Raw genomic sequence first — 66,764 nt, 5'->3', positions numbered from 1 at the left:
GTTTCTTTTTGTTTGGATGAGCTCAGCCTCTGCTGTGGGCAGGGATATGTTCAGAGCCTCTAGATTCAGTTCCTTTACTTTCTCCCTGTCAGGTCTCCTGCCAGTGCTCGCACATGGACAAGATGCAGCAGAGGAGTCTTCCCAGGCTGACCTCTCTCACCTCTTTGTCTGGAGCTTACCCTCTTCTCCCTGGCACTGCTGCCAGTTCCCACCTAAAAAAGCCTAAATGCTTTCCTGTCTGCCTGCTCTGTGTTTGCTGGAGCCAGCTTAATGTCTGCCATGTGCACAGCACACAGGCTCCAGTTTCTACTTGCCTGATTGCCCAGAGCATATGTGGGGTTTTATATCCCCCTATAAAAGTTGTATCTTCTCAATCTCCCTACGTCCCACTGATGAATGCATGCAATCCCACCCGCTCCTAGCACCACACTGTCTGGCAGTGCAGGCATTGCTCCTATCCAGCCCCATTGCTGCAGGGTCTGTTTTATACCACCACAGGCTTTTTTGGTTTTTCCACCCCTCTCTCTCTCTCTTTTTGTTGTTGGCAGTGTGATTGCCAGTCTGGACAGTCATTTTCAGTCTGGAAGGCAAGTGAATGTCAGGGAGGAGCTGGAGGGTGTGCAAATAGAAGTGGCATATGTTCCTGGCTCACTGGTGCAACACTGCGGCAGAACGGACCTGTAGCTGCCAAGGGAAGTGGGCATTTCCTTGAGTTTGAAAAGTGGAAAGCTGACTGGATCCATGCTGCAAAGCACTGCCTCTCCACTGGTGGTTGGCCATGTGGGTTTATTTTCAACCTTTATTGTGGTCCCTTCTATAATTGCAGCATGCTAGACCTGTAAAAACAGCCCCTCCTGCTCTCTGCAGGCTGACTCATAATTCCTTGCTGCCACTGGTGGCAGAACCAAGGCGGGCAGCCATGCAGGGGGCATGTTCCTGCCTGCAGCTCAGCGTGAAGGATGCTTTATTGATAGTGAGGGGATGGGAGGGTGCAAGCGGCCTGCCTCTCACACCCAGTGCTCCGTGCTAGGGCAGCTCCATGGGAGCTGCATCAGGGATGCCTGTGAGAGGCAAATTCTCCCCTCCTGGCCCGGGACAAGGGCCTTGCCTTTGAAAAGCTCAGATAAAGTGTGGCTATGGGAAGAGTCAGTGGGAAACAGCCTGTACTGGGGGAGTATGGCTGGTATGTTGGTTTCTCATAAAGGTGGTTATACTCTGAGACAAAAAACTCTTGGCTGGTCAGTGTGAAAGTCCTTCACAACTAAACGTGTGATGGAAATACCTGTGGACAGCCTGTGCTTTAAGGCAAAGGCTTGGAATACACAAAAACTTCTATGTGCAACCTGCTTTTCTATTCTCTGCAAACTTACTCTGTTGATTCTCAAATACCACCTACCAGAGGATTTGGAAGATTCCTTTCAAAAGATGGATTTCTAGACCATTGACTGTTTCAGATCACTTCTCATTAACATAGAGGAGAAAAGGAAAATTATTCCTTCTGTCTCTTGAAAAACAGATGATTCTTAGCACTGTTACAATCATATTCCTCAGGGCATTATCCAAACTTACTCTTCATGAGCAATGGTTTGTTCTGAAGACCACTGCTGGAGGGAGAATGCTGGAGCTCTCCAGATGAACAGAAAGTCTGGGCAAAATGTGAAGCCTCTGTGCTCCTTTCCCCATTGCATGTGCTCACCTAAGCTTTCTACTTTCTACACTGATGTACCTTCCTAGCCTCACTATTCCACATGGGAATGATGGTCAATAGTGTTGCTCCAGCAATCACATGAAGGGAGGTGGGCCGAGGCCAGCAGAGCCAGGACAATATAGACATAAAGGAGATAAACCCACACAATATTTGAAAGCAGCAATTTCTGCTATCCAGTGCAGCAAATCCATCCCTTGTGCACAGCCACTGATATCAACAGATTTAAATGCAAGATGTGTTTGGCTCAGTGGGTGGAATTGAACATTTCTCTAATCTGGTGATTTTCAGATTAGCATCCATGATCACAGGTTGCAGAGAGGAACCACTGTCCTCCTTGGACCTTCCAAGCAAGTTGCAGGAGCCTGGGGAACAGGGCAGGGGCCTCAGCTCTCCCAGGTGATGCAAGAGGGGGCAGAGGGCCAGATCCTTACCCTCTTCTCATATCCTTTAATTAGGTGGAAATCAAACAAGCTTACTGAGGACTGGGATAATTTCATTTCATATGTCGGGGGGTGGAGGCCTGCCTGTATTTCCTAGTTATTTAGGACATGTGTGAGGACAACAGGTACAACAGAAGGGACCATGAATGGAACATGCTGTAAAAAGAAGGTAATTGTCTTGATGAGACTGCAGTTTAGAAATACAGCAACTCCATAATCCAAAAAGGAGTTTCTGTGCTGAATTCTTCTATGTTAGAAATAAACCTATTTCATCATAAATCAAATATTTCTCCAGGCAGCATGTTTGTACATACTGAGCTTATGCGCCAGTCACTAAAATTAGTCTGCAGTTCTTTTGCACCTCAGGAGACCTTGGTTCTACTGTGCATAAGTGGAAGAACTAAAAATTCTGCCTGTAATGTGGATGGACACTTACATTTGTTAGTCTAAGTCAAGAGATTTAGATATAAGAATGCCTAGCTGGTGCCAGACAACAGCTAATCTTCTAAGTCCTCCAAGGTACCATAAGCACAGCGTGCTCTTTCAGAGGATGAAATTAATTTCCTTTTCTTGTACCAATCAAAGGAGACCAGGTCAAACACTTAATTCTTCACATCACCCTTGGCCCTCAAGAGGCTGACTGTGCATCCACAATGAGCTATTTCTAGCTCATTTTGGAGCTCAGGAAAGACAGGAGTTTCTTTCCCAATGATGGGATGATGAATGCAATGGAAAATCCTGCTTGTTTCAGTCAGAGCTCCTGGAGGCAAAGGGATCATGCTGCAGGAGGACCACCATGAGGATTTCTTGGTTTTGGCCATGCCTCATGTTAGCCCTTCTCTTTTTAGGAGGTAAGTTTGGCAAGAGCCAGTTCCCCAGTGTGCCAGGCCTCCCTCAGGATATGCTGGCTGGCAGGGTTGCGAGGGGAGGGGAAAGGCACAGCAGCTCTCTGTTGAGGCAGCACCACTTGAACGAAGCATGCCTGAAAAATTCCTAACCACAGATCTGCTCTTAGCTGCAGGAAGATAAAAGGCATATTTTATGGAAGTAACACATTCCGGTGTTGCACGTGTGAGTCAGGAGATGGACAGCATGCACATGAGTGCTTGCTGTTTGTTTGAGTCCATCATTTTGCATCTATAGGATCAAATGTTTATTGTTTCTGCTTAATAACAGATCTTGAGACCATCCTACCTGGCTGTGAGCCACATAATGGGGGTGTAATATGCTTTGTTATTCTGCTGGGGTTTTCTCTTTTGTTGAAAGACATTTTTTTGAGTATGCTATTTTCTGAGGTGAAATGCAAGATGCAGGAGTAGAACTGTGGTATCTGGGATGATTTAAGGGTAAAAGAGAAGAAAGGTTTGGTTTTTTGACTAAAAGTCTTTTGTCAGATCAAGTAATGTGGCTGGAAAGATAGACAGGCTTTCCACCTCAGTATCCCTTTGTCATGTCTCTTTTTTTCGCACCTAAGCTTTCCTAGCTGGTCCCATGCAAGGTGCCAGTTCTCCCATAGCAGGGCAGGACTGAAGTGCTCTTGCACTATTTGCTAATCCAGGAATAAGGGGAAGTCAAACTGTCAGCTTCATAGACCTGTGGTCCAAAATGATCCTTTGAAGATGATCTTTCACTCTTGAAGCCCTTAACCACCCATCATACAGTCATCCAAAGTAAAAGTGGAATTGCCTATCTTTCCAAAAGTTATGCTTTAACTCAGCCACAAAACGTAGGTTTGATAAAAGATTAGATTTACAAGATGAGATTGCATACTTTGCCCTGTGACAGGGACCAATTGTATTATCAAACCAGTTCCTTCTGGCTTTAAAATTTAATCTCTGTGAAAAGTAGCCCACTGTTTTAAGCTATGGCTGTATGCAGGATAGAGCATACTTAGAAAATGGTCTCTGTTACGTCTCTTTCAGCCATCTCGTGCTGGCACATCCATCTGTTTTTTGTGTTTGCTGTTTTCCTGCAAGGCAGTGGTTTGCTGACCTCCTGACAGTGTCTCAGGGCTTTCACAGTTGAGAGGAAGATGTGGAAAAAATATCCTTTACCTGAAGCAAACTGACATTCCTGCAGTTGCAGGGCTGGCAGTCCACAGCTGCATGAATTTCCCTGCTCTCTTGTGCTGGAGGCACAAGCCACGTGTTTGCAGGCTGTGGGAGCCATGGGATCCTGGGTCTCTGTAAACCTGCTGGGTTTTAAGCAGCAGTAAAGCCCACTTTGAGCCCTATCCTTGCCTGCACTGCTCCTCAATCTCCACGTTGCCTTACAAGGCTCTGCTGCCAAGGCTCACTCTGTACCACAGCTCTACTGAAGTAAATCCTTACTATAGGGCCAAGCTGCCCTCTGCTAAAAAAAATTTATAACATTCATAGAGAACAGGTACACTGTATGCAGAAGTATGTTGTGTTGCTCCTTTCTTGAAGAAGTGACCAGCCCTCTTCTTGCATGTATTAAAGAGAAAGATAATATCAATAGGTCTGGAGAGGTAAGGTCAGTAACTCATACACAGAAATTTTTTCTTGAATCCCTTAAAAAAATGACAAAATGTATTCTTTCAGCAGAAATCATCTGTATTTAAAACTTGTAGGAAAAAAGCAAAATGGTATTTTTGTAAGTCCTTGCTTCGCATCATGGATTATCCTAAGTGCATCCATTGCTGAAGTCAACCTTCCTTCCTGCCATGCTGCCCCCTCACACCCCCTCTCTCCAGGTTTTCCTGTCTCTCTGCACTGAGTTTGGAGCCTCTTGTTTTCACAAGTGATGCCCTTCCTGACCCCTGTCTCTATATCTGCTCACACATTCCTCCCTTATCTTGCTCTCAGGCTGCTCCAGATTCCCTCCTGACCATAAACCATACTAGACCACACGTGTTTACAGAGCCCAGCTTGGTGCCTTCTAACAAAACTGGCTTCCATCCTGACACTGAGTCATATGACCTTCCTCTCTTTTTTCCAAAACCTTCTGTATATGCATGAACCCTTTAAACGGTGGCATCTGAAATGTTTCTCCATCCATCTCCTTATTTGTAAGTCTGCATATATGATCAATGTTTATATTAGGTAGCTGTTATGCTATTCTGAATCTGTTCTAGCTGTATTTTACCTAGACTGTGGTGACCTCTGGGCAAAGGCTGTGCTGTGCATGTTTATAAATCATTAAATACGCCACTGAGGCTCAAAAAATAAGAACATTATTCATCTTTGAAAGGGACTTTTCAAATTAATTTTATGTGTGGAAGCAGCTTGAGAAAAATCTGTGGGGTGAGAATTTAGTCAATAAAGTCAGTGGGAATTCTGCCACAGGGTGTTTTTGAGTACAGTCTTACAATTATTGTTGTCCTGTTGCAGATTTAGGTTATTAGTTTGCTTTGACTTTATTTTTATATAGATAAATACTGTCTATACAAAGCTCCCTTTCTGTCTTAAATGTCACAGATTCATATGTCTTCTGGCTTTGTAAATTTGTAAATGGGATTACGTTTTGCTTGTTAAAATAATGTGATCTCAATTAAGCATATTTTTTTCCCAAATGGGCCACACGGGGCAACACCTCCTCTTTTAGGGTGATATTCAGCTCCAGGGAGAGAAGACTCTAAAATACTCTGAATGCACGTTGCTATAACGTCTGTGCCAAAATATGTGGTGCTGTTACAAACTTCAGCCATGTAGAAACCCTATTGTTTATCATTCTGAGAGGCTCCACCCCTAACAGTAATTGGAGCGAAGCTCCTGCCATAAATCTTCTGGCATCCCAAGTGAAGCCGGTGCTCTCTGGAAACAGAGGTTATTGCCTCCTTTTGCTGCTGGTCCTTTGAACTTCCTGTGGTCAGGGAATCCTCCTGGTTTCAGCTAGAATAACAATTATGAAACTATCCCTGCTCTCCTGGCTAGGGTTCATGTCTAATTAACTTTAACAGGAGTCATAATTTTAAGAGTGATTTCTCAAAAGCGTTATAACTCAAGACAATTTAAGGCTTGAGAGCGCGCGAGACGGGGAAGGGAGGAAAACAGAGGCACTCCTTGGGGCAGGGCACTTCATGCGTATTAAAGAGATGTGACTCATTCCTGCCTCTAGCTCCAGCAGAAGTAATACCTTCTGAATAAGTTCTGCGTGCTAGATAAAAACTTGTTTGCTGGTGCAAAAATTGTATCGCGCGTGTTAGAACAAGCACCCTGATGGGCTATTCCCATCAAAAACAAGGGCACGCAGCAGTGGATCTTTCAGTGTGTCAGTGTAAATTTTGCTCAGGGTTTTCAGCTGTGGAACCTCATCAGTGTCTGCAGAAAAAAGGGATTGAGGGGAAGGAAATGCAAACCAATGAATGAATTAATGAATGCAGTTGCTCCTCTGGAACAGGATGTTTTTATTCTTGTTATGCATGAAATATGTGGTAGTGTATATAGAATACACCCATCAGTCAATTTGATAGGCAAAACCTGATCTTCTCGAGGACATGTGAAACTAGAAGGGAGATTATAGCAACGTAGAACATGAAAATCCTGGGGACCTCTAGGTCTGTCTTTTTGTGTGTTTATTTAAAAGTAGCTCTGCATGCAGTAATGATAGGTATTATCTTAAGCCAGGGCATCCCACAGACCTCTCATAGGCATGATGCCAAGGAGGACAACATCTCTATGCATGAAGGATCCAGCCTTCTGTGAACATATGGAAATCAGGTTTTGTGACAGAAATCTGAAACTTTTCCTTGAAATCTGAAATGATTGTAGGGAAAACTCCTGTTGCTACTACAGGGGTGATCCCTTTCTTTACTAGTGGCATGAGGATTCTAGAGGAAACAGGGTGGTTTTTATCACAAAACTGGCTCAGAGCAAGTTTAGTCAAATAGAGCCAGCCAGTGTACACAAAATCCTAAACGATGTTCCTGGGGATGGACTGTTGCTAAAGCCACAGTGGACTATGTCACTGAAGGACTGTATCCCCTGCTCCAGATGAAGCAACACAGCAAAATGAATATCTCAGTATGACGACAGACTACAAGTGAGCCAACACAACCCGTGGTCTGCTCGGGAAGCAAACCCTGACCGCCTCGGGAAGAAAAGTCTGACCTAAGCAGTGGAGTGTCTTGTGTCCTTGGAGCTGGGACTTGGGAATTTGGTGGCCTCTGGGAGGGAGAGAGTTGATTTTCTCAATGTAGAAGCCTGGGGGCAAACCAGCATATAAGTGGTATGGACGATCAGGGGCCCAGGAGTGAAACAGGGAGCAAACCGCAATGATAGTGTAGATGTGTCCTAAGGATGATGCCTAATGGTTTTACAGTGTATTGTTGTAAGCAATGAACATTAATCTTCAACTGTAAATCAGATTGTTTGCTATTTATTCATAAGAATTTTGCATTGTTTTCTGCTTGTTAAATTTCTAATGTTAGCATAGCTATTGTGTTGTCTCATCTCATTAGGGTTCATTTGGCACCTCTCAGAGATGCCAAAATACAGGGGAGATTTTTGGAAAGTATTTTGTCACTATTGTTACTGGCAAAATTATGACCAGCTCTAGTGTTTTAGCATGCTTGAATGTGAATATCACTAGCACTTGGACACATCTATGTCCCTTATTCTTCCATTATAAAAACAATGCTGACAGCTCCACTTTCTCCTAATTGCTATCATCCAGCAACAAGAAATAAATTTGAAAAAACATGCCCTAGGAAAAGCCTTGTCTTCATCCACCCAAGATGCAGAAGTATCAGGGTCTCTACTGAGTCTGTCAGAATTTGTGTGTATGCTGATGAATAACAAAGAAGGTGATTTATATCCTTTGGAATGAGGACATTCCAGGCCAGAGAAGATGTGATGATGCTGCTATCAAACCTTTCTGCGGGACAGTGGTGAATGCAAAAGCTTTGTTACATGAATGTTGATTGGGAATAGTCAACATGGATTTACCAAGGTCAGATCATCAGACCACGTAGGCTGCAGGACCTCTAGAGGTCTCTCATCCCACCCCTGCACAAAGTAGGTCTGGGTAGAGCAGGTTGTTCAGGGTCTTGCCCAGCTGAATTTTGAGTATCTCCAGGGTGGAGACTCCACAGCCTCCCTGGGCACCTGCTCAGTTTACCTGAGTGTTTACCCTCATGGTAAACTTATTTTCCCTAATATTGACTGGGAATTTCCCTTGCTTGACAAAACTTATTGCTCTGTGTGATAAGGGAAGAAGAGGAGTTGTTACCTGCTTTGGTACACAGGAGAGTCCCTTCCTCCCCCCGCCCAGCTGCACAGGAGCTCTCCTTGGGCACAGTGTCTCTCTCATGCCAATTCCCATGTGCCCTTTGCCCAGCTCACAGGCAGGCAGAGCAAGGCCTGAGTGCTCCTCCCTCTCCCAGAAGAGCCAGGTTGTGCTTCCTCTTGTTCTTGTCTGCATCAACAAGCTGCATTAGTTACAAAAGCACAAGAAAGCGCGGTGCTCTACACAGCAGTCTAGTTCATAATTATTATTTTATTGCTTTCTTGCAGACAAAACTTTTTTCGAGGATGTGGCTAGAGTCTGTCCTGGAGTAGGGGCCATACCAGTCATGCAACTGGCAGGACTGGACTTGTTCTTAATTTAAACTCATACTCCATCTAACAGAGTGGCATGGGCAAGTGAAATTTCTGCTCATATTGAAGGAAATCATGTATACAGTGTGTTACATAGTTTTCCATATTGAGTGGTTTTACAGGATCTGTTCACAGGTATTTTAAACCCTACTTAGCACATTTAGGTCACTGAGACCAATGCAAAAGGAGGCATTTGTACAGTGAGTTGATCTGGTTTCCCACAATGCCAGTTAGAGGTAATTTTCTAGGAATCCATGCAGAAAAAATCAAAACTGTTGATCCCTCAGTGCCAGCATAAGAGCTCAGAGCTGTGCCAGCATAAGAGCTCAGAGCTATGCCAAGAAAGTTAACACAAAGTAGTCCTTTTACTTCCTTGTTTCCCATCAAAGTCGTTTTGTATGTAGAGGGTTGACTCTGGCTGGATGCCAGACACCCACCAAGGGGAGAGAAAACAGAACAAAGGGTTCCTGAGTTGAGATAAGGACCAGGAGAGAGCATTCACCGAATACCATGGGCAGAACAGACTTGACTTGTGGATATTAGTTGACTTTATTATTAACAAAATCAAAATAGGATAATAAGAAGTAAAATAAATCTTAAAAACACCTTCCCCCCATCCCTTCCTCCTTCCCAGTTCTACCTCCTCTGCCATGGTGGCACAGGGAGACAGAGAATGGGGGTTATGGTCAGTCCATCACAGGTTGTTCCTGCTGCTTCTCAGAGAGAAGAGTCCTTCCCCTGCTGCAACTTCGGGCCCTTCCCACAGGAAACAGTTCTCCATGAACTTCTCCAGTGTGAGTCCATCCAATGGCAACAGCACTCCATAAAGTGTTCCAACATGTGCCATCTTTCCACAGGGTGCAGTCCTTCAGGCACAGGCTGCTCCAGCGTGGGTCACCTATGGGGTCAGAAGTCCCACCAGGAAAACTGCTCCAGCATGGACTCCTCTTTCCACAGGTCCACAGGTGGAAAGTGGAGTCTGCTCTAGCATGGGCTTCCCACAGATTCACAGGCATCCACCTGCTGTGGTGTGGGTCTCCTCCATGGGCTGCATGTGAATCTCTGCATCCCCATGGTCCTCTATGGTGATGCCTTAGGTTTTAACTTTTATATTTTTCAAATCCTGTACTGCCTAGTGTGTAACTCTGAAGTTTCTTGCAGCCTGTTAACTTCTTCTCTCTCCTGCTAGGTAGACATAACAAAGCCTCTCCAGGCCTGCTCTCCAAGGACACCCAGACTGTCCTAGGCCCAAAAAATATAAACCAAAAGCCTCTTAAGGGGGGCAAGCAGAGGGGAATGACATCATTAAACTGAAGCTTTAATTGGAGAATTAACCCTGATATGCAAATGAACCAGACCTATAAAAGTGTGAAGAACTCGTGACCTGGGGTCCATCTTGGGGTCCATCTTGGCAATAGCCTCTGGCTCCCCAGGGGTACCTTTGAAGGCCCTTCAAATAAATACCTGCCTTTATTCCCTTACTCCTTTCTAGTCTCTGTTTTTAGGCGGCCTCTCAAGGCATCAGTGGGCTGCAGGGACACGGCTGTCTCACTGTGATCTTCACCACGGGCTACAGGGGAATTTCAGCTCCTGGAACACTTCCTCCTGCTCTTTCTCCACTGACCTTGGTGTCTGCAGGGCTGTTCCTCTCACATATTCTCACTGCTCTTCTCTGGCTGCAAACTACTTCTGCAATAACTTTTTTTCCTTCCTAAATATGTTATCACAGAAGAGTTACTATCACTCCTGATTGACTCAGCCTTGGCCAGTGATGGGTCTGTCCTGAAGCGGTCTGGCACTGGCTCTGGGGAAGCTTCTGGCAGTTTCTCACAGAAGCCACCCCTGCAGCCCCTCTGCTACCAAAACCAGGCCATGCAAACCCAACATAGATGTCAGCCTTGTGGGTTCTTATGCTGCTAATCATGCAAAAGATGAGCATTTTTACGGAAACAGCTGATGTTTCCTAAAGGGAGCTAAATCACCCTAGCAGAAAAGTGGATCTGAATAGAAAAAGAGGAAATAAAACAGTAACTTTATTTCCTACATGTCTTTCTCAGACTTACTTACTTAGAGAAGATATTGTAGATACCCACACATCCAAATCAGATGGAGAGCTGGGAAGAAAACACTGATGCAAAGTAGCATCTTTAGCATCTCATCATATTAGGACTCTAATTCTCTGGTCTCTTTATCAGACTTTTGTAATTACATGGAGCATGGAATGAGAAGGCAGAAAACTAAATGCAATTGATTCTGCTGTTTGAACTACAAAGTTTGTGTAGGTGTTTGGGGTAAGGAAACAAAGCACATCAGCTCCTGCATGCTGAGCAGCAGCACTATAGCGATAATTGAGGACTGAGGAGGAGGAGAATATTGCAAGTCTGAGAGAAACTTAGGCAGCACTGGAATTTGGTCTAGACTGGAGAACACTTCCATATTTACATTGCCACATCTTGAAAGCTGCGGAAATCGCAGATGTTTCATGATCCCCAGTGGCTGCCTTGTAGTATTCTGGTCCCTCGATAACAACTGCTCAAAGTTTAAATGAGTTCTAGCAAAGGTTGTGCTTTTATAATGGAGGAAAATACCGCTGCAATAAAAGAGGTCCCATTTCTGATCAACACGACTCAGCTGGAGGGAGGAGAGAGGCTGACTTCGACTTCTCACTTCTGAATTTGTCCTTAGAGAGTTAAGGGATGTGTGTGTGAAAGACAAGGCTGCCTCTTTTTCCTTTCTTTTCTCACTTGTACTGCAAACTTGACAGTAACAAAATCCCCTGTTAAATGATGAGAATAAAAGGACTCTTAGGAAACTTGCTGAAGTCAAGTTTTATTTATTTGAAAAGGCTTTTTCCGCACCCATCAATCCTTAAAGCTGCCTTTGCCAAGTAGCGCAAGGTCTCTTTGGTGTGGTGAGCTCTTGTCGGCTGGGTGTACAAGCACACACAGCTGGAGCACACAACACTGCGATAACATCTGGAATTTGTACAGAAGGTATCTTGGTAAGGAGATTTCCAATTCTACCAGAAGATAAATTGCCCTTTGTAGCCTCAGGGTTTCAGAGAACAAAATATTCCTGTAAGGATGACACCTCCACAACTCAGCTGTGAGAAACAGAGTTTCTGGCGCAGTAAAGAACCAGATCTTTACTTTCCCTGGTTGTTATCAAAGTAGTTGTGGTATGACCCACAAATTGAACATGAAATTACAGGTCTGATTGCAAAAATTAGTGCAACGTGAGTAAATTGGAATTCCTTTATATATATTAGATCAAATTCTCCATTATCCTCCACAATCTTGTATGCACCATAAAAGTTCAGGGAGATGTGCATGAAAACCTTTTTATAAAGTTCTATCCTTCCCTCCTCCATTACGTCGGTAGAGATGCTTGGAACCTTTATAACTGCTCTGATCTGGTATTCACTCTTACAAGGTACTTTAAATTATGGTGGTAACATTTTAATAAGGCTATCAGTGCCTCAGGCCTGTGCCATAACCCAGTTATTTGAGATGCTGGGATGACAAACATCTGTTACGATGTGCAACCTTGCTAATGGAAGATTCACTCTAATGAGGGGGAACCCTGGGTGTCCACAGGGCTAGTGTAGAGGCTCCCATTTGATCCTTCACTTTCATTTCCAAGAATGAGGGCACAAGCAGAAGAAAGGGACGGGTGTCAATAAAATCATGGTACTCCTTATCCCCTTGGGCTTGAAGACACCTGGGTGTAAATTAGAGCAGCCTCATTGTGAAGCAAGTGTAAAGATCCCTTGAGAGCTTCTACTGTCCTACTTCTCACCTTGTGCTGCGTGTGGTTGAACAGCTCTGTGGTATCTAACACCAATTATCAAACCTGAATAATGAGGGGCAGATGCACCTTGCCAAAAGTTCATGTTTTATTAAAATAATTCATCCTCACAAATGAATACATTTTGCATGCATGGCATGTGGCTGAAAAGATTTCTGTCCAACTACTAAAGAATAACCAGTCAGAAATAGCCTTGTATTGCTCTCAGCACTATTAAATATCTTGCAATATGTTAACTTCTCAAGCTCCAGCAAACATCACCAGGTGTTGATGAAAGAAACAGAATCATGAAGTGAGACTTTAAAGGAACCATAATAATGTAACATTAAATATTTGACCTTGTACAGTCACTGTTCGAGTGCTCTACTTGCAGCAACACGAAATCAAGAGCTGTGTAGAAATACTTGTGTGCATGCTCTGTGGGTCATGGTAGGACCATGCTGGGAAAACAACGTCCCATGCTGGTGTCCTCCACCTGAAGCTGAAGAGTGAGGCATCATGAAACTTTTTGTCTGAGTAGTCAGTCAGGTTTGACAAGGCTGACACCTCCCTTACCACACCCTCTACTTTTGCATGGTATAGAAGGAATTGTGCAGTCCTAAGCTTCATTCTTCCTGATGAATTCAAAGACTTTTTTTTTTAACCCTGCCAGAGACTGAGATGGTAATATTCCAGGGATTCTCTGGAAGGAGCACAGCAGGCGTCCAGTGTTGGGTCCCTCCCCCTGCCATGTGGTCCTGGGAGAGGGGCCCTGGGGGACAGACACGGGGTTTCCCTGCCCCTGCTCAGCCTCGTTCCCATTGGTTGTTCTGTGTTCCCTGCGCGGGCAAGGACCCTCGGGTCCCGGGATTGAGCAGTTCCTTGGCGGATGGAGAAATAAACTTCTCTCTGAAACATCTATCAAGAATCGGTCCATACATATTTCTTTCCCACGGGCCTCGTTGTTTGATACAGCGTGTTGCAGTATCTGCACTGTAACAGTCCAGGGAGCTGGAAATGACAGCTCTTGGCAGGCAGCTCTGGAATTGATTGCACACAGGCTCACAGTGAGCGTCGTGTATCAGTTGTTCCCTGCCCTCCCCAAACTCTCCAAACACTCACTGGGGCATATCTACTTTTTAAAGTGCATTTTGCTGCAGGGCACTGTCAATCTGCCCATAATTAGGCACCATTTGAGTGTATTTAAGACAGATCTTCTCCAGTGTTGGGGTCTCCTCCCCCTGCCATGTGGTCCTGGGAGAGGGGCCCTGGGGGACAGACACGGGGTTTCCCTGCTCCTGGTCAGCCTCGTTCCCCACTGGTTGTTTTGTGTTCCCCTGCGCGGGCAAGGACCCTCGGGTCCTGTGATTGCTGCAGCTCCTGGGCAGATCCCGGCCATGTGGCTGGAGAAATAAAGATCTCTGAAACATCTAGCAAGAATCTGTCCACAGATATTTCTTTCCCACGGGCCTCCTTGTTTGATACATCGTGTTACAGAATCCCCACTGTAACACTCCATGATAGGGATATACCTGAATAAGTTGTCTGAGCCCTCTCAGTTTGTTGTTAATGACATTTCAGACCATGTCTGCTGTTGCTACAGAGGTGCTCCTACTGGCACCAGCCTCTTTTCACATGGATAGAACAGCTCAGACTCTGGAGTGCTAACTGTCCATTTGCTGGGGAGAATTCTGCCTGAGCAAAGGGAGAAAGTGGAAATTCCCAGGACTGACTTCCATGTCATCACAAACACGGACTTTGTGAATGCTGCCACTCAAGCTGCCTCTTCCCAGGCAGCCCCTGCACAGGAGGGCTGGTGCACATCAAGCACCGTACAAAGACTCATAGCCAGATTAGTGGCTTGCACGTGCAAACTTGTCCTTACTGCCCAAAACTGGAGGAGTTAGGAACACAAGAGTCACATGCTGGTTTACCTGGATGATTTGATCTGTTTGGAAGGCCAGAGCTGGTTTTTTTGCAAGCTACCATAATGGGAATCAGTTACGAAGTCATATTCAGATTTGTACTTTGAATGTCAGATGTCACTGGTTATCAATGTGTTTCAGCTACTTTAAATTTATTTGGTTCCTATCCAGGCAAGGAGGGCATTAAAGAGAGGATGCCATTAAATAAGCTCAGAAGAGGCTATGTGAAATAGGAGGGGCTGGCAACTACTGCCAAAAGCAATGAATTACCAAGCCATTGAAGGGAATTTCAGTGCGCCCCTGGGAATTCAGTTAAAGAATAAAATACAGAGATAAAATACAGAGGTTTCCCTGGTATAGGCAGGGACCAACACAGGGTGTTAAGTTCAGCTCAGGTAGTGTCCTTATTAAAGACCCACTGTCCAGCAGCCTAAAATAGAGCTTTTAGATCCACCATTTGGGGTTGGGAAGGAGCCTTTTATTAAAACTAAAGAGATATGCCTAGCACTAATATGATGTATAAAGGAACTTTCCTATGTTTACTGAAGCAGTCGTCAGCTGCTGACACTTTGCCTCTTTGGAACTGCTGTTTCCTAATATCCTCATGGCATCTGCAATTCTAAGGGAGGCACATTAGGAAACAGGGCTGCAGCATGGACTTTAGCTCTAGCTTGGGTTCAGGTGCCTGTAGGGAATATTACATCTCCTTTAGACTAACTTGCTTACAGTTTCTCCTAAGACCCACACAATTTTAATAGATTCTTACCTTAGGAAACAGAATGGAAGGGAGATGAAATATAAACTCCAAATTACTGCATTTTATTCTCTCCTGCATGTAGTTTTCCTTGGGAAAATCATACAATCATGGTCTGGTTTGGGTTGGAAGGGACCTTAAAGATCAGCTGCTTCCAACTCCACTGCCATGGGGAGGGACACCATGAGGGAGGGACACTATGAGACTGCAGTTTGCAGCTCACTGGCCATTTGCACTCAAAAACTCTTTGATACCAAAGAAAGTCAAGGAACTTAGGATGTGGCCTTAGGTATGCCCTAAGGACTGTCCTAAGGACTGGGCCTTTCCAGGAATAGTGGAGTAAGGTTTAAGTGAGATCATACAGCTATGACACTGATATTTTCATGCATTTGGATGAATTTCAAGCAATATCTATGTGACTTGATCCTGCTTCAAGATAACTGAGTCCAGCTAGGGTAAGTACCCAAGAAACATTGATGGTTTCAGCAAATTTAATTATTTGTATTTATTTCTTTCATTTCTCTAGCTATGAAAACAGCTAAGATAGGAGAACTGCTTTTCACCGTATCTCAGTCTTATCCTCTCACCTTCATTTCAGTGGGGCTAACTGTGCAAGTAGGACCACCAGAACCCAGTCATTATTTAAGCATTTAAGTATTTTTCTACGTGTCCAGGTAGCAGTGACTCATCCAGGCCTCTGGGCGTATCACACACATGCTGTCTCCATCACAGATAATGGTGTGTCTCACTGAGCTGGCACACCAGTCCAAGCTGAAAGGTGGGGCTGATTGGAGGTGGTGCTAAAACTCAGCAAGAACCTCAAATCAGCATAATACATTTGGATCTCTAAATATGCATAAGTATAAACAGACAGCTTTCAAAGGGACTTGCTGGGGGAAAAAAAAAGCTTTATGTTTGTATGTGTAAATACAAGTGCCTGGCTTGATACACAGTCCCTCAAAAAACTCTGACTTTTATGTACATTGGTGGTAGTAATTCAGAGATCTGTATTTACGTTTCAAAAAGTTTGGAGTGGAGTATCAAAGCACAAAGTTCATGTTTCCGTCATTCTGCATTTCCTGCCTATTCTACAACTGTTTTCTACTTTTTTCCTTCCTTCTTTACAGCATTAGCCTCTATATTTGTTTTTCTTACTCATCCTTGATTTATATTCTGCTCCCTGATGGCTTTGAAATGTAATGCCAAACCATCAAATCGTGCAGATGTAATCTGTATTCAAAACAGCATCCCAAATCCATATATATGCACAAATATATATGTAAGTCTGTATACATATATATGCACTCATGATTCATGTTATATGTAATACAGCATATGTATTACAATATAAAAGTCACTGTATGAGTTCACATATAATAAGCCACCTTGCATTCTGCCTCTTCGTAGCGCTCTTTACAGCTCCAGGCGGTGCCACCAGGATGCCCTTCAGGACCAAGCAACCCCACGTTTGCTTGGTGGAGCTCTTATGCTTCCACTATGCCACACTTTGCCAATCAGCTCCAGCAGCAGGGCAGGTCCTCACATAACCTGTGCCATGGTGCTCCCACAGAGTCCCAGCAGTTTCAGTGCCACCGGGGAGAACTGCACTCGTTCAGTTTTCTCTTGAATAGTTTAGGAAGTCTTGTCCTTTGATATGTTTATGTGGTTATTACTTACTGTCCCATGACCTATCACTTGGATTTAAAATACCAGGATAATGATGAGTGCAGAAAAGACAGAAACAAGCACAAGAATTTATGCATGGTGTGGGCTGCTGGTGATCTCACACAAGTTTAAAAATTCCAGCAGGTGTGTTGTTGCAGAGCATCAGGCAGCTGATATGTCTGGCCCACGTACTGCACATCGGGATGAACACCTCAGGATTATTTCAGAAAAGCCTGGCAGAGTTATTAATGAGTGACTGCTGCTTCTTAAAATCTGACCATCTTTGTTTTCCAACACCACGGACAAGTGGCCAGACCAGCTGAGGCAGTGCCACTGAGAGCAGCTAAGCAATGGTTCTCGGCTGACACTTGAGACTAAACCAGTGGACACTGGCTGACAACAAAGGCCCCTCTGGGCATCCTACAGCGAACTGCCTTTGCCGACACCCTGTACACACATGAATGTGTTAAAATGACTTTGTCTCCTAAGATATGGTCTGGGTTTTCGTTTTTAAAAGTTAACCACAACTTTCAGAGCACCTGAAGGCAGGAATCAAGAAAATCTGAGGAGAAAAGACAAGTTTAAATGCCTGTTTCTGAATATCTTCCTTCTCAGGCACAAATGCAGTCAGCACATGGTACTAGTCCAACATTTCATGCACTGGGGCACAAGTTTCAGCCCTGTTTCAGAAATACACTGGGCTTGGAGTGCCCAAAGCCCTCCTGAATGTGGGACCCTGTGTATTTTGGAATTGATGAAACACGCACGTCGTTTTCTCGACGTGTAACAGCACCCTGTGATGTGCAGGGCAGAGGGCAGCTCCCAGCGGACCGGACCCATCCTCTACGGAATGGTTACCCAGCGCTGCCTTGTTTAGGTGCCAGGTTCTTTCCGGAGAGGCACGAAGGTGTTTGGCGTCGGGGGAACCCCGGCCCCGTCCATCTTCCCCGCAGCGCTCCCAGCCCTCGGATGAGCCGCCCCGCGCCCCGGGGCTTCGGACGCAGCTCCAGGGCAAGCGTCAGCCCGCAAACACGGTACCGGTCGGGAGGAAGTTTCCAGTGGACTCCGACCTCCGCTGGCGACTCCTGAGGGCAGCACACGCACAGAGGAAGGTGGTGGAAACACCGGTGAGACGGTGACAAAGACCGTGCGGTGCCCAGGCGGCCACCGGGGAGCGACACCGCGGCGGCCGCCGGGCGCGGCGGGGCGGGGGCCGGGGCCGGGGCCGCGGCGGAACCCGGGGCGGCCGCCGAGGAGGCGCGGAGAACGCAGGCGAGGCGCGGCTCCACGCCCAGGAGCGCCGCTTAAAACCACCGCGGAAAGGTGTGGCCTCGCCTTTCCTCTACCGGCGGGGAGGGGACGGGACGGGACCGGACCTCCGCTCTTGCCGCCGCCGCCGCCAGCAGCACTCGCCGCCCGCCCGGCTCCGCACAGCGCACCTGCCCTGCCCTCACCTGCGGGCCGCCCCGACCCCCGGCTCCCGGCCCTTCCCCGGCCCTCGGCGGACTGCGAGGGAGCGGCGGCACCGCGGCGGGCGCTGCCGGCCGTGAATGCCTTTCCTGCCGTCGGGTCCGGCTCAGCGTCCCCGTCGCTTCGCCCCTCGCCCCGCGTCGCCCCGGGCGGCTCCCCCGCTACCATGAGCATCAACGGCGGGTCCCACCCGCGCATCAACACCCTGGGCCGGATGGCGCGGGCAGAGTCGGGCACCGACCTGCGCTACGAGATGAGCTCCCATGTCGTGGGGGGCGGCGGCGGCGGCGGCGGCGGCGGCGGCACCACCACTCACACCCACAAGACCTACTACTACCAGAAGACCTACGGCGGGGACTACGCCTCCGATGGATACGGGTAGGTGCGGGTCCAGCCGGCCCCCGGCCCCGCTCCCTCGGGGCCGCCTTTGGACAGCTGCCGTGAGCCCGCTCGCGGTGGGATTCCCTAGGTGCTCAAGCTTGCAAGTTTCTTTTTCCTGTTCCTCCCTGAGGCGTCTTAACTTCTAAAAGGCTTTTAAACGCAAGCGAAGAACTTACTTTTTGAAAACCGCTTTTGGTGGTGACTCTCCTTTGAAGAGAGTAACAGGACTAAAAACTGTGTCTCCCATTTGCGCTGAGGGCTGTAAATGGGTCTGTGCTGGCTGTATTGACCCAACAGTTCTCTGCTGATAAACCCCCGCTTTGCTCAGTGATGCAAAACAAGCCGAACTGAAGTGAATTGTTTTATACCCCATGCACCCAGGCGCTGCCTTCCCCAACAGTTGCATGACTAGGGCTATAAAACCATTTTAAGTAGTGGGAATTGTTCTCTTTTTAATTTTTGAGTTTGTTTCTAGCTTGTGCGAGGCTTGGGAGTTTAAGTCAGGATCTTTTATAGAGCGATCCCTGACATTTGATGGCAGGGGGCAAAGATACAGGACAAGCAACATCGGTTTGCTCTCCTTGCCTGTTACCTTTTTAAATTTCTGCTTGTCCTGTTGCTGTGAGCACAGTCAAGGTCTTGTAGGCAGGGTGCCAGCTGTGAATCCTGGCTTGGGGAATGTCTGTTCTCATGGATGCAGCTGTACCAGCAATCTGTGCACATCAAGTCTTGACAAGGACTTTCTGCAGAGTGCAGTAATCATGAAGACTTCTCCACTTATCTCCTTGTCTGGGAGTTCACAGGACTAAAATGCAGGCAGCAGTTACAGTCACTGAAGGAAGCAGCGTTGGCATATGGTACAGCACCCATACAAAGCACAGCTGGTGGTGACTGGTTTGTGTGCATGGAATGGCTGTATTAAACCTATTGGTCTAATTATGGATGCTGCTGACTAAGGAATTGATGCAGAAGCACTGTCATGTATTTTGTGCTAGAATTTAAGCCCTAATTTTATGTACAGTACATAATTAGATTGCAAAAGGGTTAGAATTAAACAGACATAGTAAATAAACAGCAGATGAGAAAAGGCAGGCTTTTTTACATCAAGCAGATCAATGAGAGTAGAGATCAACTGTAGAGAAGTAGCGTTATCTTAGAGAGCACAGTGTGCTCTGCTTAGGTATGTCAGATCAGTTGCTAGAGCACCACTGAATGAATGACAAAACTTGCATTCTACATATTTTTTGTTTATTACTTTGCCCAGTTCTTAGTTTTAGTTCTTTGTTTGACTTTCGGTTTGTTGTGTGCATAGGTAAGTTAGTTACAACAAATTACAGCTAGACCACATCTAGTTACCGATACAGTAGTATGAGAATATCTATTTATTGCTGTATAATAAGAACAATTCAGTACTTTCCCATTGGGGAGTGCACACACTAGGACTCCAAAATGCCACTGCTGCGTTTCATGTGTGAGGATTTGTTTCGCTAGTGATGCTTCATTGCAAAAACCTTTACTGTTCACAAGAGACAGCCATGAAAAATGAATGGCAGTGTGTGTTACTTCATGGCCATTCTCTTTTCCCTCGCTTTACACTGGTGCAACTATATTTGGATTCATTAGGGTGATCTCCATATCACTCCTGACTTTCACTAGAGGAGAAATGCTTTCCTTTAATTTAGCATTCTTTGGCTATATAGTTACATATTTTAAGCGAGTCTGTAGTTTGTTAGGCTCTTCTTTCTGTAGCATTCAGTGGTGGTGTAGCAAAAGTAGAAAGGACAGACCTGATCAAAAAGTTAACAACCTTATGTCAACATTTTTTCATTTGCTTTTTATTACATAATATTCATATCTCCTTTTTGGGAAGGTATGCCTGGCAAGGAGGTTGCAATGAAAGTGGAACTAAAGGCAATTATTATTGAGATTAAAAAAAAAAAAAAAAAGTATATTTATGCATTTACATATTGGTTTATGTGAAAAAATCTGACTGTACCAAATACTTTTAATATTTTTTTGCAACAGAGTATGTGTGTTAGCCACCTTACTGAGTTGCATAGGTTTATTTTTAAGCAGTGCTGATTTGAGTTAAAATGTGTCTCAAAACAAGGGGTTTGTTGTCAGTTAATGAAAAAAGCAGTTTTGCCTGATTTTGCATGTGTGTTGTGTGCAGAAAATCCACTAAATCCTCTGCATGTTGTGCTATTGGGATCAGGGCCGTCATCTATGGAATTGGTTTTATTGATTGCATTTAGCCTGACATACTCAGTGCCAAAGTTTAGTGGCATCTACTGAACTCAGAAAACGGAGGCTTCTTTTTTCCATGGTGAAGATCACTCTACCCTAATTTTTAAACGCAGCAGGATTCAAGTTAGGGTCTAGTCTTGTAAGTTTTGGGGCGTATTCTGCCAAACAAGTCTGTGCTGAGTATTACATTACTCATAGAGCAATATGAGACGCTCCCTACCCTTAGGGCTCAGCGAGGTGCTTTTACAACATTCCCGGTTTCTTCTGGCTTGGGAACTCAGGATGAGCTTGGCCCGGAGTACAGATAGTCAGCTTGACAGTGAGTCACACGCTGCTAAACTGCCAATTCATCAGTCAAATATTTATCAATGTCTTTGCTATGGAGATAGAAAATCTGATAAACCATGAGAGAAAAGAAAAAAATGCAAAGTTGTGCAGTTTTATTTGTCATTTCTGAGATTAGGGGAAAAAAATAGCCTAGGATTCACGGTCACTGGGTGACATGAACATAAATTAATTTACACGGTTCTACTTAAGGATTAATGTAACTTCTGTTCTTCAAGTTAGGACAGGAGCTAGAAATTACATCACCTGCCCTGACACTACTCTGAGGAACCAAGAAACAAAGTAAACGTGGAGAAAACAGACTCAAAGCCACGCTTTTGCCTTTCCCATCAGTCTCGCAAGGATCTGTAGAGTCCTGGCTAAGCTGAGTGGTGGTAGAGCTGGCGTGGTAGCTTCCCCTTTGAGCTGCTCAGACGGCGAGGGAGGAATGTGTCTGAATCGCTGCGGAATACCTGCCCTGCCGGCAGAGCCTGCGCCGCGCTCGGGCTGGCAGGGAAATGGTGACGCTGCCACGCCGTGACAAGAGACTCAGGTTGCGCTTTCCCAGGTCACTGTTCCGTAGGGACGTGCGTGAGGTGCGGAGCTCCGTGCCTTTGCAGGTGTGGAAGCCTCTGTCAGAAGAAGGGGGTTTGCTGCGTTTCAAGCGGCTGCTCTCCAGCAGAGGTGTATTTCCATGGTCCACGCTAGAGCCAGAGTTTGGCACCTCCCTCTCTCCGAGGCGGAGGTGGGTGAGGCAGCGTGCGAGCAGCCTGCTGCATCGGGCAGGTACGGCCTTTGGGAACGGTTCTGTTGCTCCTGGTGATTCATACCAGTGGGAAAAAGCACGAGGATTCTCTGTGAACAGGTGTGGCTCGATCGCTTGTGAAAGCCTGCATGCTGCAAAGGCACTAAGACTCAGGGGTCTTAATAATTCAGTAATTCACTAGTGACTCCCAAGTTTTTGCACATTTGTAATGGTATTTAGAGCCTGATTGTGCCAGATGCAGAGGTCTTTTGAGGTTTCCAGCCATCATGCCCTAGTCTATGTGCATGCTTGGCAGATGGGACTAGTTTGGTGAGGCCGTGGTGTGCCAAAACTGGTCCTAGTTAGAGCAGACATATGGGGAGAGCCCAGTTACGAAACTCTTGATGATTTGACAGTTTGTATTCGCCTTCTTTGAGGTGGGAGGGGGAAAACTGGACAACAGCATTTTAATTCCTGGTTATATTCTTATGGATGTTATGATTCACCACCTTTATGCCATTGCGTTTTCCAGCTGGCAGGTGGTGGCGGATGGGTGGTGGTTTGGTCCGGTGGTATGTGCAGGCATTGTGCTGGGAATGCAGATTCCAGGTCAGGTTTTTCTTCTGACTTGCCTACCCTGGGCATACCAGGTAATCCCTTTATGAATCTTTTGCTTGTTCAAACAAGTTTGGGTGGAGGGGGCGGGAAGTGTGAAGAAAAAGAAGCACTATTTTTTTGCTCTCGTTGAGTTACGGGAATCACTCAGTACTCTGGATCTGCTAAAAGACTTTCTTTTAAAGCTTCCTCCACTTTTTGAATGAATAAAAATAATTTAAAAGCTTTGAATTTTTTAAAGGCTGAAAGTTTTGTGGATTATTCTGATTTGTTTTAAATAGTATCTTCAGGACTAGAGCAACCTCTTTGTGCTTCCAAAGCTATAGGGAGCTGTGAAGCTGTGGGAAGGCCCCTCAGAACTGCTGGATGTGCCTCTGTGTCTCCTTTGCCCTGCTTCTCTGGGCACTGATCGCACCCTGGATAACCCAGCAGCCTCTGGATGTGTAGTAGCAAAGGCAGACACCAGAGCAGCCCCCACAGTCCAGGTGACTGTGCTGGGGTGTGCAGGTCTTGCAGCAGCAGGAGGCAGATGAGAAAGCAGAAGGTAGCTGGCTTTCTGTCTTGCTCCTCGGGTTCTTCCTGTCATCCTTGCAGTGATGACATCAGCTGCCATGTGGGGCCTGTGAAGGTGCAAGCTGAGTGTTTAGAGAAGATATTTGATCTGTTCAAAAAACATCACTTGGAATAATTTTTTGACTGCTTGAATAAGTCAGTGGCAGCTGTGCTCAGGGGATGTGGGCACTGCTGACGTCTGTCTCAACTCTCATAACTCATCATGTAGCCTTGAGCATGTTTCTCAGCCCCTTTTAGGAAAAGCAGGAATAGTTTCTTGTTTCAGTAGAGCTGAGGGTCTTGTGAGATTCACTGGTACTGCTCATGAGTTAAACACAAATCCTAGTTCAGACACTTGGGATTCAACAGTAGAGTAATGGCTGAGTTTAGCTCAGGCGGGGTATATTCCAGCAGGGAGCTGTTGTCTGAGCTGCTATCCTGCCCAAATGCCAGTGGCAGCAGGGGTTGGGCTGTCCTCTCATTTCTCAGGGAGAGCAGGAGCATAGCAAGGGAGCAATGTGTTCTGCCTTGACATGCACTGAACAGGGTGGCTCCTGTGTGGAATGACGACAGGGAGATGCTATGCTTTTCCTAGGGCTCTTCTGACAGTAGAGAGCAACAGGCCTACATTTTAACATCCCAAATAAAATCAATTCATCTGTGTTTTGAACTGTTTTCATAATTTTAAAATGAAGACGCTATCCCCTTTTGTTTTCCTTTGTTCCTTTAATAGTTAATGACTATTAAAATTATTTTAATAAAGAACTCTGCTTAATAGGATCTTTTTGAAATTCATGAGTTTCCTTCCAAATAAGTGCCATGATCTAAAATGAGTTGTAGGGACAAAGACATAGTTAAGGTCTGAGGCAGTCCAGGCTGTTTCACTCAGCACTGTTCTGTGGGGTTTACAAAACCAAAGCAGCACAGCAAATTGTCAGGTTATTGCAAATGTATATATTTATTAGTAGGAGACCCTGCAATCTTTTGTTTTGAGTCCTGCTGAAAGACCAGCCTCCAGTTCTTTCAATTTCTGCTGGAATGGTTGATAACACATGCTGTATTTACAGAGGGGCAGTAAAACAGATGAAAAATCTGCCCATATTTTCACTGCCTGGTGTGCCTGCAGCGTCTGATACAGCAGGATTCTATTCATAGGTTCAAGGTTTAGACACTGCCAGAGTTAAATCAAATTGTCACAGCAGCAGTAGGTGTTATAGTGACCAAACATTACTCTAAACTTGTTCAGTTTCATGTAAACAAAATCAGACAAAACAACAGAGACATTGACAAAATACCATGTAAAGTAATCCACTTAATCTGTGTTCTCTGAGGATTGTTGGTATCCTACATTTTTGTGAGAGGCAGAAATGTATTTTTATGTAGCATGTAGGTTACATGGTTTTACTTAAAAAATCCAGCTTTGTTCTTGCCTCCATGCTATGATGCTGTCCAGCGCGTTCAGGGGTTGCCTCAGTTTCTTTGGTCCAGTGTTTTCTGGGTTGGATACAGTTTTACTTTGGCTGTCTATTTCCTGCTGCCTCAGGGTTGGTTGTCTTATTACTCTGAATTGGAGTTTCTGCTTTGATCTGCTCAGCCTGTTGGCTTCATTAAGAGGTGTATTGTACTGAGAGACTTTGACACTGCTAATGAAGTACCTTCCTGTCACATGGGTGAAAAGTATTGAAGGTGTGTCCCTGTGAGATTGTGCTAGTGCCATCTGATGTATCAACATCGGTATATGTATGTTGAGGTATAGTCTCGCTAAGTATTTTTATATTTTAAGTTCAGAGATTGATTTATGCCCTTAAGCATATTTGTACAGCTAAATCCCCTTCAGATTTGAAGTCCTTGATTCCTGTTGGCTTGGTGGAGCTATGCCATCAAACATCAACTCCTGTGCTGGCACCTGCTGTCTCTGGGTGTGCCCCACTAGCCCCATGTAGCTCTGTTTGGTCTTCTGACAGATTTGAAAGCCAATGCCTCTAACAGGCCATGGCCTTTTTATCATTATCATAGGATTGATCTCCATATTTTCACTAGCAAAACTGGTTAGCTTTTTAACAACAAAGATAACATCCAAGATGTTAAAAGCAGCATTAATAAAATAGTGTGCTCTTTTCTGTTTTCAATTTGTATAGCTCCGACTTCTGCCATTATTTTGGTTATATCTTTATCTACTGGATTGGAGAGCCTTAAATATGTGCTGCTTTCTTTTTGTGAAGGTCCCTGTGAACTGTAAACAAGTAACTTGTAGATCTTTATTTGAAGACCTAGATAGGATGTGCTTAAGCCTCTCGTTTCAAGGCCTCTGCTTCTGCTTTTGAAACAATTTTGTGCATCTATATTTAACTATCTTCAGGTTTTTAATTTTTAAAATTATTTGGACAATAATTATGGATGTGGCATTAGGATGAACACAAAATGCTTGTATTTCTACTTTTTTATATTTTAATTTGTTTTAATAGCTTGATTTACTTGGGAATGGCTTTTTTTCCCATTTTCTTACCATGTTAACTATAATAGCTATTGTTTAGACCTTGTCATGGTGAAGTGATGTCTTTGAGTTCAGTAAAGTTACACTGAAGCCAGTGGAGATAGACGGATTGATGACAGTATAAATCTGGTCACCATCTATAGTTCATTTGGCATTAATGGATTTCCAGCATTTGTAGCTGCCAGAACATGACGGAAAAAGTGATTCAAGAAAATATACTCTTCCAGTGTTCTAAAAAGAGAAAATTGCTTGGAAGATTCCTTTCTCTTCTTTATTATGTTTCATTCATGAGAATAATTGTGGGCGTAATTAAAGGTAAATTTCAGATGCAGTCAGATATTTCTATATCTAAACACAGCAGCGATGCCTAAGGAGAAGGAATGATTTAGAAAAGGCAGCTGACATGGAGCCTGGCACAAAATCAGACCCATATGTTATTTTTCATAATTGTTTCCTTTAAGCTGTTTCCAAGACACACAGGGGTGCATAGCACAGTGGGGCACAGTGTTTGTGCAGCCAAAGGGTCACAGTACAAGCTGGGGGCTGCATGTGTACAGCTTGTTTTGTGTCACCCAGTGACTCTCCAGTCTTGTCTCTACATCTTTGAGGGTCTGTTCCCTGGTATTGGGGGAAGCTGCTGAAAAGTTGCTCAAACCATTTGCATTTGTTCCAGATGAGCTGATACGAGAACAGCAGGCTGCTGATGCATCAACTGCACATGCTGCAGAGGAGCTCTTAACAATATAGAGTGTTTCTCACTCCTCCAGTGATTTTGTCAAGGACAGTTCTGCTGAGTTTTTTTTTATTGTCACAATTCCTTTTGTGAAGAATGGTCAGAGTCTGTTCAAATCAGTGGAAAGATTTCCACTGAATCCAGATTGCTTGCTTGGCTCTGAGTTGGACAGGTTCACACTGGTAGTCTTTTTGGCATTAGTGTTGTAAGGAATGTTTGACTCTTCAGTGATTTGTAATGGAAAAGGTTACCTACTGTGAGCGCAGGAGTCAGAAAACTAGGCAAGGCTTGGAAACACCTTAGTTCTTACTGTCTGTTAGTGGTTTATTTCAGTTTCACTGGCAAGTGTTTGGTTTTAGGAGCCGCCCGGGCTTGCCTGGGAGGTCTGATCCCATCACCAAGGAATGGTTCCTCATTTGAAGCACCTCATCCCCATTCAACTAACAGTGGCTCACTTTGGTGGCTGAATCCTAAGCACTGAAAAAGCAACATTCTGGCAGTATGGATGCAGTAGATTATGTGTAAGACAACAGTAATGACACCCGTTACCTGCCTTGGCTTTTTTTCCCACTAGTGTTGGGAAGTTCTGGAGTTTTACTTGGAGACTTCAAACTCATGCTTTATGTATTTGTAAGAAAGCATGTTCTCTGACTCCAGGCCCTACATCTATTTTTGTAGTAGCTTGTGTATCTTGCAATTAATTCCTAAGACACTGCACTAGCTTTGTGCATTTCTGCTGATAAAAGAACCCTTCTTACACTTGTGTGGACTTGTGTGCTCATGTGCTTGCGTAGCCAAGGATCCTGCTTTCCTTGTATGCCCTGACATTGATGGCTGGTGGGATAACATGAACAATTACATCACACAAAGACTATGCTCTAATGTACTGACTTTAACGAAGATTGTGAATAATTTGTTCTCGCTGTTAATGCTGCCAAAGTTTTCTCTATAAAAGCTACAAATACCTGTGCTGGAAGAAAAACTTTCTCTTTTATGGCATGCCAGTTTCCATGTTCTACTCTATCCTGTGGCAAAGTCAGTCCATGCCTGCTACTGCGGAACTATAAAGTGGGTCTGCCATTGTGGAATTGTCATTAAAATTTCACAGTGCAGTTAATGTGTGTGTGTGTCTCTGTGAACCTAAAGGAGGTGGATTATTCCGTGTAACTTCTCTTAGCTGTTCTGAATTTGTGTTTCTTGTATTTCTTCAAAATGTGCAATTCCTCTGTATTTACTTCATCTTCTTCTTCTCCCCCACAACAGTCAGAATGGGACCTGCACCATGTCCAGACGCCAGAACACCATCCAGGAGCTTTTGCAAAACTGTTCGGATTGCCTGACGCGAGCCGAGCTCATAGTGCAGCCTGTGAGTGCTTCTTGTTCTTCTTACCCAAAGTGATTATGAATATTACATACATATTCTGTGTTGTTATCTGGACTCACAGGCTCTGCTTCTTCATTTCCTTTCTCCCCGTTCAGCTTCTTGTGTGAGGCAACTGGGAGTGAAATAACATACCTCCCTCCTAGGTCTCCTTCTTCCCTCTGTACTCCATTCAGTAAAACTGATTGAAATGTATCTGGTTAATAAAAGGGGTCTTCTTGATTTTTAAAAAAAAACCAAACCCACCCTCAAAAAGATTCTACTGCATCTTATTTTTCACTTTTAGATCAGGACCACTGTCAGTGTAAACACCTGTTACTAGTGTTAGGACTACTCATACTCTCTTAGTGGAAATACCTTCATTACCTTTATTTTATTTTTCCAGAGGATTGCTAAAGAAGTAAATGGAACTAGACTAAAATCCTCCTGGCTGTTTCAGCTCAAATACATACAGATAATCTCTGCAGTATGCTACGCTGGTACAAACCCAGAGTGCCTGGGGGTGGGTTGCTCACTGATGCTAAATTCACTCCTGGCAAACATGGGGTGTCCTCTGTTCCTGCTGAAGTCAGAGGAGGTGCAGGGTGGTGAGTGCATCCTGCTGTTGAGGCCACTGAGATGTGAAACCCATTCACAGTTCTGGCAGTAGATGTGATTTAATGCACACTTTTGGACCCTCTGTGGACAGAAAATTCTTTCAGAAATGAACTCTGTGGTTAGGAGTTCATTTCCTTTTCAGAGATACAGGACGTGTGAGCATGTTTATATAAAAATCAATGCCAGAGTAAACACTGCCTTTTGTTCAGGATTAATATTATTCCAGTGAAGTTGAAAGAAAGATATGTTTAGTTCCAGCTTGGTGCCACAACATGCATTGCTTACTTTGTTTATTTCTTTTCTTTCTGAGGGACAGAACAATGAGGTCCATAACATTTTATTTGCAAAATCAGGTCACAGCTGCCTTATGTTTTGTTCAGCATGGCTGTGTCAGTGTGGGATGAGGTCAAAAAGCCATGTCTTCCTGGTTGAAACACCATGACTATGCTGGTCCAACTGCACTGAGAGGGTGCATGGATTTGCCTAGACTTTGGGTGATAAGGTGCAAATGTGATGGGGCATAGAGCTGGACCCAGGCAGATGGTACCACTCATGTTTTTGCAGGAGGGGGAAGTCTTAGAACCTATGGGAAACTTGTGGAAAATCAGGAGCAATATCCACCATCTCCTACTAGGACAGTGTTTCCTTCTCATCTTCTAAACACAAAAGCATAATGTCTTAAGAAATTAGCACACCATGTGAAGCCTTGGCTCCACTGACATAAACATCAAGATTGTTCTTTATGGAAAGTTCTGTTTGGTATTACATTTTAATAATTTTATTCCATATTTTATTTTAATAAGAACTTTCCAGTGACTGTGGATCCTTGCTAGTCGGCCTTCTGCTGGTTAAAGCTGGCAGTCAGAGATTTGGCAGTTGAAACTTTCCAGGCTTCCTAAGAAAAAAAATCAGTCCTCACAACATCTCTTTTAAGAAAACCAAAATGAAGCTTAGATTATGAATATTTAATTTAATCTCCCATCTTTTTTTTTTCTTTAGGAATTGAAATATGGGGATGGTGTCCCACTTAGAGGGAACAGGGACCTGGAAGACTGTTTTGCACAGGCAAATGAACAAATGGACATCCTGGATGGGCTGATCAGAGAGATGAGGCAGATGGGCCAGCCCTGTGACATGTATCAGAAAAGGTATTGTCAGGGAAGGGTTGGGGGTGGGAATGTGACTGATAGAAGTTTGTGGTACTTCAAGTATCCCTGTTGTTGCAGGATGTGATAGAAATCAGTAAGGTGGAACTAAATCTGTTTGGTCATGCTAACATGGAGAAGGGCCTTGCAGTAATATATTTCTGATAGAAATTTATGCCTTAGTTATCTCCATGAAATCTTAGTCAGTATATTTTTTCCGTGGTCTTTGCTTTCAGCACTTTGTTTTGAATAGTTGGTGGTCCATTAGGAGAGATAAATTGCATTGTTTGCATGTTTTCTGGGTGTTTTGCTCACAGGCACTAAGTGGTTCTTTGCCTTTCAGGCTGCTTCAGCTCCAGGAGCAAATGCGTGCCCTGTACAAAGCCATCAGTGTTCCCCGTGCCAGGAGGGCCAGCTCCAAAGGTGGTGGCTGCTTCTCCTCTCAGAGTGGCTCAGGCTGGGATGAGTACACGAAACGTGTCACAAGTGAATGTTTAAGCTGGATGAGGCAGCAGAAGGTAAACCTGTGCAAAACCCAGGGACAATGCTAAAACCTGGTGTTGTTCATGAACATCACCTCATATGTAGTAATGTTTTGGGTGCCAGTAGAAAAGTAAAAGTACACGTGAATTCTCACATATTATTCCAAGTTCCTTTTTTTTACGCTGTAGTACTGTAGATATAGTGAATTCCCACTGAAATCCAAACATGGATCGCGGTCTTCTTTTGCAGAGGAAATGGTGTGGAAGTTCAGTTTGAAAGCTAAGTGAAACACAGGTGTTAACATCACAAAAGGCATTGGCATATTTGCATTAGAGATTATTGTGCTCAGTATTTCCCTCCTTCCTTCCTTGCACAGATTTCCTTTGATTCATACTTATTTTAACCCTTTACACAGGACCATCTTCACAGATTTAACCACTGTCCAGTGTTTTACAGTTGTTCTCCCCCTCTACTCTGTCTTTATCACAGAGAGGTAGAACTGATTGCCATGGGACTAGGCTGTCAGAAGTCAGTGCTGAAATGCACACAGAAGTGCTGAAGCTACTGTTTGTTGCATTCTGAGAACAAATTTGCCAATTCACAGCTGTTGCTAATGTAACGTGGAGTGGAAAACACACACTGAGAGCCCATACTCTGTGCTATTGAGGTGAAAGTTGTGAGTTTGTGGTTGGACAGCCCTTTCTGAGGGACAGGTAGGGAGGATGGAACAAGGTGGCTGAAGTCACACTTAGCAGACTCCTTGTAATTTGAAATTGCATTATTTTTATCTCTCTTTATTAGTTTGTTTCTTTCTGATTCCATCCTTATTATCTGGGTATAGCATTTGCCAGGTGGGTCTTACACAAACCAGATGAGGAGGGTAGAGCTCTGTAGAGCTGCAGTATTTTTAAGTGAGTGCTAGTTATATTCTAGTCTTTCAGTGTGGCATGTTTTAGAGGGGGAAGGGGAAGTGGAGGTGCACTCCTTGTGTTGTAATGTGTGTTAGCATTGTGCCTGGGCAGCAACAGCAGAGGTTATTGCTCTGCACATGCTGTGGGAGAGAAGGCTAATCATCCATGGCTTGAGGAGTGATGTTGGACAGACTCTGGGCACGCTTCCAGTGATGAAAGATGGTGAACATGCTGCACCTCCCAAACACGCCATGTGATGCCCTGCTCAGACACCCCTCGCTAAACACAGGGAGCATAAGCAAGTGCTTTATAGCTGTGTTCCCACACTAAACCTCCTGTGAAAGTAGAAGGCGCAGGCTCTCTCTCTCTCTCTCTTCGCCTTCATCCCTACAGCAAAGCTGAGGTGGGGCCAGTAAGCACTTACCTCACTGGGAAAATATATTTTGAACTTGCCACCATGCTGCTTCTTTCCGTCGTGACTTGCTGTGTCCCATTACTTGCTCACATTGAGACTAGGATAATGTTTCCCCTAGTAATGTGGAAATGGGAAAAAGTTCTGAGCACCTGCAGTTTTTTGCTGTTTTTCTGTTTTTTTTCTGGATGGTTTGCTGATGGGAGAATCAGGTGGTAGGGAGGGTTGGTCAAATTTCCAGTGCAGAACTAGGGAAAGTGCAGTGAAATCCAGACAGCCTTTGTTCACATATGGCAGCCAGCCATGACTGCCACTGTTGCTACAGTCTCTTTAGACTTTAAATATAACGACAAGGGTCAAAGTCCTGTAACTTTTAAATGGCTGAATGAAAAATGATTTCGTTTGTTGGATCATTTTCAACACTGCCTTTGAACCCCTACGCCTGAGTTCTGGCTTTATTGTCGTCTGTTGACTCATAGAGATTAGACTCCAGGCTAGTAATTACTGAATTCAGTCCCAACCCAAGATTAAGGTACCTATTTCTTTACTGGGCATGTGCACAGACGGGCATTCAGACAGAGCCCTAGTGTGTCTTTGCAGCATAAAAAAGGATTTGGAGTTTGTGGAGCTGAATTTAGAGTTAGGTGGCTTTTAATATTTGAAAAAAATGAAACAAGGAGCTGCAGTCAGTTTTTGGGTTAGTAGTTAGCAGGTGTATTACTGTTCTCAAGGCTGTTTCTAGAGATTTGCACTTGGCATCCTACAATAAATGTTGCCAAAATGCAAGACAAACAACACGTTTTCTAATCATTTCGGTTTAGCTTCTGTGGGGTAGTTTTTCATTTAGTGTTTCTCCATTTAACGGAGGTTTTTGAAGTTTACGTGACCAAATTAAAATGGAAATCTGATGTACTGGGCTATAGAACTTAACTGGGCATTGTCACATGAATTGCATGAATAGCATTGTTTGATAAAGTCATTTGTTTTCAGAGTGATAAGAATGTAATTTTACTGTAGAACATAAAATAACAGTTTGGTCCAAAGAAAACCAGATGAAAGTACACTAGTGAGTGTGTTTCATCTAGTCTAACTATAAAAAACTGAAATATTTTTCCTATTTTGTTTCTTCTGCTTTGGGAGCCTGTCACACAGTTTAATTGATGGCAATTTAGAGAAATTGTAACCCCCTATTCTGAACTTCTGTTTATTTCAGTTTTACTCTCTACCACATAGTCTGTTTCCTTCAGTTGAATTCCTTTATGCTCCATTTTAGGCGGTAATGTTGGAAATGAAAGTACCAATCCTGTTTCTTGCTCCTAGGTTGAAATGGAGCAAGTGAAGTGGGGGTTTGATGCAGCATCCATTGAGCAACAAATTGGCGAGCACAGGAGAACTCACAATGCCATCGGAGACTATCGTTGGCACCTGGACAAAGTCAAAACAGATCTGGTAATTACTGTCCTCCCTTACACATTGCTTGGTCTGGATTTATAGCATTGTCTTACTGGTGTTCCACTACAAAAAAGGAATGCTGGAAAGTTCATCCTCTCTTCAGAAAGCACTGGTGTTGTGATAGCAACCACTTTCAACCCTAATTCTGTGATAATTTTGTGTTTCACTTCTTTCCTCAGAATTTTAAAATGAAAATTTAGTAGCTATTTGACATTTTGTTGTTGTGCACCAAGGCTGGCAAATAAATACTGCCATATTTTTTTGTGAGAAGAATGACTAAGAATGATTATTCTCACTTGTTGTCTGAATATATTAAACAAGAAAGTGAAAGAATAAGATGGAGCCTTGAGTCATGGGGTTTTTTTTCTGTGAAAAATGTTCAAATTCTGGGCTAAGATTAAAACTTTTCTTAGGTGTGGATACTATTTTTAGTTTGATTTTTTTTTTTCCTCTGAGACTTCTGTTGCCCTCTGAGTTTTGTGATTGGATTGGAATAAAGAAGTGACTGAAAATGCAATTGTTAACTTTCTCCCCTATCAGCCCAGCATTTAAGTATAGGAGAGACAAGGCTTATTTAATTTCCATTCATCTTTTATCTTAATTGGGAGGAGAGTTCAATCTAAAGAAAAGGTAGTCTGTTCTGGGGCCCTGATCTCTCAACCAAGCTGAAGAGTGAAAAGGATTTTACTCCCTTTTCCCTTCTTCAAATAGGAAAGGTGATACTCTGCCCTGTGGAATACCAGTTCCAAGGCTGGGCATGAAACAGGGATAAAGACTGGAGCTGTCTGCTCACATCATAATTTATACTAGTTCATAATCTCCAAAGCTAGCTCTAGGACTAGCTGGTCTAGGAGTTTGGTGCAGAAAGAAATCCAGTTTTGAGTGTTGTTTTGGTATTGCAGATTATGTGCAGACTTGGTTATATACTAAGCATCCCTGAGAGTAGTAAGTTTGTCCAAGCCTTGGTTTTATTCTTCCTGAGTCATCCAGTGGAGCAAATCTGCTGCTGACAGATGTCTCTTGCAGGCATTTGCAGGTTACCACCTGCAATTATTATGATATTGACACTGTAAAGCAAATACCAGCAAATAGGCAACTTGTAAAAGGCTCACTAAGTGTTTTCTGTCTCTGTTCCAGCGGGAGAAGGCCGCGGTTCATCAGCTGGAGGAAGAATATGAAGGCCTGCTGGTAAGCATGGGATGTGATCATTTCTGATACCCTGTTTGCTTTATTAGCACCTACGTGATTGTCAAGGGACCCTTCAGGTTTTGGCACAGTGACTGATCCATATTTAAATAATTTTATTCAGCAGTGCTTTGTAGTTTCTGAAAGTTTCGTTTTGAATCACACACTTGAGATTAATTCATTGCCTGCTGTATAATTGACTTATTCTCACAAGAAAGTTTCTAGTTTACACCTGGTGCAGGGAGTTGATCACTATGCTGGCAAAGAGTAGAACTGTACCTCCTTAATGGGAATAAATATAGTGATGAAATTAGGCTGTATATGAAACTTAAAAAGTTACTCAAAGGTAGGCCTAGAACCAAATTCTGTGTAGGGCTGTTCATCTTCCCTGCTGTGGATCTTCATGTAAAACACAGCGAGAATCTTGTGCAAATGGTTTATTTAACCTTTGGGATCAGAATCTGATTCCTGGCAGTCTGATTTCAAGCAACAGGATGTGTATTATGATGTGAAGACAATGAATATTTTCATGAAGTGTCAACTGTGCAAAAGATGCTGCTGTAACATCAAGGATGGACTATGAGCAGCAAATGCAAGTAAAAGTGATGTTAAATATTCAGACATTTCTTGCACTTCCCTCCATACCTTTTTGCTTGCCTGCCTACCTGTCTGCTACATGTGTGTTTGAAATAACTTTGAGAAGTTGCTGACATTAGGTTCCCATTGTTCTGTAAATCCTGACATGTTGTCCACTGTCCATTGCCAACAGGTTTCATGGTTCAATAAACCCAGGGACATCTGCTGCCCATTGCCAACAGATTTTACAGACGTGTGGGTTTTCCTGTTATTTTACGTAAAAAAAAAAGCTATGCTGTGCTGTGCTCTTGACTTTCCTTTCTCCACCCAACTCAGGCATTTATGTGTTTATGGCTTCTCATTTCTGTACTTCCTTGCAGAAATACTCCTTTGAGAGAATGGATCAGCTTCGCCAATTCCAGAACCTCATCCAGGCCACCAGCAGAGAGATCATGTGGATCAATGACTGTGAGGAAGAGGAGCTCCTCTACGACTGGAGTGACAGGAACACGGATATTGCTAGGAAGCAGGAGTCCTTCTCTGTAAGACAGCTCAGCCTCCCCATGCTTTCCATGGGCCCTCTTGGAACAGTCAGGGAGGAACAGCCTCTCTTGGAGACACTCATCACAGGATGTTTCTTCACTCTTTTGAAGTTCCTGGGGTTTTTTTATCAACAGTTTTCAATTAAGTACTGTGTAATAACCTTTTGAGGCAAGGCAGGACATTTTTTGGAAGATTTTGCTCCCATTCAATGAGTTGTCATGGTTTATTTTGACCTTGGAATGCGGCCTTCTTGGTACAGTCCACTATGGACCAGTGATCACATGCAGCTTGTGCTGGCATGCCAAACTAAGGGACTTGAATCAAGCAGTTTTATTTCTCCCTCTTAGGACTATGCAGGGGTCAGAGGTCCCTGTATTTGGCCCTGATTATCTCTCACCGGGAAGCAGAGCTATGCTCTCTTCCTCTGGTGGTTCTGCCAGCAGCACGTAGAGTGCATGGTCAGACATAGTTTGCCCTGCTCCTTGTCGTATGTGGGTGTGTAGGGAAATTGAGCATGTGTGTTTGTTTAACCAGCATTGGTGCTGATCACCAAATTGAAAAAGGAATGAAAGTTCACACTGTTAGGGAGGTGGGTTTTTTTTTAGTTCAGTTGTTCTGGATGTTGCAAAATGCAGTCATTTTTGCTTCCATCATTCCTAAGAAAGGCAGAACTTTGTGTGCTTTGCTCTGTGAAGCTGCAAGCCTAGAGACTAGAATCAAGAAGATTGCACCTTCTTTGATTCTACTGTCTTCATAATTAACTTCAGTACACCTAATGGAAACACAATAGTGTTAGAGGGGATAATTTTACATTGTTACAGCTATCTGGGAAATTTTAATCAAATCATCCTGTGCAGTGTACCTTTGGAGCTTGTTTAATGCTGTGTTTTGGTTGTTTAGAAACGTATGAGTGAACTGGAGCTTAAAGAAAAAGAACTCAACAAGCTAAAGCAAGAAAGTGACCAGCTGGTGCTCAATCAGCACCCTGCTTCAGACAAAATTGAGGTGAGTTAGACTTAGTCTGATTTCACTTTCTCCTTTAGTTGTGACATGGGAAAGAGTCTCAGTGAAAGTCCACATACAAAATGCTGCATTTTTACCCAGGAAGGGTTTGTCTGCCCAAAATTGTGTCCATTTCACGCAGCCGTATGAGCTGCTCTAATAATTTTTACTACCTTCCTCTACAAACCTGGCCATTAACAACTGCATGATGATAGATGCATGTAAAAATTAATTCTAAGCTTAGGGAGTTATCTGAGTGTGTTGAAATTGCTGTATCTCGTTTGAGCTGACTACAGTGCAGTGGAATTTATGGTAGGAAGGCATGTCGTTGCTGTTCTGCTGTCTTAGAAGGCATGTTTTGATAAAAGCCACACCCTTTGTTGAGGGTTTCTGTTTAATCCAGGTGCAAATACTTTCTGCAGCTGAAATTCATAGTGCCTTTCTACAGCTTAGCCAAGACTGTTTTGCTTTCACAGCTTGATGTACACTTACCTTTTAATTAAAAAGGCTGCAACAATTTGGAAGACTTCATTTTGTTAGGAAATGCTGTAGTTGTTACAGTTTCAAGAGTGCATAAGAACCCTGCAACTGAAGAAGCTAAAAGGAAAAAAAAAGTTAATCCTTTCTGCTTTTCAGTGTGTTTACTTTGTTAACTGTTATCATGTTGTATAAAATCCAATTTCTCCTGTAGTCAGTTTCTTTCTTAAAAGAAAGATCCTTGTAAGCTCCAGCAGTGAAGTGAAAGCTGCATGTAGTTTTTTAAAGAATATACATTATGGCTGCTTGAGTATTTTGAATCTAAAAACAACCAGCATAAAGTATCATGTTTGGAGGTGTTCCTTGAAAGAAAGAGAACATGGCAATTTGCAGCTGAAATACTTTATTTGCACTACTTTGTGTATTTCACCCCTTTTTGTTAACATACCTGGGGCTTTATGCTGATCAAACAAATTCATGTCACGAACAGATTTGTGTCTCACAAGCAGGTATTTAACTCATTTCAATTAGGTGGATGCTTAGAAGTTGCAAAACCATTTGCATGAGTTACATTGTTCTGGTGTGCATGAATTTGTTTTAGCAGATTTTTCATTTGCATTTTTGTGGAGAGTAGATAATTTTGGTTGAGTCTAGGTGTGGGAGAGAGATCAGTGTGGTGGCCTGAGTTGTGCATATTACTGTTTTTGTTAGGCCTACATGGATACATTGCAAACTCAGTGGAGCTGGATTCTTCAGATCACCAAATGTATTGATGTTCATCTGAAGGAGAATGCGGCTTACTTTCAGGTGAGCAGTGATGTGGAGAATTCACATTACTTTTTTTAAAAGTATGGCTCCCATCACAGGTGTATCTGTTGTGCATAGCACACTTGTTGCCATGTTATAAATGCTACCATTGAGCCAGAGATAAACTGGGATTTCTCATTAAAGGAGTCTATACTTTTTTAGCAGACATTTTTAAGAGCTACAGCCAAATTCACAACTTTTCTCCCATAGTTCTTTGAAGAGGCCCAAGCCACAGAGTGCTACCTGAAAAACTTACAAGACTCTATCAGAAAGAAGTTCATCTGTGATAAGAGCATGTCATTGCAGACTTTGCTGGAGCAGATCAAAGAGCTGGAGGTACTGTCACACTCTCCTGATGGATTATGTTCTGCTTTTCTGGGAAATCAGCTGCCCTCTTTAGATACCAAATGTAAACCCAAGTGCACTGCAGTGTTTAAATACTGTATGAACTTGAGACCACTATATTTTTAAGTTTGTAACGAGTCCAACAAATTGCCAAGTTTCTGACATGCTAACAATTGAAAAAAAAATGAATACTTTTATTCTTAGGTGGTAGAATAGATTTTGCCTCAAAGGATAAATGCATTTGATAAATGATTCATCATGTCACTCTATCACCATAGTCTCTTTGAAAGGATATAAGTCAGCTTTTTTAGCTGTTTGCTTATCATGAATTCAGTACTACTGTCCCAAATTGGAGAAAAAATGGTCAGTGGTGTAAAAGGCCAATTGATGAAGTTAGATTTAAAAGTGTAGTTGCTCCCTTTTTTTTTTTGGTTAGCATTCATTTTGTTAGATTCTTTCAGTTTATGCATGTGTTTCTTAAACACCGCTTTAACCACATTGAAGATTAAAAACCTGCTATGCAAATTTTGCAAACTTTGCATCTTGCCAGAGCTGCAAAGGTACTTAGTTGGATGTTTCTCTGCTCTTTTTAAAACTGCAGTGTTACATTGTAAGCCAGTCAGTCATCCCACTGGAGCTAAAGTAAGTTTTGCTGACTATAAGCTCCACATGTATCCCTCTCTAAATAAAACAGTGGGAACTAGATGCCTTTTCTTTTTAAAATAAAATTTTAACATTCAATTAATCTTTGCAGAATGAACGAGAGAGAATTCTTGAATACAAGAGGCAGGTGCAGAGTTTGGTGAACAAATCCAAGAAGATTGTGCAGCTGAAGCCGCGTAACCCAGACTATCGAAGTAACAAGCCCATTATCCTCAAGGCTCTGTGTGACTACAAACAGGATCTGGTATTGTATCCCTTTTTGGCTGAGAATTAACATCATGTAAACTAGAACATGGCAAATTACTTAGTAAGCAAACCATTGAGCTGACAGGTGTAACCCCTTTATCTGCTTTTGGTCAGCTTGAACTTCTTTAACAGAAGAAATTCTGCTTTTCTTGCCATTATGAATAAACAAACTAGGTTCTGATTGGTTAATAGATGTTGTCATGATTATTATTATTAATCTATTAAATAGCATTAATACTCATATTTCAAATTAGCACATAGAAGTCTTGTTGATAATAGGATTAAAATTGTTATACAGATGTTTCCCAGCATCCACACCTTTTTTTTTGGTGATTGCTCATCTTTCCAGTGTCTCTCTGGATCCTTAGGTGAACAATTCATCTAACAAAAAGTGAAGAATATGCAGTTAGCCATTGGTATTCCCACTTTTTTTCTGGATGGGATATGAAATGAATGTTGATGTTTTTCTTCCTCCTCAGTACTGGGGCTGCTTGGGTTTATTTCTGTATTTTTAACTTAACAGTAAGTTTAGATGTGCTTTCTGCTTATGTACTTTTTCCTGCACCATGGCCACACCCGTGGCTGCCTGGTGTCAGGATTTCTGGCAGTTGGAGCTGATGAATCTGGCTCTGCCGCACTCACTTCCAGTCCCTTTGCAAATAATGGATGCAGCACTGAACATCGTTGTGCCTCCAGCTCACTGGCTTAAAGCCACGCGTGGGTGCATAGCTTACCAGCCCATGTGTCCACAGTCAGTCTTTGGTGTTTGTCGGGGTAAGCCCCAGGTCTGATCATCTACAAGACTGGCAGCTGCTCTGAGAATTCTGTGGCTCACACCTGGGCTTTTTTGGGTTTTCTTCACATGGAAACCAGATTCAGGGAGAAGGGGTTGATCTGTACTGATCTTTTGCCCCAGTATGAAGCTGAGATGCGCACCCAGACCTGGCAGTTGGGAAGCACTCCTGTTTCTGTGATCTAGAAGTATCTTCCTTGTCTGTCTCTCCTGGAAGCCCCACCTTACTTAACTAAACATTGTTGTGCATCCCCTACAGAAAACGGTGCGCAAAGGAGATGAATGTATCTTGAAGGACAACAATGAGCGCAGCAAGTGGCTGGTGACCGGCCCTGGAGGAGTGGATATGCTGGTGCCATCTGTCAGTCTTATCATCCCACCCCCCAATCCATTAGCAGTGGATCTTGCTACCAAGTGAGTTGCTGCCTGCGTTTGGACACTTGCCACGGGATTAGAGTTCACCCACAATAGCAACCAGTCACAAAATATGTTCTGTGCTTTGATCAGAGTGCACTCCCCCTACCTGTAGGGGTGGGGGATTAAGGACTAGAACCTTGACTTGAGGAGACATGCTTCAGTGAAACTTGCTGGGATCTAGGTTGTGGTCTAAAAAGATTTAAATGTTAATGTCTGTGAGGTTTTTCTCATCTGTAATAATGAAAGTCATGTATAAATTAATTTCCAAGATTTTTTCAAGTAGAGAACGAGTCTTAGCACACTCCACATCTGGTGAGTGTTTCTTGGGATGTTTTGTGGCTGTGCTACAAGTATAGATGCATTTTGATCATGCTTTTTTTTTTTTTTTCTCATGCCAGAATTGAGCAATACTATGAAGCTATTTTAGCTTTGTGGAACCAGCTGTATATCAACATGAAGAGCCTGGTGTCCTGGCATTATTGCATGATTGACATTGAGAAAATCAGAGCCATGACTATTGCCAAGGTAAGACACCAGCTGGCCTTGCCTGCAGACCAGAGACATCCATGACTTGATGTCTGCTGTCCCAAGCAGACCCTTCAGTATCCTGTGCAGTTGTATGTTCAACAAAACCATGAGCCTTCCTTTTGCTGGGTTGCACAAACACTCACACATATGGAAGTTGTAATTTTGTTAAAGGAGAAACAAAATGCTTTCCTACTCAAACACAATACAGATTAGCAGGAAGATTAGCTAAAGGAATTTATTACATACTTGCTGTACCTGTTCCCACTGTACAAGGGCATGGATAAACAGAGTAAGAGGTAGAATTTCAGACTGCTCTTAAGTTACGAAATGATGGTAACAAGGATAGATTAACTCTGATGGTACTCTTAGCACCATACTTTCAGCGGCAGCCTAGTTAGGATTTATTCTAAAGCGTGATTACTTTGGGTTTTTTATAGGTTTATTAGTTTGTTCCTCGATGATTAACTAGTCATAAAACTTCCCCAATTGATTTTTTTTTCTCTTTTATTTTAAAATTCCTTCCTTCCTTATTTCAGCTGAAAACAATGCGTAAGGAAGATTACCAAAAAATAATAACTGACCTGGAGATCCATTATCAAGAATTCCTCAGGAACAGCCAAGGCTCAGAGATGTTTGGTGATGAAGACAAACGAAAGATCCAGACTCAGTTCACTGATGCTCAGAAGCACTACCAAACCTTGATCATACAACTGCCTAATCAACCACGACCACCACAAACAGGTCTGTTGTCTTTCTGGCTCTTGCAGAGTTTGGACTGCTGAGGTTTCTTTGTTCCAGAGGTGGTGGGTGGTGCATTCTTTTTACGTGAAAATGTTCTCTTCAATGTATGAATGGGAACATGTTCGAGAACTGTTTTGCTGTCTCCCAACATAACAAAACTGGCCATGCACAGGGGAAGATTTTGTTCTTCCTTCCTTTGGTGGGAATCTGGGAATAGTCCTCCAAAATTCATGGAACTTGCTGGGAGAATGAGAGGAATTTAGTCCATCTGATACATTTTATTAGGAAGCAAAATCTCACTGTTGCATTTCAGGAAGCAAGTTTACTTTTTTGTGAAGGAGAAATTTCATTCCCTGAAACAGCTGCCTAAGGGCCCAGATCTTCTACCTGTGCTCAGTTCTACCGATCAGCTCGGTGCTTGGATGGCTTGGGCACTGCCTTGGCTTCCTGCATGTGGGTGCTCAGTTCTCTGGCAGTTGATGCTTACCCAATTCATTTTACAGTGGTCCCAACTGAGAGCTGTCCCGTGGGTTCCTCAAACACCATTATTGTTAACGAGAGAAACCGAGAGCTTGAGAAGCAGGAGGCCTGGCTGCTGCTGGAGCTTCAGAAACTTCGGCGTCAGATTGAGGCTTCTGAGGTTCAGATGGTTCAAAGAGCTCCTCTTGGAGTGGATCAAGGGGCTATGCATGACTTTTCAGCCAGAATAAAGGACTTAGAGGTAACTGTGGATGTTTTACTTTGAGCATCTCTGTGCTGCAGAGCATGCTGCAGTTCTGTTTATGATCAGTTGGGAAAGACACACATCCTGTGCAGAAAATTCTCAATTGGGAGCTAATCATGATGATTCGGATTAGAATTTAGCTTCTAATTAGAAAAAGTTGATTCTTGAATTTTAGAAGTCAAATTCTGCCAGGCAAGGAATACAGAAAGACTGATGTCAAGTGGCTGTGAGTTCATGTTAAGCCTCATCCAGAGCTGAGGGCCATTAAAATCCTTTTCAAGGACTTCACTTAACTACCTACCTGTAAAGTGCTGTCTGTGGGATACAGACTGGATACACGAGACTTACTATCCCTTTGCTAGTTCTTTAGATTTGTAGGAGACCAAGGAGAGAAGAATGGTACAAAAAGATTATAGATTCAGCATATGAGAAATTCCTGTGAGGCAATGAGGTTGCAAAAGTCTCAAGAGCAGAAGGACCATGGCTTGTCAGAGCTGAGTTTTGGAGTGGAGATGCTCAAAAAGACATCTTTTGGACAAAAAAGAAACTGCTCAATATTGCTTGCCTTGAAAAAAGCAAGCTCAGCCACTGCTTCAGTCCTCAGTCAAGCTGGTTATGTAACAGCAGACTGCTTGGATAAGGAGACCAATTCCATATGTGCTGTAGAACAATCATTCAGCCAACCAAAAATGTGTAAACCAGGCATTCTGTTTTTCCTTAGGGGGTGCAGAATGACTCTCAAATAATGGCTGAAACGCTCAATAAGCATAAGGACTTGCTGCCTAACTTCAGAGGCTGTGAGAAGTATGTGTACTTGCAATCGGAGATAAATGCCCTCTTTCAAAAACTGGAAAATATCAATGGTGTTTCTGCTGGCTACTTAGACAGGTAAGTAAATTGAGGCTATACCAATAAATATTCGTATTCTCCCCTAATCCTTAGTCCAGAAAACTGCCTTTTGTACCAGTAGTGTAAAATTACACCTTCTTCTCTGCAAATTGTGTACGTGTTGATGGAAACAGACACTTACATTAATTTCTTCTCTTTTCTGGAAGACTTTAAAAAAAGAAAGTGAGAAGAATGGGTATCACAGAAATTTCTTGTGTTACCTATTCTCTTTAGCCAATCATCTGCAATTAATTAAAAATATCACCCTTCCTGCCTTAGTCCATAATGGATTTGTCTTGTATCATTTAATTTAGCTTGAATGCACTGAGGTGTCTGCTCCAGGTTATTCTGCAAACGGAAGATGTGATCAGAGTTTTTGAAGTCAGACTGTCTGAAGAGGAGACTGTTCCTTTGGATCTTGATAAAGTGGAGGCTTATCGGGCTTGTCTGAAGGTGAGGGGCCAAAACCCAAGGACACAGCAAAGCAAAATTTGTAGCTGCCAGCACAGATCTATTGAGCTGGGGGAAACCCTTCCAAAACCACAGGAGATGGAAATGCTGATCCTGTTGTATTTTATGTGTAGACATACAATGTTTTGTAAATCAGGCACAGTGTTGCTGGCTGGTCAAGGGAGGGGATTGTCCTGCTCTGTTCTGCACTGGTGCAGCCTCCCCTTGAGTCCTGTGTGCAGTTTTGGGTGCCTCAAGATAAGAAATATATGAAGTTATTAGAGAGCGTCCAAAGGAGGGCCACAAGAATGGTGAAGGGCTTTGAGGAAGCCATATGAGGAGTGGCTGCGGTCACTTGGTCTGTTCAGCCTGGAAATAGAAGACTGAGGGGAGACCTCATGGCTGCCTACAGCTTCTTCACAAGGGGAAGAGGAGGGGCAGACACTGATCTCTTCTCTGTGATGACCAGTGATAGGACCCAAGGGAACAGGAAGGAGCTGTGTCAGGGGAGGTTTAGGTTGGATATTAGGATAAGGTTCTTCATCCAGAAGTGGGCTGAGCACTGGAACAGGCTCCCCAGGGAAGTGGTCACAGCACCAAGCTTGATAGAGCTCAAGAAGCATTTGGCCAACGCTCTCAGGCATGTGGTGTGACTCTTGGGGTGGCCTGTGCAAGGCCAGGAGTTGTATTCAATGATTCTTGTGGATCATTTCCAACTCAGGAAATTCTGTGATTCTATGAAATTACTGAAAGGAATATATAGGTTATTACTTCTTCCACACCCTGGTTGTTGCTGCCCCCACAGCAAGGGCAGCTGCATGGAAAGTGTCTGTAATCCATTTGTGAACACTATTGTCTGTGTTTATTTGTATCACTTGTGAATGTAGATTTGAAGGCAGTACCTCCTTTCTTGCATACAGGCTTGTTAATTACCCTTGTTGTCCTCTAGGTGTAACAAGTGAATTTGAGTATTATTGTGTGTCCTGGTTTTGCTAGAATCTATGTCAAATCTTAGAGTGGAAAGTATCCAGCCTGTACAAGGGGAAAAGGGAAATAACTGCTTTGCTGAGCACAAAGTTGTCTTGCAGATCCAGTCTTTTATCTGCCTTTATCTGCCGGTCCTTTTGTGCACCGAATGCATTTGGGAGAACAAGAACTCTTTCATTGTTTTCTGTTCTTACATTTAGTAGGGGAAAAGTGTGTAGGTGGTGTAAATGGAGCACAATCTGCTTACCTTTTTATCACGTTAAATGAGAGCTGCAGTTCAGTTGCTGGGAGTTGTTCTTAGCTGGTGTAAGTTTGAGCTACACCAAAAAAAAAAAGAAAGCTTGAGCATATCACTGAAGGCTGTAGCCATCCCTGTGTCTGGGGGATGCAAGGCAGAGCCTGTGCTGTATATTTGGTGTTGTTTGGTGATGCACAGTATGCAAGTATATGTACCTAAACAAATATGTGTGTGTGTGTAAAGAAACATCTCCCTGGAAGATGTCTATAAACATATAAATAGGAAAAAAAAAATCTGTGCAGGTTTTTAGATGTTTAAAAACTGGATATGCCAGTCCTGAGGCTCGATTCCACAGCTGTTTCAAGTGCAGAAATCTTTTATACTTCAGTGAAATTTTCTAGTCAGTTGTTTCTAGGAACAAGCAAGATTCTTATTCTGCTCTAGTAACTGCTCTGCAGAGTTCAGAGAAACTGAAATGTTGGCTTCAGAATATGATAGCATAGACCTTAGGTTTGGAAAATTATTTAGTCTAACTTTAAACACACTTTTAACCCAAATTGTACCAAAATAGGTGTTTCACTTTAAATAGGTTGAGTTCAGCTGACATCACTATACGTACCTTACTGAGTTAGAAACAGCATCTTTAGATCCCAGCATATTGTGCATGCTGTTCAGTTGGTTAAGTATCAGTATCTTCTCCAGAAAAAATTAAATGACATTTTGGTTTTTTCTCTAGAAAATGAAAGCAGACCTAAATATGAAGAAGTCACTACTGAATACCTTGGAAAATGAGCTGCAGAGAACACTTCAGATTCACTCACAGTCTTGCCAGTCATACACCCTGTATGACATGGACATTGGAAAGTACTGTGACAAAGTTACCCAGCTAATAGACCGCTGGCAGAGGGCTGATAAGCAGATAGATAACAGGTTTGTTCATATTTTTGTAGAGTTTTCCTTATTGCTATTGCTACCAAGAACATCTTAGCAGTGAGTCTAAAAGAACTGTTGTGCACTAATCTTTGCTTCCAAAGGACAAATAGTGACTTCAGGGCAATAAGACTTGAGCAATTGTGAATAGGTTGAACATACTTCAAAAGGAATTGTGTAAGACCAAGCAGAAAAATATAGTTAACCATGCAAATGTCTAACCTATGTGCTAAAGAGTTGTTCTGATTTTCTTTTTTTTTTTTTTTAATTTCTTACTAATGTTCTTGGATTAAATACTTCCAGTCAGCATTTTCCCCTCTCAAAAAAAGCAACCATGCTTATTCCTAAACACCCTATAGTTGAGGGTTAAAAAAGTAACACTAAGAATTAAGTAACAAAATCGAACCTTGAATCTGAATCTTGAACTAAAGGCATATTCTGATTGGGTGGGTAGGGGAAGGGTCGTGGTATGGCTTGTTTTGGTTTGCTTTATTTTGTTTTTATCTGTGGACAAAATGTAGTCCCAACTGGTTTCACTGGTTGTTCAGTGAAAACTGAGAACAAGAGTACTGAAGTCAGCGAACTTGATTTTTATTACTGCAGTTTTATCCATCTCTCACTTTGACAGGAAGGCCCAGCCTCTGTGTATTACAGAGTTACTCAAAAGTGAGGTATTAAAAACCCATATTGGGTGACTGAGAACCAATACAATTCTCATCTAAAATTTTTCTTCAGAATCTCCTTTTCAGAGCTTCCTATAGTTTTACATTAGTTTATTTCTGTGTCTTATTTCTGAAAACTGTGTAAAGAGAGAGAAAGAGAATGCACTTTCAATTTTGACAGGTTTTTCCTTTTTTTCCCCTAGATCATGGGATTTAGAAAGGCAGATCAAACAGCTGAAAACTTACCGAGATCTCTACCAGGCTCTGTGCAAGTGGATCTGTGATGCCAAGCGTCGGCAGGATTCTATTGAGTCCATGAAGCTGTGTGATTCCAACACTATCATGAGATACCTACATGATCAGAAGGTATGTAGCACCTGAATGAGTTGTCTTCAATTATCTGGATTTTAAATTGTTTTGCTATACAGAAAATACCAGTGTCAACACAGTCTGCAATACTGTAGCCTGTTTTGAATTATAAAGTATGCAAGCTACCAAAAAACACCACATATGTAGAAGGCAGGAGGGAGGAAATATTATTGTCCTCATTACTTTCTGTCAGCACTGCAACAGATTATGATACAGATTATGAACAAGGCTGGTTTTGGCTCCTTCACATTCACTGACACTTTTACACATCAGCTTTGAATTAATTCAAGGGACTGTAAGATCGTGCAACTTATGGGACAAATTACAGCACAAAAATAAAAAGCGAGTCACTACATCTAAGCTAAAGTCAAGGAACTCTCCCTACCCAGCTCTGGGTTCAGTTGCTGGGTGTTCTCTCTGAGAACAGCCTTCTCATGCCCGGAGAGCTTGCTGTTGTACAAACTGCCAGCTGCAGGTCATTTCAGGTCTCAGCCTCAGGGGCTGCAGTAGTCTCCTGCTGCAGGTGCTTTCTGATGGAGGCAGCGTGTACAGGAGGAAATACTGGTAACTCTTGCGGGAGTGTTTCAAGGCTCACTTTTCTCTTGACAGAACTTGCACAGTGAAATCTGTGGGAAGCGAGACAAAGTCGAGGAGCTTCTCAAGCATGCAGATCAGTGCTCAGCTGCAATTAAGGTACTTGGATCTCAGCATTTTTGTGGGGTGTGGTTTTTCACGGTCAGGCACATCCCATTGTCTCTGCTCTGCTGACGGGTGAAGAGTCAGCTCCCTGATGTGTGCGTACAAAAATTGGCGGGGTGAAGTACTTCTGAGTACAAAACACAATGAAAGCAATTTGTGTACTTACCACCTGAAGACTATGGGATCATGCAGCAGATACCAGTGAGAGCTTCTCTTCAGGTGAATCAAAGCCTCCTTCTAGCCAGACCAAACTTTCCAGTTCACATGTTAGAAATCATAAGGAAGTCAAGAACAGTTTGGTACCTTAAAAATTAGATCTGATGAGGATCTGATCTAGGAGGCAAGACAAATTCAGATTAGCAGGAGGAATGGTGTGTAATAGCCGTGAAAACCAATAGCATAGAGAGGGAATGGTTTTGTGGTCCTTGCATTTTTATGTCACCTTTATATCCTTGCTTTCTCCAGCTCAATCTTGCTCTCTGCAGCAGAGGTTTTGTTATATATGTGACATGGCGTATGTGATACAAAAGAGATGCAGAGACTGTTATTTCTGATGAAATTTGGGTTGATAACAGTACTTAGACCAGTTACTCCCATGAATCTTTTTCATCTGAGTAGCCCATAACTTACAGAAACACTTGTCTTCTTGTTTTTGTAAAATGTTTTTTCTCCTTTTCCCTTGTCATTCTCCTTCATGAATCTCCACAGGGGTACTTTAACTCATGAGCTTCTGTTTATGACAGGATCATCTGTACGTGGTCAGAAATATAAACAAGGGAAAAATGTAGCTTTTCATTAAGAAAACAAAACCAAAAAACCCCAAAACCTTGCATTTTCTGAAATAGATTACCAGAGAATTCTTTGGCAGTTTCTCAATGGGTCTTGCTTTTCCTCTTGTTTTTCAGGATTATGAACTACAGGTTGCTTCCTACAGTTCAGGATTAGAAACATTGCTCAACATACCTATCAAGAAGAGTGTGGTTCAGTCTCCTGCAGTGCTGATTCTACAAGAGGTATCTTTCTTTCCTCCCCATCAGTTTTTTGAATACATTTGTTTGTCTGTGTGAGCCCTTGTGAGTCCTACCCAGCTGTATTCTAATACCTGGCACCATCACTGGTAATGTGCACTAAGCACGTAATACGGCACAAGGAATTAGTGCAGAACAGTCATTGTGCTGTAAAATCAGACCTGGGCTTGTTTAGGCAGTAGATTAGCCCTCCGGAATTTACCTCATTCCTGTGTACTGTCCACTGCATACATATTGTGAGAAAGGTAGATTCGTGCCCCAAGTGGTTTAGTGGCTTTCAGCCTGGGAATTAACTGCTATTAAAAATTTAACTTGGGTTACTTGTGACTGTCAGACCAGAAGAGCATGATGGACCAGGGGATGATGGCTTGAATTTAATATCACATCAGCCATGGGGAGAAAACAATCTTGAAAAACAAAATAGGTATGCATTTTTCAGAAGGAGGAATTAACACTTTTGGGGTCCTCAGAAAGTTGTGTGAATTTGTGAGGAGGAGAATTTGCTTTTTACTTTGTCAAGTGATGTGTTTGCTAAAGTAGATTGGAATCCTTTAAATGATCTGGACATAGGTACGTTCATGTCTAAGTCTAGTACAAGCTGCTAACAATTCTGTTTCTTTTGAAGGCTAATGAGGCTCAGTCCCGCTATATAGAGCTTCTTACAAGATCGGGAGATTATTACAGATTCTTGAGTGAAATGTTAAAGAGCATGGAGGATTTGAAGGTATTCTAACTCTTATTTTCTTTAGCTTTCATTTTTATCACGGGTTAGAAAACTATCACGGATCAGAGGCAGAAAAGTATAGTGTAAAATAGCTCACAAAACTATATCCAGAACTCAGAGGTGTCCTATGAAGGAGGCATATTAGCAGTGTCACGCATCTTTTGTGAAAGAGTACAGTGTTCTGTGAAGTGACCTCCAACGTCACATGTGAAGTGAGGTAGAGACCTGGTCTTCTTGGTAAATAAGGAGGTGCTCATCAAGGCACAACGAGTGATCCTTCCCTGCCCATCCCAGCCTTGACCTCAGTGAGAGTACATCTACCTCAGTGCTGAAAACTTATTCTTCATGATTAAGGGCACCTCATTTCAGCCCATATTCTAGAGTGTTTCAAAAGAAGCAACTCCTGTTTTGATACAGCTCAGTGAAAAAGAGGGGCCCGTTTAAGAAGTTGCATATATGGAATGTGATTTTTACCCGTTAGAAAATCACGGAGGTTCTAAAGGTGACTATTTCATGCTTTCTTGGTGAACTTTAGATACACCACATTTTACTATCAATAATGCACCTCACTCCCCCCATCAAATATTTTTTCCCCTCTGAAAGTCATTATATGCTCATTTCTGAATAAGGTTTGAATAAATAAGGATTCCAGAATTTGTCTTGATGACATTAAATTAAAAAAGGGTTTTACCTCTCAGTGAAGCATCGAAAAAATTTATTTTTAAATTTTCAGTGTTACAAATTTATATTGTATTGCATATCATTATTTTGAAGCAGTTGTCACAAGTATTTATGGGAGTTTTTCTGTTTGTTTGATTTTCTGCTACCATATTGCAGATGAAAAACACCAAAATTGAACTCCTGGAAGAAGAACTCAGGCTTGCTAGAGATTCAAATTCAGAGACAAGCAACAAACATAAATTCCTGGAGCAAAATCTGCAGAAGTACCAGATGGACATTTCTCAGCTTAAGGCAAAGCTGATGAGTTTGGAAGAAATGAAAAGACAAGCTGAAATGGATGGAAATTCTGCTAAGCAAAACCTAGACAAATGCTATGCCCAAATAAAGGATCTAAATGACAGAATAACCAGGTTGACTTATGAGACTGAAGATGAGAAAAGGAAAAGGAAGTTGCTGGAGGATAGATATGAGCAGCAGAAGAATGACTATGACCAACTGCAAAAAACGAGACAAAATGAGAAAGACAGTCTTGGTTGGCAAAAGTTAGAGTCTGAGAAGGTCATCAAGGAGAAGGAGTACGAGATAGAAAGATTAAGGGTTCTTCTTCAGGATGAAGGCACACGGAAGAGGGAGTATGAAAATGAGCTGGCTAAGGTAAGAAACCAGTTTAGCGAGGAGATGAGTAATTTAAAGAACAAGTATGAAACAGAAATTAATATTAAGAAGACAACAATCCAGCAGATAGCTGCACAGAAAGATGATGATGCAAAAGGCCTCAGAGCCCAGGTTGACAGACTGACAAGAGAGAACAGAGATCTTAAGGATGAGATTGTGAGGCTGAACGATGCCATTCTGCAAACAACAGACCAACGGCGGAGGGCAGAAGAAGATGCTCTCCAGCAGAAGGCTTGCAGTTCTGAGGTGTCACAGCAGAAGCATCAGTTAGAGCTGGAGCTGAAACAGATCATTCAGCTCCGTGGGGAAGACAACTCCAGATACAAGCAGGCTCTTGAGGAGGCTGCCTCAACTATTCAGGATAAAACTAAGGAGCTGGAAAGGCTAAAGCTTCAGCTTCAGGAAGAGGCTAAAAGCCGATGGGAACTTGAAAATGAGTTGGCTAAGGTAAGAAACAGTTATGATGAGGAAATTATTAGCTTAAAGAACAAATATGAAACTGAGATTAATATCACAAAGAACACAATTCACCAGGTCACCATGCAAAAGGAAGAGGAGACAAATAATTATAGAACACAGCTTGATAATGCCATGAGAGAAAATAGGAATTTGTGTGAGGAAATTAGGAGACTGAAGAACACAATAAGTCAGACAACAGATAATCTACGGAAAATAGAAGAGAATGCTCAGCAGCAGAAGGCAGCTGGCTCAGAGCTTTCTCAGAAGAAACAGCAGCTGGAGATTGAGCTAAAACAAGTTATTCAGAGGCACTCTGACGAAAGCATGCGGTACAAACAGTCACTTGATGATGCTTCTAAGACCATTAAGGAAAGAAACAAAGAGATTGAAAGGTTGAGAAAGTTGTTGGATGTAGAAACAAGTCAGAGGAAAGAAGTGGAGGATGAGAACAGTCAGTTGAAAAGAGTCCAGTTTGACCTGCAGAAGGCAAACACGAGTGCTACTGAGACAATTAACAAGCTGAGGATCCAAGAGCAGGAACTGGCCAGACTGAAAATTGACTATGAAAGAGTTTCACAAGAGAAAAAAGGCAGGGATCAAGAAAGTGCAAAGTTCCAGAGCACTGTAAAAGACTTGCAGATCCAGAAACATAAGTTGGAGGAGGAACTTTGCAGACAGAACAAAAATTTAATGGAGGAGACATCCAGGAGGAAAAAACTGGAGGAGGAAATAGAAGGCATGAGGAGATCTCTGAGAGACCAGTCGGTTAAAATAACTAATCTCACACAGCAGATAGAGGAAGTATCTATTGTAAAGAAGAGGAATGAAGATGACCTTAGACACCAAAGAGAAGTATTAGATGGTCATGTGAGAGAGAAGCAAAGATACATGGAGGAGATAAGAAAATACACATCAGATATTGAGACTTTACGTCGTCAGTTGGTCCAAGAACAGGAGCAATTAAAACAGGCTCACCTACGATACGAGCACTTACAGAAAACCTCTGAGGAAAAAAGCAAAGCCTTGAATGAATGCAAAATAGAAATTGAAAGGCTTCAGTCTCTCACCGAGAACCTCACCAAGGAACACTTGTTACTGGAGGAAGAGCTGCGAAATGTTAGATTGGAGTATGATGACCTCAGAATGGTCAGAAATGAAGTTGATGAGAAAAATACCACCATTGCTGAACTAAAGAATCAGCTTCAGATGAGCAGCAAGCAAACCCTGGAACTTCAGGGGTTGATTAATGATTTACAGAAAGAAAGGGAAAAATTGAGACAGGAAATTGAAAAATTCCAAAAGCAAGCTCTAGAGGTATTCACACATATTTTGATCCCAGCTTTACTGTCTCTCCGATATATAATTAATTGCAGTGTCCATTTGAACAAATTAATTCACCCTTTGCTGTTTGAAGTCACTGTACTTGTGATTAACATCTCCTTAATGACCCTTCCTCTTGTTAATTTTTAAATAAAAATGGCAGGATTTGGCCACTTCCTTAGCCTCTTTACTCCCTGGGAGCTGTTCTAGGGAGCCATAAGCTCTCGTCACCTCGGAGAGCCTTGTCTTCAGCCCTTGCCCCAGAAGAAACCTGTTTTCTGTGCCAGTCTCCAGCAAACCATCCTAGGGAAAAATGAGAGCACCTGGAGAGTACCACTGTACTTTAACAGTTCCCTGCTGGCTGTGTGCTTCCCAGGCTATTTCAACCAGGATGGCTTAAAGCCATCCTTTGAGGTTGACCTGAGTGCTGTCACAAACTAAACTGGCTAAAAACCCCAGAACCAACAAGCTGTCAAGGTGCTGATTAGCTGGGTAAGATGTTGACTACAAGTGAGGATTGAAAGTCATGTTGTCAGCTGTACCTAAGGTACTAAAAGTCTATCTTTCATGGGCTGTTTTGGGGATTTATGTTCCTAAGTCACTAAGGGCATTTGAAAATTTTACTATTGGCCCTTATTTCTTAAACTTTAGGTGACAACATAAACAAGTTAAGAAAAACATTTTTTAATATTTTGTTCTGCCTGGTTTCCTGTACAAAGAGCTGCTCTTTAAATATATACAAGTGAGCATTTGTGAAAATGTTTTTTTCCTATACTTGTCCATTATATTTCTTTTCTTGTTTCCTTTATTGTTTTTCTTTCCTTTATTCTAAAAATCCTAATGCTGATTTTTAAAAAGTACTAACATTTAGCATTATATAACATCTGTGCATATATATATATATTCACACACACATATATATATGCTTTTATTACAAATAGATAAACTTGTATTCAGTTTAATATGGACTGCATACAAATGTGCATGCCTGTGAGTGGTTTTGCATATACATATATGAAGACATTGCGAGACTTAAAATGCAAGGCAACACAGGTAAAATTGTTCGGAGTGACATGTGAAACTAACAGGAGAGCAAAAATTGAGTAATGTATTTCCTTTTTATCCATGTATGACCAGTCCTTAGCTGATGCAAATTCCCCTGGATCAGTAGGACTGCCAGGACATCTGCTGAGCATCAGACTATTAATGAGCCTTGAATGCTCTGTGTGTTTGTCAGTGTACTGTGAGAAGAATCACAAAGTTATAGAGAAGTAAGTCAGCCAAAGACTGAGGCTGTGGGTAACAGAATACAGTCTCTTGAGTCTCTGGCAGTACTGCAGACACTGTAAGTGAAGGGATAATGTGCCTTCCCTGGCTTATGTATATCCATAATCTTGGGTAGGGCACTGCTGTGACTAGAGTTTTTTCCAGTGGGAGCTTGCTGCAGGTTAAATGACAGGCTGGAGAGCATTGTAGGTGGAGGGCATAACTCTAACCAGCACAAACTCTAACCATCCTTTCTTGGTTTATTTCTCCTCCACAATTGTAGGCATCCAGTAGGATTCAAGAATCCAAAAATCAGTATAGTCACATTATGCAAGAAAGAGAAACCCTGCTGATAAAAATGAGTGCTTTGGAGCAAGACAAAGCCAGGCTGCAGAGATTAGAAGAGGAACTGAACCGTTTGAAAGTTACCCTGGAATCAGAATCACGTTTGAAGCAACGCCTGGAAAGTGAGAAGCAACAAATTCTCAATGACCTCAATCAGTGGAAGAGCCAGCACTCCCGAACAGAGGAATCCATAAGGAAGATCCAGTGTGAGAGGGAGAAGAGCGAGAGGGAGAAGAACAGCCTGAGGAGTGAGATTGAAAGGCTGCAGATGGAAATCAAACGGATTGAGGAGAGATACCGGTGCAGGCTGGAAGAGACCGCTGTCAAAAACCAGTCAGAGTTGGAGTCAGAGCGTCTCAGGCTGCAAAGAGAGATTGAGAAGCTCAAGCAGCGCCCATATGGGGCTCACAGATCTACGCAGACCGAGGAAGACTTCTGTATTGATGCCTCCAAGCTGGTGTTCAGTGGGCTGCGGAAGAAGATCACAGCCATGCAGCTGTATGAGTGTCAGCTGATAGACAAACTCACACTGGATAAACTGCTGAAGGGGCAGAGGTCGGTGGAAGAGGTGGCGGCTGACATTGAGCCCTACCTCAAAGGGGCAGGTGCTATTGCAGGGGTATCCCTTTCGCCCAGACAGAAGTACTCTTTTGTTGAGGCCAAACGGAATCAGCTGCTTACAGCAGAGAATGCAGTCCTGCTCCTAGAAGCCCAGGCAGCAACAGGAGGTGTGATAGACCCACATCGAAATGAGATATTAACAGTGGACAGTGCTATCGCCAGAGATCTGATTGACTTCGATGATAGAGAACAGATCTATACAGCAGAAAAGGCTATTACAGGATTTAAGGATCCTTTCTCAGGCAAAACCGTGCCAGTATCTGAAGCCATCAAGAAAAACTTGGTTGACAGAGAAACCGGGATTCGTCTGCTTGAAGCCCAGCTGGCTGTAGGAGGGATTGTTGATCCTGTCAACAGTGTTTTCCTACCAAAAGAGATAGCTTTATCTCGTGGGTTGATTGACAAAGACCTGTACAGGATGCTAAACAACTGCCAAGGCAATACAAAGAACTTCATTGATCCCACCACCAAAAAGGCAGTCACTTACATGCAGCTGAAGGAAAAATGCAGAATTGAACCACACACTGGTCTGCTCCTCCTTCCAGTGCAGAAGAGGAGTATGTCATTCCAAGGGATAAGGCAGCCTGTCTCAGCAGATGCACTGCTTGAGGCTGGAATCATTAAGGAATCAACCAGGAATGACTTGGAAAGAGGTGCAATTACAGTGGAAGAAGTGAGTGAGAGAATTATTGATTTCCTTCAGGGCTCTAGCTGTATTGCTGGTATCTACAACGAGGCAACTAAAGAGAAACTTGGCATTTACCAGGCTATGAAAATAGGTTTGGTTAGGCCGGGGACAGCCCTTGAACTCCTAGAAGCCCAGGCAGCCACAGGATTCATAGTGGATCCTGTCAGCAACGTGAGGCTGCCTGTTGAGGAAGCTTACAAAAGAGGCCTTGTTGGAATTGAATTTAAAGAGAAACTTCTCTCTGCAGAAAGAGCAGTCACTGGGTACAAAGACCCAGAAACTGGAAACATCATTTCTCTGTTCCAAGCAATGAACAAAGAGCTCATAGAAAGAGGCCACGGCATCCGTCTGCTGGAGGCCCAGATCGCTACTGGAGGGATCATTGACCCCAAAGAGAGCTACCGCTTGCCAGTAGAGACAGCCTACAAGCGTGGCTACTTCAATGAGGAGCTCAACCAGATCCTCAGTGATCCAAGTGATGACACTAAAGGGTTCTTTGATCCCAACACAGAGGAAAACTTGACATACTTGCAACTGAAAGATAGATGCATAAAGGATGATGCAACAGGGCTCTGCCTTCTGCCCCTGAGAGAGAAGAAGAAGGTGGTGCACACCTCACAGAAGAACACCCTTAGGAAGCGCAGGGTGGTCATTGTAGATCCAGAAACAAACCGGGAGATGTCCGTTCAGGAGGCATACAGCAAAGGCCTCATAGATTATGACACCTACACGGAACTAGCTGAACAGGAGTGTGAGTGGGAAGAAATAACTATCACAGGATCAGATGGCAGCAGTAGAGTAGTCCTTGTCGACAGAAAAACAGGTAGCCAGTATGACATCCAAGATGCCATTGATAAAGGCCTGGTGGAGAGAAAGTTCTTTGACCAGTACCGTTCTGGCAGCTTAAGCCTGACCCAGTTTGCAGACATGATTTCCTGCCGCAATGGCACTGATGAGGTGTTCCGGCATGAGTCAGTGACTCGGTCTCCCACCGTGCTGAGTGTCAGGAGTTCTTCTTCAGTGATCAGGAGCGGTTCTTTCTCAGAGACCCCAGATGAGTGCAGTCCTATTGCAGCCATATTTGACACAGAAAACTTGGAGAAAATCTCCATTTCAGAGGCTATACAGCGGGGCATCGTGGATAGCATCACTGGGCAGCGGTTACTTGAAGCGCAGGCCTGCACAGGTGGCATAATATGCCCTACCACTGGCCAGAGGCTTTCACTTCAGGAAGCCACTAGCCAAGGCATCATCGATCAGGATATGGCCACACGTCTCAAACCAGCCCAGAAGGCCTTCCTAGGGTTCGAAGGCATAAAGGGTGGACGCAAGAGGATGTCAGCAGCTGAAGCAGTGAAGGAAAAATGGCTGCCTTATGAGGCTGGGCAGCGGTTCCTTGAATTCCAGTACCTCACTGGAGGTCTCGTGGACCCGGAAGTGCGTGGAAGAATAACTACTGAAGAAGCCATTAGGAATGGATTGATTGATGGTCGCGCTGCCCAGAAATTACAAGACACCAACAGCTATCCTAAAATTCTGACCTGCCCCAAGACCAAGCTGAAAATATCCTACAAAGATGCAATGAATCGGTCAATGGTGGAAGACATCACCGGGCTTAAACTGTTGGAAGCAGCCTCCGTTTCCTCTAAAGGCATATCTAGTCCTTACAATGTCTCCTCGGCACCCGGCTCTCGCTCTGGCTCTCGCTCTGGCTCACGTTCAGGCTCACGGAGTGGGTCTAGGAGAGGAAGCTTTGATGCCTCAGCAAGCTCTTCATATTCTTACTCATACTCAACCTTCAGCAGTGGGTCTATTGGGCGCTAATAACAAGTGAGGGAATGTGTCTGCATTTTATTATCGTTTAGATTATGGTATATTCTGTTTACTAAAAAAAAAAAAACACCAACAAAGTAACTCAAAGCAAAGCCTTGAAGTCTTTTCTGGGTGTGTTACCCTTTTCTTCTGAAAAAGCTGTAAAATGCTTGAATGCAAACTTATAGAATATAGATTGGGGAATGCAAAAGTAATATTTGTGAATTTTGAGTTTCGGTTCCCATTTCCTTTTAGTCTTTGGATTTTAATAGGTCTCTGTATATTTTAAATACTGTGTCATGTGCCTTCTGTTATCCATAACTATCAACCTATAAGGTGATAACTGAGGTTAGAAAGTCTTGGAGTAGTTAACTTTTTTTCTACATAGACCTTTTTCAATTTGCTATTATGAAAAAAAAGATATTAACAATACGGACAGAAAATGCCCTTAATACTGGTTTAGAATCTATACCATAAACATGAAACTGTCTTTCAGATGCTCTACTTCTTTATGTTTGGCTAGCCATTTTCTGAAGCATAACTTGGTGGATGTAAAGGGCTATTATTAGGCTGGGCTTCTGTTTTACTATTAATCCATATACATTTTCTACTGTTTTGCTTTATTTCCCTGTAACGAAGAAAATAAAAAACATCTAACTGTACCATGTGAGCTATTCTGGGCAATAAACTTCTCAAGTTTTAAAGTATTTGGTGTGTACTTACTAATTTTATCTGTGGACTTTCTTGGAGGTGCAGGTTGGAGAAAGAACCATTTTTAAAAGTAGTAGATACTAGCTTTGTTGTAAAAAGTGTACAGGCACACTACTTTTCATGATGCTGAGCCATCACTTTTGTGAATGAGGACTTCTGATTCTGATTTTTCAGTAGGAAAATGAAGATATCACCAATAATGGAAGCTATGCCCTAAAAGCAGAAAGCCTGTTTTCTCAGTTGCTTATATTGATGATGATGATAGGAAGCATATTTCTTCTGCTTGTGATCCAGCTCATTGTCTCTGCAGCTACAAGGGACTGAATCAGATTCTCCCTTATACATCCATGTAACTGGACAATGAGCAGAACTAAAAATTGGCTGGCTTAGCTGGCCAATACAGTGGCACAGGAACATCTTTCAAAACCTGAACAATTGCCTCCTCTAATGTCCTTCTGCCTCTTCTGCTGGCTCCTGAAAGCCTAGGTTGAGAAAACCACGGTAGTGTATCAGTGCTTGCATGATGTCTTGCTGTCATCACTTTTACGTAGGCTGCTGGCATCTCCTGACTCCTTTTATCTGAGCTGAGAAACCAGAGCAGGACTAAATGACCGCAGTATTAGAGGACACAACAGTGATATTTGACACCACTTCAGCTCTAATTAATGTTCCTTAGCCAGTGCAGATGACTGGTATACATGGAGGCTGTCCTGTCCTCTCCCCTGTGGCACACAGTGCAGATACCTCTGGGTAGGCACGATATTCTCAGCAGAGTGATTGATCACTTACAAGAATTTAGTATGGCTTTACACAACGGCTAGTACAGTGCTTTAATGACAAAACTATTAGTATAATTTGCCAGTAGCTGAAATAATGTTTTCCTTTAAGTTGTTCAAAGCATATACCTGCTTTTAGCCATGTAGGAGCCCTGCTGCTATATGAATTTTAGTTGCTATAGATAGGAAGAAACTTAGGGACATAAATGTTAGACACTGTTAATAATGCTGCCTAATTTTTTTGTAGAATATTCCTTTTCTGTGGTAAGGAATAGCACAGGTTCTGGTCCTGCTGTCTCTGGATAAAGTTTACTCTCTAGCCTGAGAAGCATTTCCAGTGTTTCCTGAAGATGAGGGCTGTGTATAAAATCTCTGCCATATATAAAGTATCTTCAGTTACTGGACTAAGAAATTAATGGGACTCGTACAAGTCAGTATTGGAAACCTCTACAGAAAGTAGGTGAGAAAGTGCATCCTGTCTTCTAGGGAATCTTCACAGTTTCAGAGATTTCTCTCTACAACTGAGTTTATTAGCTGTATCATAGAGGAAGAGTCAATGTCTGAAACGCTTTCTGACTGCTGGGGAGAAACTACTCCGTAAAAAAAATTAAAAAGCACTGCTTTATTTAATCCCAGACTGGTTCTGCAGCTTTAAATGACTGTGGGGTTCCTGGGGTCTACAGTAAGAGTAAAGCTGGTCATTACTAAAGGAAAGTTCGCTGGTGGGTGCACGCACTCCTGTGGTTTGTATGGGCTGAGAAATCCTGCAACACTCCACAGCAGGCTCAGCATATGTTTTTTTTTCAAGGCATTCCTGTCATGTCTGATACGTTGTTTAAAGCTCCATCTTTGCATACTACCTTTCTTACTGCTCAGTCAACATTTTGCCCTCTCCTAGTGACCAAAATAGGAGATAATATCACAGAAATTACGGTGACAGTGCTTTCTCCTTGTAGTGGTTTGGTCTAAAATACTCATTACTGTTTATCTTCTGTGAGATAAGAATTAGGAGAAATGCAAAGCAGGCACCAAACTTGAAAGAATATAAAGAAGTTTATTAACAGACCTAAAAGAAGGGAAAAAAAAAAATTATACCACCTTCAGAACTCTCCTTCTCCCCCCACCTTCCTCCCTTCTCCCACTGACTATGTAAAAAGACAACCCTTAAGATGTTCAGTCTATTTACCACTTCCATAATAACCTTGTTCAGTCCATTTAGAAAGAGAAGTCTCTTCTTGCTCATGCTATGAAAACATTATCACAACGAGACAGCCGCCCACTTCCAAATATTGTTCAGTCCATTTAGGAAGAGGAGTCTCTCTGCCTGCGTGTGAGTCCCTTCCCCCGACTTGCAGCTTTTCCCGCAACTGCTTTCGAGGGTCCACTCTTGAAGGTTTTTGGGCTACAATTTTAAGGTTGAGCTGTTCAGAAACAAAAACAGAGGCCCTTCGCCTTCCCTGGGAGTAAAGGGTCTTCATCATCTTCATCGTTAGGACTATCTCTGGGAGCATCTCTAGGAACTGAGGTTTTCTCCTTTCCCATTTGGAGCAAAAGTCCTCATCTGGTTCATCTCTAGGAACTGAGGTTTTCTCCTTTCCCGTTTGGAGCAAAAGTCCTCATCTGGTTCATCTCTAGGAACTGAGGTTTTCTCCTTTCCCGTTTGGAGCAAAAGTCCTCATCTGGTCCATCTCTCCCTGTCCAAACTTCTCATGAAATTACAGCTGCGTCAGCATCTGCCTATCTCAGCGCAGGTGCTTTTGCTCACGAGTTGAACACTCCACCCCCCATATCTTCATGAAATTGCAACAGGATACTCTGATATATCATAGCTTCACAACAGAATTTCAGCTTTAAGCATCTCCTCTCTCTCTTCCCTCAGGTTTTCAGCTCTTCACAGCAATAAAAAGGGTTAATCTCACCTCGGCCTTGCAGCTTTGCAGCTGGAATGTTGAATTTTTCTTATCGCAGTGGAGAGGGGGGAGAGCCGAGCCGCTCCGGCTGCCCACGGCAAGGCAGTGGGGGGGGGGTTCCATGGCTGGAACAGGTCCATTGGCTTCAGGATGGCCGTGGCCCGGCCCGGCCTGGCCCAAGCAGGACCTGGCCAGGCCCACTGGGCCCTGCTCGGGCCCTGCAGCCACCTGTCCCAGCGCCGGAAACGAGAGAGAGCTTGGGGGGGAGTTTGTCTATTCTTAAGTGTGGATCACAGAGGTGGTCACAACTTTAAGTGGCTTAAAGAATTATCCATATTCAAACTGGCCAGCTGATAGGTTCTATCAGTTCCCAGAGGAAACTGTAAGCACCCCTTAGCAAGGACATCCCTTCTGGGACTATGCTTGCTAACCTATGGCACTCCTTCCACGCACTCCAGCAGCAGCTGCTAGTGTGAAATTAGTGGTGGCTTTATATGGCCAGAGGTGTGTGAGACCCAGGTGCCCAGGGCCCGAGTAGCAGCTGAACCCAGAGTAGGCAGCAGGTGGGGCAGGACACTGCTAATGGGGGATGCTAAAGAGATAAGTGGAGAGTTTTCTGCCACCATCAAAAGGTGCCGAGGAAGGAGGTTTGGAAGAATCTCTTTTTTCCATTTGCAACCCTGTGGGGAGGTCAGCTGACAGAGAGAGGCATGACAGGTGAGCACGTGCAGCGGGGCAGTGTGGGGACTGTGTTTGCAGCAGTGCTCAGCATTTCTGGGCTAGGACAGCCTTGCCTGGGTGTTGAAAACTAGGCAGGCTGTGGTTTGTTGTGGGATGTAGCAGGAGCACAGACATGAGTTGGGAGCTGCTGCTGTCTATTTGGGGCAGGATGTTCATAAGATCTGTAGCTCTTTTGCACCAAAGGTGGAATGATCTCTATACGTGCATTTTAAAAAGAAAGACTGGCAACTTTGGATGATCTCTGTTGCTGAGACAGCAATTACTTGACACTGAAAAACCTGAGTGTACTTGGTTCTGCCTGTAGCTGTGAGTACTCCCCTGTTCAGGAGGAGTGCTGAGCTGGGTGTTCTCACTAGGAGCCTCATACTTTCCAGCCACTCCTCTCAATTTGCTGCTGCTTGCTTCCTCCTTGTGCCTTGGGGTAGGTGATGCTCACCCTGTTCAATGGCAAATGTGTGCCCAGTGTGCTGACTCAGCCGCAGTGCCTGGGGAGGGTTCTCATTAGCGGGCTCAAATCTTTAGAAAATTGGTCTTTGCTCTGAGCAGGATAGCAATTCATTCATGAGAGTTTTACTGACTGATTTAATGGCCTTGATGTTGTGAATTTCCTTCGTTTTGAGGCTGGGAAATGACTGCTGGTTAGGGCCCAAAGCATATAATGCACCATAAGGTTTGCACAACACAGCAGTGCCCAAGACAGAGTTTTGTCTGTCTTAGGCTATTCGGAAATGTGCACATGCTATAGTTAATTAATAGTCCAACCTTATGAATATGGAAGAGGGGTGGGGAGATTTACAGAATAGCAGCAATATGACTTAGTATAACGATGTTTAAATTGCTAGTAAATTATAACTATTTAGGCAGAATGTGGGTTTTGGTTGGTTTTTGTTTTCAATTTGTTCCAATTTTTATACATTTTTATTATATAAATCTGGAAGAGTCCTGGCATTTCTGTAATCCTCGGCTGTCTCTGAGCTGAGCAGAATTTATGTGTTGTGTAACGCTCTCAGAATAACACTACACTCAAACCCACTTTTTTTACATGCCCAAACAATATGTGACTAATTCCTGCTTTGATGGGGAGTGACTCTGAGAGGCAGGGTGAAAGTGTACTAGTGTAAAATTTGAGGAGGATCCAAGTCCAGCACATGCACTGATACCAGCAGTGGTGAAGATTAGGAGGTCAGTGGGAATGGAGCAGCAAAGCCTTCTCTTAAATTCTCCAATATGTACAGCACCCTCATCATGCAAATCATGGAATCACTGAGGACAGTAAAGACCTCCAACATCTTTAAGTCCAACTGTTAACCTAACACTGTCAAGTCCACCACTAAACCATGTCCCTAAGTGCTACATTTAGGGCTTTGGGGTCATCATCACTTAATCACCATATGGCAAATGCTTAAGTGAGAGTGGCTGGGTTCCCTGGCACTGAAAAGGCTGCTGGAACACAAAGCATCTTTCTCTTCCTTTTCTTCAACAGTCACACTCGTGCCATTTCTCTCACCAAGGCCTAGGAACACATCCCATTATCTGCCTGTGTGGTGCAAACTCTCATACAAACTCGATTTCTTACAGAGGTTAAATGACTTCTGATATTGCAGCACAGCTAAACCAGTAAATACATAGAAGCTGCTGCTGAGTACTGTTATTTGATTACAAATAAGTCCCCTACTGTACACGAAGCTTTCCACTCCTAAGACTTTGCATTTAATGGCTGAATTGATGGTAAATAGAGGATGAAAGTATTCCATAAGAGGTGGCTGTCATTCAATGTGAACATTATATCCAAGATCATGGCATCCATCTAAGCCAGAGAGACCTCTACCCAAATTGCCCTTCTACCTCTTACAGCTTTTGTCTCTTGGGAGACACAAAGTAAGAGGAGAAGCACATCTGGCCACAACTCTGCTTTGTGAACTGACCCTAGGGGCTTTTGGATTCCTACCTGCTTTCCCAGCTGTTTCTTTCACTCCAAAAAATCCCTAAGGTCCTCTGAGGCCAGGCTCTGCATTAAGTCTAGGCAGATCAAGTTTCTCTTTTTAAAAATATTGCAGATTTAAATTTTTTTTTTTAAATAGGCCAAGAGTAACGTGGTTGTTGTTTATTTTTTTTTCTCCTATGAAAGCAAAGTACCGGAAAATTTTTACAAGCAGCCAAGGGTAGAACTGGGATAGCGTTTGGTTTCTTGTCTGAGGAGTTTAAAAACATAATCCAATGTTTCTTTTTCACATGGTTTTATTTTTAAAACTTTATTATTAAATTCAGTTCAATTTTTAAAAAGTTGCTATAAATATTTGCATTTAGGAAATATCAGGAAAATCTTTAAACCTCTCTAACTTTTTTTAATCTGTAAATCTGTTGACAGCATTTAACACAGCTTCAAAATCCTTGTAATTGATCTAGCATTGTTAGTTTTTCTGGCAAAATATTTGGGGGGTGTGTATGGAGGAGAATAGGATGAATGCACTTATCTATAGCCTGGAAACTTTAGAGCCTCCATTTCTTTCAGGTTGCTATTAGAGATTGCAATCTAATATTGCCAAATTTATTCAGCTTGTCTGTGGACCCTCTGCTGTGCAAGTTGGAGGAGGAATGAGTCCCAGCATTGTTAGACACGTTTGACAACATTGGCCTTTGCAGATGACCTGGTTCTATTATGTGAATCTTGGGATGCAATGCAAATTATTTTTTCTGAAATTTTATAGGTCTCTTGGGATCTGACAGACCTCAAAACACAGGGGGAGAAGTGCCACAGCTTTACATCCAGCCTGCAAACAACTCCTATGTGAACAGTGGCTGTCTGGTGTGGACGATAAATCATATGCACATCCCTCAATATGATTGATCCAGATAGTTCCAAAAAATAATTTGGTATACCTGGGTTGGAATATCTAAGATGCCTCTACTAGAAAAACTGAACAGGTGGTAAAAGCAGATTGAGCAGGCTGTACTCAAACCATTTGACAAACTGGGAATCTTGAAGGAATGCGCTATGCCATGACTGATGTGCTTAGCAGGCCAAGTTAATGGGAAAGCCATGTATCTTCAAACCCTTGATTTGGCAATTTGAGGGATCGGGGATTGGTTACTCTTTTCTACCTGTGATGCCATCCTGTGTTCCAGCACTTGGGACGGATGTCAGGGTATTGCCACACCTTGTGAAGTGGTTCCTAGTGTTCAGGTCCAGAGTCTGCACCAAATTGCTCAGTTGTCAGAAGACATCATGGGATTTGTCATCTGGTAGGTGTAGAGAAGGTATAGACAAAGAGTTGGAGCAACTATGGCTTGTGGCAGGTGGTGATTAAGAGAAAATTCCATCTATTTGGGACCCCAGAGCAATCACGGTGATCTCAGAATTTGTGGGTGGTGAAGAACTAGTCTTGGGATGGGAGATATCTTCACCAAAGCTCATCTTTCCAAGGCCTTGAGAGTGGCAAATGTAGGATTTTTTTGAATGGGACCAAGTTCCTTGTGTTGCACACACCCAGGGCTGTGGGATTGCAAGCTTTGGAAAGGGTAAAATTAGTGACAACTGGATTGAGCATCATTGGAGTATTTCTCTCAGAAAGCTCATCACTGTGTTGCAAGTAAGCCACCCCACATTTCTGGCAAGAGGTAGGGAGGACACTCAAATTAAGAACTGTTGGTGTTCTCGAGCAGAGAGTGAGACTTGCTCACATATGGGTGGGCATTGCCCTTTAGTTCAAGATGGAAGGGTGAAGAGGCACAACCAGTTATGCAAACTGTTGGCAGAGGAAGCTAAAGAATGGCTAATATTTCAGGAGTCACTTTTAAAAGACCATAATAATTAATTATATAAATTAATTATTTAAACATAAAAATGAATTATATAAACATGACCTATCAAGGCAGGTCAGGCCTTTCTAGTGGACGTAACTGTTTAGATATGAGAGTAAACCATCACCAGTTGCTGATGCAGTGATGAATGGCTGAGAATTCTGCATCTTGAGGAGCAAGTCCAGGAGGTGGCAAATGCCAGTAATATAAAACTCATTTGATTTCTTATAGGTACATGTGGAAAAGTGCTGAGGGCAATTACAGGCTACTAGCTGAATTAGTACTCTCAAGTTCCCATCTAGCAAAGACTATCCACTGTCATTTGAATCAGGCTCTATTTACATCTGTGGACATTTTACTTATATTCACAAGTCAAGCAAGAACCATTTTCAGTTCTCTGTTAACCAGAAATTAGACCTGTTCCAGAGGATATAAAATAGCAGGCTGTGTCTCAAGTTCTCCACTAATGTGCACAGAGGCTGCATAAAAGGTCAGTTATACATTTTCTTGATTTTACTTGACATTAATAGTGCATTACTTTTCTTTAGTTATTTTTACATATACTTAGTGAGAGGTTTGTAAGTTTGCTTTCCACTCCTACCCCCTACTTCCCTCCCGCATGACACTTTTGGCTTCTCCTTCTTCTAAAGGTCATTTTTTGAGCAGATTTTCTGAGATTTGCCTGCTTTGCAGTCCTTTAATTTTAGTATTTGAAATATCTGTATCTAAAAGTCAAATTCAGACTTGGATCTTGAACTGTCTCAAAGTTTCGGTAAGCAGAAATATTTACGTAGATCTTTCTTCCCTCCACCTTGCTTCTGGAAACAAAAGTGGCTCCTACAAGCAAGGCTTCCCCCTTCTGCTGGCAACCTTGGGAACATGTTCTTTTAAAAATTCTCATCACACCCTGTTGAGCTCTGAGTGTTGCACAGTGCTGTGTGCATCTGCTCCAGGGGTAAGTAGGACTCTGCTTGTAGCAGGGACATGACGTTTCCCTTTGTCCCAGCCACATCCCAGATATCCACGTAATTCACAGGAAGATTGTAGATACGTGTTTCCCTGAGAAGGTGCAGTTAAGCCCTAGCACCAGGGCATCTTTCTGCCATCTGCCAGCTTTCCTCCAGGCTTGGCTTTCCTGCTGGGCTCTGCAGTGAGCTGGAAATGGTATTTGAAGAAGTAAAAAAAAAATTTAAATGCTGCTTCCTACTATGTTGGCAAATGGCAGATGCACTGTCACATACATTGGTACCACGCTGGGTCCTGAAACTGGTACACAGGTTCCACTGCTGAAGATACAGGTTGTGTGTGCTGCATAATACAATAAAGCCCAGTCTTCTTGGGGAGCCTCCTTGACCCTGCTCACTCTTACCTCCTGCCAAGGCAGTTGAAAACATCTGGGATCGTTCACTTCTAGAAAAGGGCGGTTAATGGCAATAGACTTTGATACAAGCTCACTATGCAGTTAAGGTGAATCTTAAGAGAATTTTTAAGTCAGAATTATCATGAATTATGAAACTTTTATTTATTTTTTAGTTCTGGAGGAACAATAAAATATCTATTTCTAGTTCATTTTTATAGCAACCCTGACTAGCAGGAAGGGAGAAGCTTAGAAAGCAGCAGCAGTAGCCAAGGATATTACTGGGCTGCGTGGCAGGCCTCTTGGTGTAATCATAGTAAAAAATCAGGCTGTGAAATCATCTGGAGTTCTTTAGTCACTATCAGATTTTTGGCAAGGCTTTTTGCTGTAAAGTTGGTTGTGTAGTGTTGGAAGGTAAAGTTTTGGATGATGTTACTGTCTGCTATCATTTTATTTCTTTCTGTTCTGCATCCCAGTTATTTTGAGTACTAAAACTGATTTAATGCACCAGCCACGCTGTATCGTCTTTGGGACCCAGAAATCCTTTCTTACCCCCTAGTGCTGTGATCCCCAGGGGACCCTGAGCAAACAATGAAGTCTTTGCCAGGAAAAGCCTTTTTGCCTGAAAACTGGTTTCTTTAGCATTTTGAAGCGAACACTAACTCACACGCTTCCCCATGACTGTCACCCACTCCTGAGATCCCATGTGCCCTTCGTCACTCTGAAAATGACAAAGCACTCCAAATAAAGCTTCTCATCTTGCTCAATATTTCTTGGTGTTTCAGAGGATCTTTTTGCT

At 43.0% G+C, this 66,764-nt stretch overlaps 1 protein-coding gene across 3 annotated transcripts; it reads left to right on the top strand.

Moving 5' to 3' along the window:
* The first annotated feature begins 18,175 nt into the window (after window positions 1-18,175).
* On the top strand, window positions 18,176-57,376 carry DSP (desmoplakin). 3 transcript variants are annotated; one of them, XM_032115984.1, is made up of 24 exons: window positions 18,176-18,686; window positions 27,663-27,765; window positions 29,377-29,525; window positions 29,866-30,040; window positions 32,649-32,777; window positions 33,918-33,968; window positions 34,922-35,083; window positions 35,985-36,089; window positions 37,275-37,370; window positions 37,581-37,706; window positions 38,470-38,622; window positions 39,677-39,831; window positions 40,233-40,359; window positions 40,899-41,103; window positions 41,607-41,824; window positions 42,549-42,715; window positions 43,030-43,168; window positions 45,127-45,320; window positions 46,186-46,348; window positions 46,961-47,044; window positions 47,956-48,063; window positions 48,704-48,802; window positions 49,640-50,137; window positions 53,487-57,376. In XM_032115984.1, exons 1-24 carry the CDS (start codon window positions 18,475-18,477, stop codon window positions 56,679-56,681), a joined length of 6,813 nt encoding a protein of 2,270 aa, XP_031971875.1. In that variant the 5' UTR covers window positions 18,176-18,474; the 3' UTR covers window positions 56,682-57,376. The 3 variants fall into 3 exon arrangements, with proteins under 3 accessions (XP_031971875.1, XP_031971857.1, XP_031971865.1); XM_032115966.1 differs by having other exon boundaries at window positions 18,475-18,686; window positions 49,640-51,931; XM_032115974.1 differs by having other exon boundaries at window positions 18,475-18,686; window positions 49,640-50,605; window positions 53,487-56,681.
* Window positions 57,377-66,764: the final 9,388 nt, after the last annotated feature.

Source organism: Corvus moneduloides, chromosome 1, assembly GCF_009650955.1.
Source record: "Corvus moneduloides isolate bCorMon1 chromosome 1, bCorMon1.pri, whole genome shotgun sequence".
Classification (NCBI taxonomy): domain Eukaryota; kingdom Metazoa; phylum Chordata; class Aves; order Passeriformes; family Corvidae; genus Corvus; species Corvus moneduloides.
This window is presented reverse-complemented; position numbering and strand designations above follow the sequence as displayed.

Excerpts from the sequence above, each read along its gene's own strand:
- DSP (XM_032115966.1), top strand. The coding sequence starts at position 18,475 with ATGAGCATCAACGGCGGGTCCCACCCGCGCATCAACACCCTGGGCCGG. Across the intron at positions 18,687-27,662 it reads TACGCCTCCGATGGATACGG|TCAGAATGGGACCTGCACCA; the intron begins GTAGGTGCGGGT and ends CCCCCACAACAG. Across the intron at positions 36,090-37,274 it reads CTGCTTCAGACAAAATTGAG|GCCTACATGGATACATTGCA; the intron begins GTGAGTTAGACT and ends TGTTTTTGTTAG.